Source organism: Amphiura filiformis, chromosome 18 (genome assembly GCF_039555335.1).
Source record: "Amphiura filiformis chromosome 18, Afil_fr2py, whole genome shotgun sequence".
NCBI classification, from domain to species: Eukaryota; Metazoa; Echinodermata; class Ophiuroidea; order Amphilepidida; family Amphiuridae; genus Amphiura; species Amphiura filiformis.
In genome coordinates, this window is record NC_092645.1 from 44,512,829 (window position 1) to 44,580,145 (window position 67,317).

A 67,317-nucleotide genomic window follows, 5' to 3' on the forward strand; every position below is an offset into this window, starting at 1 on the left:
TAACTGTTTCTGAGCACTTGAACCCCGGACTTGAACACTTCTTCCACTACAGCAGTTTTTGATTGTTAATTATGGTCATTTGAGAAGCTGCATGCAAGTTCAACGATCAATTGATCCATCTCAAAATTAATTTTTCCAGTTTCATCTATTTGTTAGAGTTGCAGAAATTCAATTATAACAGGGATGCGATGAAAGGCACAGATCAAGAAAAACTATTTTTTTAAAGCTGAAAAACAGTACAGAAGATAGTACAAACAAAAAATTCCTATCATTTATACTCTGCCTAGCTTGATGCCCGCTAGCTGAGTAAATGGGAGTGTTAAGGGGTGGGGTATGAACGTTTGGACAGTATTTATTGTGGGACAGTAGAGCACATCAGACATATCGAATTGCATTCTGAATACTGAAGAATGTCCTTCTGATATCAAATAATTTTGATTTTTTTGAAATTCGCAATGTAATGCACATTTTATGGCAAATGATTAAAAATTGACATTTTTGATATTTAACAGTACTCAAAGTAAACTTTATAAATGTGATGATTTACACTTAGTGTATGTAGGTGGGATGAAAAGCCGATGATCAATTGAAAAGATTTTTTTTCTAAAACACAAAAAAAATTAAGTCTTTTTAGGAAAAAAATCCATATCTTCAATATGAAAGGTCAAACTTTTCAATTGATCGTCTGCTTTTCCTCCCAGCTACATACACTTTAAGAATATATCATTAGATATTTATAAAATTTACTTCGAGGAATGTTATATATCAAAAATGTGACAAATATCAAATTTTAATAATTTGTCATAAAATTTGTATTATATCGTGAATTTCAAAAAATGAAAATTATTTGATATCAGAAAGACGTTCTTCAGATTCAGAATGCAATTCGGTATGTCTGATGTGCTCTCATGTCCCACAATAAATACTGTCGAAACGCTCAAAACGCTCATTCCAGATCCCTTAACTGTGCTTACATTTCCTTTTTAGCTTCTGCCTTTCTTTATTCTTCATATTTTGTTCCTATTTTCCTATTTTTTTAAAATCTTTTCAATCCCATTTTCCTATTTGCTGTTTAGCTTCCAATTTCTTGTTTCTATGTTATTTATTTATCTAATCCCCTTCCCATTCATTTTAAATCTGTCATTTATTACATTTACTTTCTTCTTCTTTCTGATTTTTTGTTCCTATTTTTTATATTCATGCTGCATAGCTTGTGAATGCCCGTTTCCATGTTATTTATTTATCTAATCCTGTTCCCATAAGTTTTAGCTTTTTCGAACGATCGGTACCTAATGAATATGCAAGAATTCACAGCATAAAATCCAGGGGGGGGCACTCACATGTTAAGGTGGTACGGGTATGTGCGGCGGTCAAGTATCCCTTTTTCAGGCTCTCCGGCAGTTCCTTAAGCCCAACATTTGGATCTGCTCCAGTTCTTTGAGCCTCAAACTCTGACAATTGTAGCTCTTTAAGCTCAAATTTGGAAATAATTTAGAAATTTTTAGCTCAACAGCCTATAATTTGGCCCTATTTTGCCCGAAAATCAGTTCTTTCCCAAAGTTTGGCGCTCCGCTCCGCACCCCCCTACCAAAATTTAAGTTGAGTGCCCTCCCGGGGCAAAATCATCTTCAGAGCGGCAAAGCACCAAGCGGCAGGAAAGTATGAAATCACCATTAAATCAAGAACCTCAGAGCCAAATTCAGAAGTTATCATATATTGATATATAAATATTTTATTTGACATTCAAAATTTATAGAAACTATCATAAGAACTGAATGCGAAATAAGAACATGAAACGTAGAGAACCGGTATAATTGATTACCAATCAGTCAGACATCTCTAGCTCATACGTAAAATTGACACTTGTTTCCCCCAAAAGGTCATTCATTCAAAGCGATCATTCAAAAGGATTTTTGTGAGAAGCTACATGACCTTCAAACACCACTGACAGCTTGAAAAATCTGGAAAAAAATCTGAAAATATTTTGCAAAACATATTTTCTATCCACTTGAAATGGCTGTTATGATTTCATACAGCTATGATGATGAACGGAAAAACAGATCCTCAACAGTCCGGTCCGACTGCCTGATCAGGAAGTACTGCCGAATCAGGCAGTATGTTGCCGAGTCAGGCAGCATGGTATCCCACAATGCAATGCTCTACTTCAAATAGAGCATCTTTTAATATACAGTTATTTCTTGATTTAGAGTAAAGAAGTAGGTAAAATATATATAATTGTCAATGGATGTACAATTAGTAGTATTTTTTCATCAATTTTAGTTAAAATAAAGTTAATTTGCATATTTAAATCAATTTTTTTTAAACCGTTAGAAATTGTTTTGATATTTAAATTATTTTCCTCCCGGTGAATTTTTTTTTCTCCCGATGAAAAATTGTCAACTTACATGTAGCTCATGTGTGTCAAAGTATAATTTCCACCGATCTTTTATAAAATCACCATGAAAAATTTAGTCCTTAGTCTGTCAAATTCGGAAGGGTTACCAAAGCCTGTGTTGCCTGACTCGGCAACATACTGCCCGATTCGGCAGTACTTCCTGATCAGGCAGTCGGACCGGACTGCTCAACATGCAAACTCTGGGTCGGTCGGGCGGGCCTGTAGAAGACAGTATCGAGAGTTGAGAACCAGAAAGCTTTTAACTCACAAACAGTCAAGATTAATAGGTAAATTTTCACGGGAAAATTTTCTGGACACATGACCATGCAATGCGTATCACTGTGAGTGTAACCTCGAGCCTGATCCTTGACCCCCGGCGGTGACCTAGCTATTCAAGTCTTACTTATTTTGAATTGGAATAGTATTTTTGGCCGCAATTTCGATAGATATTCGTGCATTGCAAAATTATTGAAAATTATGCAATCTCAGTTTTTTTACAATATCATCAAAACGTAATTTCAAAAATATTTACCTACGGAAAAAAATGTTTATCTACGGAAACTCTTGTTATAACATTATTAACTTCCGACAAGTAACTTATTTTGCATCCAAGGAGAAATTCTTCCTATTTAAATACATTGGAAGACCACCCGCTGTGCTCGGGGTCACATTCCAATACGTCTGCGCCCATGGGTGTCACGTGTCCAGAACATTTTCCCGTGAAAATTTTCCTATTAATCTTGACTGACAAAGGAATCCTTTGTGAGTTACGGCTTTCTGACTCACAATCCTCCGATTTTTTGCTCTTGTTTAATGCCTTTAATTAATCCCCACTTCCTAGCTGTGAACTAGACTACTCAAAAATGTACAAACATGCAATGATACTACAACTGCTCTAGGAAATTAATTACAATGGGCCATTCCATTTAAAATCCACACTACCCCTGTGGAAGATTTTGGAAATATCTTCCACAGGGGAGTAGGACTTTCAAATGGAATGAACACATTAGGCAGCTCCATTTGAAACTCGCCCTCCCTCTGTGGGCGATTCAGGTTGAATTTTTCTCAGAGGGTGTATGAAATTCAAACGGAGCTGCCTAATGTGTTACTCCATTTGAAATTCATACTCCCCGTGGAAGTTTTTGGAAATATCTTCCACAGGGGGTGTAAGATTTTCAAATGGAATGAACACATTAGGCAGCTCCATTTGAAACTCACCCTCCATCTGTGGAAGATTTAGATTGAATCTTTTTCAGAGGGTGTTTGAAATTCAAATGAAGCTGCCCAATGTGTTCATTCCATTTGAAACTCATACTCCCCCTGTACGTGGAAGATATTTCTGAAATCTTCCACAGAGGTAGTGTGGATTTTAAATGGAATAGCCCAATTCATGAAATAAGAACATGAAGAGTAGAGAAACCGGTTTAATAGATATTCAGTCACCGTGACACCTCAAGCTACTTTGTAAAAGTAACATTTGTTTTTCCAATAAGAACATACATTCGCAGCAATCAATTTCAAAATGAAAGCTTGTCATTTATTTCAATAAGGAATCTATACTTTGCATTTAATTTTAAATTGAAATGTGTCGTTTAAAAGCAAAAAGCCATCGATTTTGACATTTTACCCTGTAGCAGGCAATTTTGAATCAAAAACATGCATCACAATCAGAAATGATAACATCATGTTCAATTTGAGATACATAAACACTTGCAAAATTACTCTTTTTTAAGCCTTACTTTGTTTAACTCTTTGTTTTGTTTTGTATTTTATATTTTAGCTACTTTTAAATTATTTGTTGTTTTCATTGATCTTCTTGAAAATTTAACAGATTTTCAGTGATTTTTTTTGTCTCCCTGCACCACCAAATCAACAATTATTAGGCCAATTTGATCACATCACATAAACATTAGTTAATGGTGATTTTGATTTAAACTTTTGATCCAAACACAAAAAATTAATTCCTACCTCGGAATTTTCAAATGGTATTCCATCTTTCATCAGGGAGTGAGTAAATTCCGAGGTAGGAATTAATTCCTGTGTTTGGATCAAAATTTTAAATCAAAATCATGATTTATACCAACACAGATCAACTTTCATGAACATTAGTTAATGGTTTGCATATTACGAAAAACAAACTGTAATTTTTTCTTAATTTTTGTCAATTTTTTTTCTCAAATTAACTGTGAATGATCCTAGCATTTCAGAATAGGTCCAGTGGTTCTCCAAAGTCCCCAAAAACTTGGTTGAGCCCTACTAAAAATATGACACCTGCATATTGCAGATAAGGCCTTCCTTCACGCCCAGTGCTGTACGGTGCGACCATTTTAGGCGCATTGGCGACTAGATATTTTCTGATGCGACTAAATATTAAATCCCTGGCGCCAATGGCGCCCAACTGTTGAAGCTTTTAATCGCCAGCAAATGCAAAACATGTATGTAACGTAGCATTCAAGAGTACGAATGTATGCTATGAATATCCATTTATCATGATGTCTCGATGGGGACTTCCTGGAAAACATATAGGCGTACACTGTACATACTGCGTATGAAGTATGTAGCATTCAATGGAAATATGTAGATTGATTACAGCAGCTATGAACATTCAACACACGTGGCTGTTCAGTTGGTGCCTCAGATTTTTTACCTGGGAGCAAAATTTGGGCGCCTAAATTTATCAAGTTAGGAGCCATTGGCGCCTCAATCAGTTTTTGCACCGTACAGCACTGTTCACGCCCTAGCCATTCAAATGGAAGTCTGGCACTGCCTAGGCGAAATGTCAACCGTGCTAGCATGGTCAACCATGGTCAACCATGGTCAAAACATGGTTGACCATGGTTAACTATGGTTAGCGATGATCAGCCATGGTGGCTTGACCATGGTCAACCATGGTTGCCATGGTCACCATGGTATACCATGGTCGACCATGCTTTAGCATGGCCGAGCATGGTCATCAGCCATGGTCTTCACCTCACTTGACCATGGTTGACCATGGTCACTTTTAAGTATACCATGGTCAACCATGCTTTATCATGGGTGAGCATGGTCAGCCATGTTCATCACCTCACTTGACCATGGTTGACCATGGTCACTTCAAGTATACCATGGTCAATCATGCTTTAGCATGGGTGAGCATGGTCAGCCATGGTCATCACCTCACCTGACCATGGTCACTTCAAGTATACCATGGTCAACCATGCTTTAGCATGTGTGAGCATGGTCAGCCATGGTCATCACCTCACCTGACCATGGTTGACCATGGTTACTTCAAGTATACCATGGTCAACCATGCTTTAGCATGGCTGAGCATGGTCAGCCATGGTCATCACCTCACCTGACCATGGTTGACCATGGTCAAAACCCATGGTTGAACCATGGTTGACCATGGTTAACCATAGTTCAACCATGCCTTTTTCGCATAGGTGATGCACTGCCTTTTGTCATTTTGGTTCATTTTTGTGTGACAGTAGATGCAAAATGTTGTACACATCTAGAAATGACACCTGGCAGCTATTGCAGATTGGGCCTTCTTGCCACTCAAATGGAAGTCTGAAATGTATTCCCTTTTGTCATTTTGGTTCAGTTTTGTGTGACAGTAATATGCAAAATGTTGTACACATCTAGAAATATGACACCTGGCAGCTATAGCAGATAAGGTTTTCTATCATGAACCCCGCAATATGCAGTACAAAGCGCATTTCCTCATACATAATATTTTACCATTGATACAATGTTGCCTAACTTTATTCACTTATATGGATAAAATGAATCTACAAGTTTATATGACATGATGCTAATGGGAAAACCAGTTTTCAAATGTTATACATCAAAATTATCTCATTTCCAATGTCAAAGTTAAATAACCCCTATGTAACAACCATAGCTCAAACTTGACCTCCAGTTGTGGGAGTATGAGTTTTGTACCCACCACATTCAAAGGAAATTATGTGTATTAAAGCCATATTATAACATTTTCATACAAAATAGATGAGCATGTTTGAGAGGTTCATTAGATTTATAGAAATCATAAATTTAATTTTGGTTATGACAAGACGAAATGTAGGCCTGTATTATATGATTGAGATCTGCTATGTATAAAAGCCCATTATCAAATTATTGCAAGATCCTGAGGGCATTTTGTATCAAAAATGTGGAGTTTATTAGATAAAAATGAAGAGTTCATCACAGTACGGAATCACGTTTTGTCTGTTTACAATGGAGACCAAATGCAACATCCTGTTACTATGATCCCTCAAATCCGATTTCCGATGAGGCCCGTAATCCCTAAAATTAGTTGTTATGCATGATTTCTTGTTTTTGCCCCATTCAAATACACTACAGGGTGTCCCATAAAAAGTGGGCTCAAACAAATGCGGTGATATTTTTAAATGTGTTTTTAACCATTATCACACTTTAGCTATAATTTGCAGAAAAACTCATTTAATAAAACTGTTTTCAAGATATGATCTTTTGTTTTCAAGATATGATCTTTTGTTTTCAAGATATGATCTTGGATGTAGAAATGGTTGCAGGATAAATTTTGCAATTTTTGGTGGACTTCAAGTTGGATTTTGGATTGATGCCATTATTAGAAGATTACATGCATGCACCTTACAATGTACACACGTTTAGTACGCTACATGGACGCAACATGTACGTTCGAGCTTAGGCAAGAATCTAAGAATCCATGCTTGGGCAAGGGATCTAATGTACCTATAGCAGACTATAGCATGGTTGCATGCATGATTCAGCATGCTTTCAACAATGCATCATGGGAAGGCTTTATTTTTTGCTGAGTTCACAAACCACCTTATAAAAAAAACCATTCATTTCCTGCTCAAATAAATAGTGATTACATAGCGATATTTAGTTGGTACAAATACAAATGGCCTCATTCCAATTGCATAGTTCAATAACCTCAATTGAACAATCATAGTGAAAAATTTGACCTCAAGTTGCAGGGTATGAGTTTTTGTACCCAAATTTTCAGAGGTCATTCAATGAATATACAAATGTATTGGGGTTAAACAACTGTGCCCTGATTGATGAGTTGGTTGTGGATCGTAGAGATTTAATGACAAAATAATGGATTCAATCCAAGAGCTTACTACTTTCATCAAAAAAGGCAAATAAAATCTGATGTCGCTTTATGATACGAGGTCTGATATAATACACTGGAGAATCAAAGGTAAATGTATCTTTGTTACTGGGAGTAAACAATTGTATTCATCCAGAAATTATCAGAATGGAAAGTTGGCCATCGAAAAGTGCAAAAAAAGAAAAATGCCTTCCTATTAAAACTAAAAGTTCAAATTTCAAGAAATGGGATGACTATCATTTGCATCTAAAGGCATGCTGGCCCATTCCATGTCAACTCAGGGATGTGCACCGCAGCACCTCTTCAATTTTTTCTTTTTCTGTGTGGTGGTAGATATTGATGAAAAGTAAAATCCGAAAATTTGAGCTTCATACTCCATTTGCGTTTTCCAGTGGCATCAATTTGAAATTTAGAAATGGTCAGCGTAAAAATGTGTACCTTACTGAGCGTTGATGTTTGGAGGCCATGAATGTATAAAGGACCATTTACAACTTTGAAAAGTATGTATCCTGGGGTAAAATGTCTTATTTGTGGGGTAAATTCAAATCTGGCATCAGAAAACTTGGGTAACTTCTTTACTTTAAAAGTATATAGGGCCCTCAATATTGCATACCGTCCATCAAAGGACCAACTTTGACTGGCAAAACTCCAAAATAAAAATAATTTTATTGTCCATTTTTTTGCTAGTCAGAGCCCTTTGGTTGGTCCTGGATGGACTCTTAACAATATTGAGGGCCTATTAGAATATTTTTCAGCTAAAGGACCCATACAAAACCCCTGATTGCCATTTTTGAATTTACCCCCCTGAAAACCAATGTCAGGCATTTTGCTCCATCATCAACTTCAGGTATGTTGAAAATATGTTCTTGGACAAGATTTCTGAGAGATATTGGCTTTGGGACTCGATAGGCTACAACACATCAGTACGTTTGCACCCCTCCATAAATTGTACAAATTGATGCATGCGGAAAACAAAAATGTAAATGGAGTATGAAGCTCAAATTTTATCTAATAGGCTCAATATTGATGTAAGTAATGAGAAAAGGGGCTCTGACGAATTTTACTTTCTCATCAATATCTACCACCACACAGAAAAAGAAAAAATTGAAGAGGTGCTGATGCGTGTGCACATCCCTGAGTTGACATGGAATGGGTCTGCTGCTCTTTTTCAGTACCTCATCAGTCAAGTACTATAGGTAAATGGCAGTACAGGCGTAGCATCATAGGGGCATGTGCCCCCCCCAATCGATTGCAAAATTGAGAAAATCCCATAGGAAAATTGCAAAAAAATGGCTTGTGCCCCCCAATCAGACCCAGTGCCCCCAATCATGGTCGGTGCCCCCGCCCCAATCAGATGACCCATGCTACGCCACTGGTAAATGGGGCTACGAATTCTACACAAGAACAAATAAACAGAATGGGGAATGATTGTTGGCACTACAAGAATAAATTGAATATAATTAATAAGAAAGACAGAACAGTGCCGGTCTGGATTTGTGTAAATTTGTTATCTTGTTTAATTGTAACACTTTAGGTTGGTAAACTGTTCTTTCTTACCTTATCAGTAATATTCTCCATGTTTTCTACAACAGGTGTTTATAATTCAGACCATAGTACAGAAATCATGACATATATATCACCATTAATTTGGTGTTTATTGCCATAAGAGACCATTTGCCCCGCATTGAGCGACCTGATTTATCAACAAGTGACGTCAAGCTGATCTGGTGTCAGATTGTCACCGGGGAGTATTCATTGCATCCTTCTACAGACCGCCAACACATAGACATAACTTTGATGGCCTTTGCAACAGCCTTAAGAAAATTTGCAGTGAGTGTAAGTCACCCTACATTATTATTGGAGGGGATTTTAATCTTCCTAAGATGACCTGGGAAGACAACCAAGTTGCTCACGGTGAACTTCAAGAGAGTATTCTCCAAATTGCAGCTGACTTTGGACTTGATCAACTTGTTCACTTTCCAACCAGACGAGACAGTAATGGTACCGAGAACATCCTCAGCCTATGTTTCACCAATAGACCGTTGCTGGCTGACAGTGTGTCTCCTCATTCAGGCTTAGCTGATCATGACATCGTGCTGGCAAGTTTCTCGCTGCAAGCTCCGCTACCAAGAAAACCACCTAGTGAAGTTTACAAGTGGGGAAAAGTCGACGAGACAGGCTTCAAAAGTGATGCCAAAGTCCTAGCTGATAACTTCCTTGATAGTGCACCTGAAACAAGATCCACAGAGGAAAACTGGTGCAGACTGAGGGATGGACTGCTTAATTTAACTAAGACACAATGTGCCTACAAAGACTATCAGAGGGAAGAACAATGCACCTTGGTTCACTCAGAAGCACAAGAAAGTGTGCAGGAAGAAAGAGCGTTATTACATCAAAGCAAAAAAGACAGGTAGTGATCACCACTGGGACATGTACCTGAAGGTGAAGCGCGAGGTGGAGAGAAAGTTAAGAACAGCCGAGAGAAACTATGTTGCTGATATTGCTGCCTCTGATGACCAGAAAGTCATGTGGAAATACATCAAAGCCAAAAGAAAAGACAATGTTGGTGTTCAGACACTGAAAGTGGATGGCCAAACAATCTCTGACGACCTGGGTAAAGCCAGTGCTCTCGCGAAACAGTTTAATAGTGTTTTCAACAGAGAGGCAGAAGATCCTCCGGTTTATCTACCGAGTCCATACCCAAGCATGCCTGATGTTGTTGTTGATGAAGCTGGCGTCCTGAAACTCCTGAAAAAAACCAAAGCCAATAAAGCGGTGGGACCAGACAACATCCCAAACAAGGCTCTGAAATTGGCAGCCGAGGAGTTGGCACCTGTTGTTTCACACATCTTTCAACAGTCGCTGACGAGGGCTACTTGCCTGAGGACTGGAGACGCGCAGACATTGTTCCGCTCTTTAAAAAAGGGTCAAAGGCGGAGCCATCTAACTACAGGCCAGTGTCGCTGACCTCAGTGCTGAGTAAACATCTGGAGCACATAGTTGATAGCCAGATGATGGCGCACTTCGACAGCCAAAACATACTGTCTGACTGCCAGCATGCCTTCAGAAAACAGAGATCTTGTGAAACCCAGCTCATCACAACACTTCATGACCACGTCTCCTACCACAACAAGTCAATCACCACTGATATAGCCATTCTAGACTTTAGTAAGGCCTTTGACGTTGTGCCTCATAAACATCTGCTGTTGAAGCTGAACTACTGCGGCGTCCGTTGTAACGCACTTGAATGGAAAAAAGCATTCCTGACTCATCGCCAGCAGAGGGTGGTTGTAAACGGCCAGAAGTCTGAGTGGGATACAGTCCTGAGTGGAGTACCGCAAGGTACAGTTTCCGGGCCACACGACTTCATCGCTTTTATCAACGACATCGTTGACGGTCTATCATCTATTGCAAAGATGTTTGCAGACGACCTCATTGTCTACAGGGGTATATGTGGGACACAAGACGAAGTGGAGTTTCAAGAAGATCTTGATATAGCTAGTTAGCTGGGCTGAACTGTGGGGAATGAAATTTAACGCCAGCAAGTGCAAGGTTATGCGTATCTCCAGAAAACTGGATCCTGGTCACCCAACCTACCAGAAGCCAATATTTAGGCATTCATATCCAGAACAACTTGAAGTGGGATGTCCAGACTTACTACGCAGTCGGAAAGGCTACTAGAGTTCTCAACTTCCTGATGAGGAATTTCCACAACTGTACCAAAAAGATCAAAGAGCAGCTTTACAACTCAATGGTGAAACCCCATCTTCAATACGCTTCTGCTGCTTGGAATCCAGGTACTGTAAAGAATAAGGATCTCCTGGAGAAAGTACAGAGAAGGGCAGCAAGGTTTGTGATGGGTGATTTTCATCGAACATCAAGTGTTACAGAGATGTTACAGCAGCTCAGTTGGGAAACAATTGAAGAGGGAAGAATCAAGACCAGAACAAGAACCCTTCAGAAGATCATCATGAACCGGTTAGCTATAGATGGGTCAAAATACTTCAAGCCAAAACCAAGCAGGAGCAGAAGGGGGCATGAAAACCAGCTTGTTTTACATGAGACTCCTTACACTGACATCATGAAGTAGTCATTTTTTGCAGAGGCAATTGCAATTTGGAACAGGTTCCTGTGGTGCCTGTACCCGACGCACTGACGCAGCGACAGTAAAAGTTTGACCAGCCAGAAGCCCCAACTTAATTTTTGACTAGACAGACCCAGCCAGCACTCAAGTCAACCTCCAGTGATACTCCCGTGTGGATGTGCTATGGAGGAAGTTTCAACGAGGTAATATTCTTCTCCAGAACCATACTTCAGCAGCAAGCACCTGGTTCTTATCTGATATGCTTACTATGTTTATTTTTAAACAAGAAGAGTCTTTCAAAAAGACACAGTTCACGGATCAGGTGTATAGTAATTTGTTCTAACTTTCCATTTTCATATCTAACCTATACTGATCTTACAATAAATTAGTGATTTGAGGCATAATGATACCTACATCCTGACCCTTGCTCTCCAGCAGATACTAACTTTCTAATCAATATCACTATAGGCCTATTGAAATTCAATTATACCATGCAGATAATAACCTTGGCCCAATAATTATTAGAGTTCCAATTAAGATAAGCAAACATTACTGGGTAGATAACAGGAACTAAATTTCATCAGTTGGAAGTAACTGAGTAAATCGCCTGTACCAAAATATGCAGTGTATTTTTCATATATGCAGTAATATTCTCAGCCTAATCACAAAATAAACAATAGTATTGACCTTACCCATCAATCAGTAAAGCCTATTATAATCATGTGATGGCTCAATCCAATAGTAAACATGCTTTGAAAAAAGGCAAAAAAATGGTCCTGGCTGCCATTGTCTCAATACAAGATAAGATGTGCTAAAAAGTCCTTGTCATGTGAGGCAGGATTAGATAAGGGATACAAACCTGGGTATGAGACATTGGGAATTATTTCCTAGCCTCTTTATCACAGGGTTGATGGGCTACAATAGCTATTCAAGACACAGTGTATGTAAGATATGGGTTAAAGTCGGGGAAATGTTCACTCCGTGAACAAAAAGCCAGCTTTTTTCTGGATTTCTTTCTGAGTAAAATTTCTCTAAGTCGATTTTACGACCAGATCAAGGTGCATTCTTCAATCTGACACTCGATAAACTTGAGCAAGTCATGACATATCACCACTTTAACAAGTCATCATTTTCTAATTTTTTGCAAACTGGAAGACTACCATGTGTATTGGGCTATTCCATTTAAAATCCACTGTTAGGGTTAGATAAGATGTATTTTTCCAGATTAACACTAACACCAAAAAAACCCACAAAATACCACGATGAAAACCTCTGTGCATGTGTGAATACCAGTGTCTGCGATGACGCAATTACCCTAAGTGTTAAATGCTCGCGGAATTGCTGCCCAGGGCAGTGTTACCCGTGTAGTTACCGGTCCGTGATCATGTGCTTGGCATGCAGGGGGGTCTAAGGTTCGAATCCCGGGGGTGCCAAGTGACTTCTTTGTTCATCTTCTCTCCTTTGTTGTATCATCTCTAACTTCCGATATCAAAAAGCAGGGTTGGGTGTTAGGGTTAAACGACCTTTGGAAATTTGGGTACAAATTGCAACATGGGGTCGCATTTTGCACTATGATTGTTTAATTGAGGTTATTGAACAATGCCATTGGGATGAGGCTATAACGGTCCATAGTGAGTGTATCTTAAAGCCAGCATCTCCCTCAATTTCCTTCTTATGCAGTAACGTTTCTCTCTGTCTATTCCCAAACAAATTCCCCTTCTCAGTATCAATTCTCTGTCCCTTCTTCGTCTTACACCTGACCTTCAGTAAACTCAGTAAATCATGAAATATCGCTACTTTAGTGTATACTGCCAATCTACAGGGAAATTATAGGATGGCCAGCTAGAGGTATCACTCACATAATACTTTTATCTCTCTTTGTATACGCTTTCCTATATCTGTTATACTCATGGCCAAAAAAATCTCACAATGGGCTATTAAGCCACTTGCAGTTCACCATTATGCACTATATGCGGGAGAGCCTCGAACTGGCAGCATACATGAAAGGAAGAATTACGTAACCTTACACAGAATGTTATATGACTGGTTCAATTCCCATTCATGTATGCTGCCAGTTCGAGGCTCTCCCCACATAGTGCATAATGGCGGAACTGCAAGTGGCGAATTCCAGTTGAAATCCACACTACCCCTGTGGCAAATTTTGGAATATCTTCCACAAGAAGCGTATGTTTTTCCAATGTAATTGATCAGGGTTAATCATTTTGAAACCCATACTCCCCCTGTATTATGGCTTTACCTATATCTTCTTCAACTGGAGTGAGTATTTCAAATGGAAGTTACCAAATAATGTTTATTTTATTCAAAACTCATACTCCCTCTGTGGAAGACTTTAGCTAAATCTTCCACAGGGGTAGTGTGGATTTTAAATGGAATGGTCCAATCACTGCACTGACTGCACAGTGACTTGAGGATAAAAGTTGGCAATAACGCTAAGAATGTCTTCTTTTCTTGGTGTAAAAAGTAGATACACGTAAGGTAGAAATTTCAATTGAATGAACACACCTGCCAACAGCTGTACGCGATCCGACCATCCGTATCTGTGCAGCTGTGCTCATTGGGCTGTTCCCGTTGAAATCCACACTACCCCTGTGGAAGAATTAGCTAAAGTCTTCCATAGAGGGAGTATGAGTTTCGAATAGAATAGACAGTTGGGTAACTTTTATTTGAAATACTCACTTCAGTTGTAGAAGATATAGGTAAAGTCATAATACATCTAGGGAGTATAGGTTTCAAAATGATTAAGCATGATCAATTATATTTGAAAAACATAACCCCCTGTGGAAGATATTTCCAAATATCTTCCACAGGGGGAGTGTGGATTTTAAATGGATTAGCCCATTCAAATGAAATTTTCTCTGTAGATGCTGCAGGCCTTGCCATATAGATTTTAAAGGCGAGCTGCATGTCTGGGCGAGTGGTCGAATCACTCAGAGCTGAATCACTCTTAATATGTAGTGGTCGTATCAGTCTCTATAACCATGTTCACATTAGAAAATTTCTTCATTCAACAAAAATAAGTTAATCTTGATTAACTAATTAAGCATGTGTACACATTACGCTGAACGAAGACCGAACGAAGACATTGCACTGTACACATTTCATGAAAATTAACGAAGCCCGAACGAAGCTATTAACGCCCGGCTATTATCAAAGCCGGCGAAGGTCACTTGTCACATGATCACTTTCCTTCGTTGAACGAAGCAAGCGTACACCTTACAAAATTAGCTTCGTTGAACGAAGTATCCCTTCGTCGAAACAACCTTTTTAGTTTCGTCGAAAGAAGAAAATTTTCTAATGTGACAGGGTCTATGTCTAAAAGATAATTCATACCCATTAACACGTACGCACTGTTAGTTACTGTTGACACTCTCTCATTTGTTTTATTACAATATTTAGTGTCTATGGGGAGTGGAAAATCACTCACTAGAAATTGATTTTGAGGCGAGCGGTGGCGAGTGAGAGCGGTCGCTCGCCTCAAACAGCAAGGCCTGTGCTGAATTATAAAGTGACACTGTGCAGCTCCAATTCCTCCTGAAATAAGGGGGGGGGTATTTTTGTTGACAAGGAGTATATTTTGTATCTTCTATTCCTGATACAGAACTACGTACCAGTGAGAGAAGCTATCCATACATATACCTTACAAAATGGAAGTTTGCAGACAAATCATTTAAAAAGAATTCTTTTCTAACCTTTTGGGAATATTTTCGAAAAACATTTTTGTTAAAAAAAAAAGTAGTTTTAAAACTTTCAACAGAAACTAATGAAGGAAAATTGTCAACAAATTTTCAATTTTCTGCTGCAACATTTTTGTTTTTGTTGACAGGCTAAAGACTGAAAACAATACCTGTCTGAGGTGGAAGTTATTTGTCCAATCTTTTTTTCTCAGAATTTAACTCTCTCTACGTGGGTGTCGACTGCAGATGACAGTTTCAAAATTTTCTTTTAAATTAAAAATGTCAGAATTGTAAATTTTCATGACCATATGTGACGTGTCATGTCAAAAGGAAACACTTTTGGGCAGGTTATCAATTTTGAGGCTTTTACATATCTTAAATATAGAGATATTTTGCTCCACAACGCCGTTTTCCCCAATGAAATCGGATATTCCTAAGCGAAGATATTGAGTTCGTAAGTTATGGTATTATAAAATTGGAAATTGAGATATCGGCCTTTAAAAATATTATTGACAATGTTGAGAGTAGGAATTACCTTGAAAAATGTCTCAAAAAATACAAGATGCCCGGTATATTCTGGTCTGAAACTATCAGACAATATTTTAAACATTTATAACATCACAAATTCACAACAAACCCAAATTGTGAAAAAATCGGCCCCAGGCAGATTTTTGGCTATTTCTCCATTTACGATCCTGCCCAAAAGTGTCTCCTTTTGACATGACACGTCACATATTTGGAATCAGCATGAAAAATGCATTAGAATGAGTACAAACAAGCCTACTGATGTATCTTGGTGTAGATTATTCATCCAGTAGTTCAAAACATTATTTTGTAAATTAAATCTTATACTGGAACTAAAATTTGCAACTCACTTTGCTATGTTGGGTCCGAAAACTTCGGACTTCGTCCGGCATCTAATTGATGATGTTGTGATGACGTCAGGTGTTGTGACGTCAGACAGCAAGGAATGTCTCGTAACGCCGATAGAGAGGAGAGGTGGTTCGAAAGAGGAGTCAGAGAATCAATTTGGGAAAGAGTGGAGGAACCCGCCATCAACAAGAAAGGGGGACTCCATTTTCAGTTGTCACACGCATGGGACCCGTCGTTACGAGACATTCCTAGGATCCACAACATGCTCATCTATCGGGGGCACAGTTCTTTAAGGGGGTACTACACCCATGCATTTTTTTTTGCATTTTTTGCATTTTGTGAAGAAATGAGAAAAAGAAATTGGACAAAGTGGTATGCAAAATGAAGGGGCAAATCTTCTCGTTCAATTGGTGGCATCAGTATCAATGAAGCGTACATGCTTCTAATGATATAAGCCAAAAGGTGGTACATCACTGATGTTTTAAATTCACTTCATTTTGGAAAGCTTACTATCAACGGATTTCGTTAAAATTTTGGATATGTGTTGCTAACACATTAGGGAAATAATGTTGATATGTAAAATGGGAATAAGCGGTCCCTGATCTCTTTTATGACTTCATGAACTTGGTGCTCCACAACTATCAAAAAACGAACCGGTTAAAATGCTTCTATTTTCAATGTTGCGCTATATTTTGTATTTTGAACTTGCGACACTATTTCACTGAAACTTAATTAAGCCATAGGTAACAGGTTACCACAACCACACTACAGCAATGTTGAAAAAGATTGTATTTTTGTCACCCATACCACCATATTAGGTAGTTTTCCGTAAGCTTCATTTTTGTGATTTTGGTAACTATTTTATATTTATTTGCCCAATTCATCTCAACTAGGCAATCTAAATTGTACTCACCATTTACATCCCAAGGTATTTTAGTATATCCACCTCACATATTTCCATTATATATCCAGTAACAGACAAAATATCAAAATTGATGCCTCATTATGACATGTATGATATCACAGACTACCACATGTTGATGCCTGAATTTGACCTGAACCAATTGACCTATAACCTGACCTTTGATGACCTTATAGCCTTTTTTAATCTCTTTTCCTAACACCACATTATAGAAGATAAATACATGGTGTACTATTAAATTGTCTATGTGGAAGAGATTAGGCCTATTTAATTTATTCAGTGTTATAATCAGTGAGTACATTTCTATAGATGGTATAACAAAGGATTTAATGTATTATATTCATGCCCCCTACTTGAACATGTTGAAAAGAATAAATTATGGACAATTTATGGTTTGTTATGAAACACGCATCTGAGTTACCAGGATACATGTAAACAAAAAATATATAGGGCTAAAATGACTTACTATACAATGGTTTATTATTATTATTTTATTTTTTTTTATTTCACATTATCCGTGCATATATTGCCTAGCTATAAATGAAAAAATATTTTTTTAGACCAATCAAACCAATACATGGGTGTAGTACGCCCTTAACCCCAATACATTTGTACATTCATTGAATGACATATGACAATTTGGGTACAAAATCTCATAGTCTGCAACTTGAGGTCAATTTTTTGACTCTGATTGTTTAATTGAGGTTATTGAACTTTGCCATTGAAATGAGGCCATTGTGGTCCATAGTGAGGCATAGTCATTTCTTATACTGATACTTTCGAGATTTGAGTGATAATGGTGTATAAGGCCAAAAAAAAAAAGGTTTGTCTCAAAGCTCACGAGAAATTTAAAAACAAATACGAAATGCAATATATATATTTTTTTTTTTATTCCCGACTTTTTTCATGGTTATGAAAAAAGTCTGAATTTCGCCGATTTTTCTGGAAAAAACTAAAATTTTGAAATAAAAAAAAAATTTCCGCATTTCTTTTTTGTCAAATTGTGCGATTTTACAAACGCGCACGCAAGCTTTGAGACAAACCTTTTTTTTGGCCTAATCAGAGAGAAAGAACAGTTTACCAACCCAAAGTGTTATAATTTAATTGTAACACTTTGGGTTGGTAAAGTGTTCTTTCTTTCTTATTAATTATATTCAGTTTCCTCTTGTAGCGAGCAATCATTCCCCATTGTGTTTATTTGTTCTTGTGCAGGATGCGTATCCCCATTACCTACTTTACTTCAGTGTATAATCAAGCAACTTATTTTTTTTCAAAAAGTTGACAGAATCGTAATGAGTTTATGGATGTAAAACTGTGTTTACTCTAATTAATTTGATGAGTCCCAAATTGACAGACCTCATAATAATTAGACCGATATCAATAGTCCTAATATTGAGTCTTATATACAGTTTTTGCACCTGTTAATTGAATCTTCCATAGAGTTCTTGCACCTGTTTAATGGAGATATATGAATGTGTGCCACATATGTCAGTTTCGTCATACTTCACTCAAACCCTAAATAGAGCAGAAATTGCACACAAAAAGTGGGCGTACGTTTAAAAATTAAATAGCAATAAGCCTCATAATATACAACTTATATGTCAAGCTCTGATAAAATTTAACTCGATAACTGCTATAGAGTTTCCAATATTCCTGTTTGTACCGGTCTGCGATCTAATACCTTTGAATAAACATTATATATACCTGTCTTGCCATGCAATGACTATTAAAATCAATAATATCATCAACTATCTGTCTGTTTTTGGCCTGGCTCTGTTGAGGCATGTTTTTACCAAATCTCTAATGAGTAGCGAGCAGACGACTAATAAACACTTCAAACCACAATGCAGAATTGGGTTTCGTCGGCTGATAGGTCACGCCATCAAAGTTTACTCCCTATTCCAGAAAAATACAGCACTAATTTTTTGGATTAAAACAATATTATACTGTTTTGCCAAATGTAAACATAGCTAAATCCCAATCCTTTAATTAGTTCTAACTGACAATGAAATTCAAATTTTAATATTAATTTTGGTCAAGTTTTGGAAATAAGGGCCAAACACATGTGTTTTTAGGGTGTTTTTCATATGCTGTGACAATCAACCCTAAAGACTTGTATCAAGACTAATTTCAAGTTATGCTTTCTAATATTTGGTAAACATATTTTCTAATCTTTTTCATAACGAATTATCAAAAATAACGTAAACTATTAAAATTATGAGCCAACTTCTTACGACTTGGGACTACAATTGTAAGAAAACATGCAAATTAGAAAACATGCAAAATTGCATGTTTTTGACCTTTTTTCCTTCAAATTGGATAAATATCAAAATTTGACTTTCATTACGAGTTAGAACTAACTAAAGGACGAGGATTTAGCTATGTCACATTTGGCAAAACAGAATTTTTTTTTTAATCCTCCAAAAATAGTTCTGTATTTTTCTTGAATAGTGAGTACTTTATGAGCTGTCATAGATACCTCAATATAAATACCCATCTCATATTAGTAATTTCTGTTGTTGCCATCATCACTATTGTTGTAATGTTTGTTATTGTTGTTAATAAACACTTCAAACCACATTGCAGAATTGGGTTTCCTCATCTACTAGGTCACTCCATCAAAGTGTAGTGTTATCGATGCCTCAATATAAATATTTGTCTCAGATGGTTTAATATATAAATTTAAAAGTACAGTGCATCTCATCGCAATTAGATGACAATAACAAAAAAGTCACAAAAGGCAGCCTTTTGAGATACGACAGTTTGTGAAACAGACGAAAAATTTTCCATATGACCAAAAGGCAGCCAAAAAATCACAAAAGGCAGCCTTTTTAGATATTACAGTATGTGAAGCAGACTGATTGATAGCTGTGTATATAGAGTGAAGTTGTTGCTTAATGTATTACTAGCCGTTCAGTTACTATACTTGGGCTATTCCAGTTGAAATCCATACACCCCCTATGGACAACATAACATATTTTCCACACAAGGAGTGTGAATTTCAAATGGGGAGAAACCATTTGAAATCTATATATGCTCCCTGTGTGGGAGATCAAGATCCTGTTTTCCACAGGGGTGTATGGATTTCAACTGGAATAGCCCTTAGTCGGCATCGTCATTGTAGTCACAAATATTTGGTGTTGATTAATCAACTTCTAAAAAGCTGTGTGGGAGATCATCGTGTCTTCCATAGGGGGTGATGGATTTCAACTGGAATAGCCCAATAGCACTAGCCCCATCTTGAAGGGGATATAATTATGTACTCAGCTATGTTTGTTCGGAAATTAATGTGCCTCCAGATACTTGCTATACAATTTTTCACACTTTGTGTCCTTTTTGAAATTTGTTTGATTTCTTCCTCTTCATATGTACACTGCAAAATTCCTGGCGACAGAGTGACTACATCGCACTGGAACTCTGAAGTCACTACCGCCGTCACTCCAGAATAACCTACCCTATGGTGGCCGACAGAGTCACTACAGGAGAGTGACAACATCGGAAACAAGGCAGTAGGCTACTATGCAGCAGTGTCATCACACAGTGACTACAACTGCTAGCCTCCGATGTGTTATCTGCTCGATGCCGCATCGGCGACTCATGATGTACACCACCGACTAGATTCCGACAGTGGTCCACATCTTGTAGTCACATCAAAGTGACTTCCGTATCGTGTCCCCATGCGTCGCCTGCTCGGTGCCCAGTCGGCGAACTTCAAGGTGACTACACTGCCAAAAGGTCGTTGACCGAACCCTGTTATGAGTTCGAACACTCTGGGGACGCGCGCGTATATCTACCAAATACACGCTGATGATGACAAATACGCGTATCATGCTTGTTTACTGCTTGTATACGCTCATGAATGGAATGAGTTGGTTTTATAATTAATTGATTGATGCATGCTGTACAGCGGGTCTGCGGCTGTAGGCCGTCTTTGTTTTTGTTTTGTTTTTTATCGTGCTTTTGCATTCTTTGTCATTTATATTTCTACTGTGAGACTTCCGATTCATTTTGTTTCTTTTATTTGTTGTTCTCTTTTATATATTTTAATTGTTTTAGTGCTGCCTGTTTAATAATCTCATCAACTGTGTGTGTTTTACTTTTGCAGTTCTTGTTCTTGGTTTATTTGTTTGTTTCATTTCAAACGTTTTTATTTTGTTTGTTTGCTTGTTTTCCCACAAAACTTAAATCATTGCTTTGTTTACTTCAGTGGTTAGATGACATGTTTTGCTATCAAATTATGCTTATTTTTTCATATTTTGCATAATAACGTTATATAGGCCTATTGAAACTTTTTTTATTTAAAACGAATTGTGTTTTAAAAGAGATATTAATTTTTAGCGAAGTTCGCAAAGTATGCCTATTATAGGCCTAGCATTTTCAATTTATACATTTTGATTTGCCAAAACTTTACTTATTTTGAAGCAAGAATTTTTCTGTTATATTTAAAATTGATTTATAGGCCTAGCATGCATTTTGTTTTACTTCTTGTCACTTTCCTTTTACTGCCGTAAGTTTATGCAAAACTTTGGCTTGTGTTATTTTCTTTTCTCGTTTTTCAAAATGGTGTTTTCATAGGCCTATTAGTTTAATTCGTTTTTCATGTTGATTTTTTAGGTTATCAAATTATGCCTATAAATCGGTGTCACATCAATATAGGCCTATTGCAGTGTTTGTTTGAAATTGTGTCCTATTTTTTATCACGCAAATATTAATGCTTGTTATGAATTATTATTGTTATAATTATTTATTTATTTTACACATTTAATATTTTTAATTCATCAATAGGCCTACATGCTTTCTTATAATATTCCTACTTTTTAACTTCTTTATTTGCAATTTTTCTCAAGTTGTTTTACTGATCATGTTTATTTCTTTTACTAACAAATCATTTTATTCATCTAATATTTCCTTATTTTTAAAGTCCAGTTTGCAATTTCCCCTCCCTAATCCCATAAAAAAAGCAAGAAATAAAGAATATTATTTGAATAAATCAAGAGAATATAAAAAATATGGCAATAAAAGCAAAACCGGCAACCCAAAACGCCGTACTGAGCACCCAGGCCTAGTCGCGTAGTCACACCAGTGTGACTCTCCTGCGAAGTCTCCGCGCCGCGAAGTCACTCTGTAGAAACCTATGAGGCTGGCTACCCGGCTATTTCGGACCGGCGATATGGAAAACCGAGGTGTAGTTTCCGATGGAGTGACATTCTGGTGACATCGGCGTCACGCAGATGAGAATCTTGCAGTGTACAAGTGTATAGGATGCTATTTTGGTCCCACATACTGTAAAAACTCGATAATTAGCATATGTGCTTACTATCGAGCGCTTTTAAAACATGCAAACATGAAGTGCTCCATGCACAAAAGTGTAAAGGGTTTTGAGCAAATCATTGATACACATAGCTATAAACCTGCAAATTTGTGTCTCAACCCAATTAGCTCAGTTAGTAGAGCGCCGGACTATAGTACAATTTCATGTTTTCAAAAGCCCTCGATAGTAAGCACATATGCTAACTATCGAGTTTTTACGGTATATGTGTGGGGGCAAATAACCATGTTTTTAGTCTTTTTGTTTGCTTCTTATACTAAATAAGAGGATGTTCAACATAAAGTTGTCAAAATTACCAAAATAAGTTGGTCATATAAAATCACAAATTGCCACTTTAAATATCAGTAGTGTAGTGATTATTTGTTATCTATAACATGACGCATCATCGGATCCACGGATAGAGTGTCTTAAATTTGTTTGCGCAAACATATGATAGCGAAGTGAAGAGCATTTTAAGCCTTGAAATAACACAGGGGAAATCATTTCAATATTTCATTTCATGTTGTGTCCACATTATCAAATAAATCGGGGGAAAAGATGAATTACAAATAGTGTAAATTATACAGTGTCTAGACCACTGCCTCACGGGGGCCAAATGGGCTATTCCAGTTGAAATCCACACTACCCCTGTGGAAGATTTTGGAAATATCTTCCATAGGGGGAGTATGTTTTTCAAATGTAATTGGTCAGGATCACTCATTTTGAAACCCATTCTCCCCCTGTATTATGATTTTACCTACATCTTCCACAACTGGAGTAAGTATTTCAAATGGAAGTTACCCAATTGTTTATTCTATTCAAAACTCATACTCCCTCTGTGGAAGACTTTAGTTGAATCTTCCACAGGGGTAGTGTGGCTTTTAAATGGAATAGCCCATTATACAGTGTCTAGACCATTGCCTCAAGGGGGCGAAAATTTGCAAGACTTCAATGCATAAATTAGGTCATGTGATGTATAAATTGAGCACAACAAGTTGTTTCTTGCGCATATCCGTTGTTACCTTTTCGTTTTTAGTGACATTTATGCCAAAATACTGTCGTGACTTTTTTTGTAGAAAAAAATCTGTAAGCGTCCACTGACACTCAATCACAAATCTGGACAAATGCCTAAACCACTAGACCATGTCCACCTATTTGTATTCGCCCGCAACTGTGGACTCTTGGATTTTACACAGGCAACCGAGGACTAACATTTTACACTGAAACCGTGGACTTTAATACACAAATCTGACAACTGACGGACCTGACATACCCGTAAATGGGGTGGGCTAATTAAGGACCCTTGATGTCAGGATTTTAAAAAATCAATATATCAGCCACTCAATATTGATAAAAATTGATAAATCAATTTTTCTCCTAATTTTACTCATACCATCTACATTCATCCATACATGATATCCATCTGCTATAGAGAGTTCCCGTGTTTTCAAGCGGAACGGACTACAATAGTGTTTATAACGTGATTCGCACCGCCGTATTCCTCATTCCTTTGATTTGGTCAATGACCCTATTGGTGCTACATTCTACAAAATAACATTTGCTAATTATTGCGCGAGTGTTGGTATTCTGAAAATTGTAAACGGAGTTTAGGTTTCCCTCCAAGATGGCGGGTAACCCAAAACACGGGAACTCTCTATTAGTTCATCCCTCAGTTTTTTCATTTGTTGTTGGCATGTTAAGCCTTTCTCCTTGGAACCCCAGTATTATCAATGAGCTCTTAATCCATTTCTTTGCCCTAATAACATGATAGAGGGCAGCATTACCCTATTCCTAGCAGCAACATGGGAGCACCATCTGAAAATCAAAGATTTGTTTTCATTACACCACTTACCTCATCTGGGTTTTCACTAGTAATCCTGGTCGCGATCACGTGTCCTTTGGGTGTGGGTGGGATCCGGGGCCTGAAAAACATAAATGTACAATGTGTTACATTAGTTTTGTGCTTAGTTGTCTTTACTGTTCGGTGGTTTATTTTCATCTTATATCAAGTTCAGTTCCCGTAACTTCCCAACAACCAAATATAAAGTTTGTTCGGTTTATAAAAGGCAGAAAATATGAGACACTGTGTATTGATATGGAATGGCAAGCACTGAGTTGGGCGCAATGTTTACGCTAGTTGTGCATTGCGTTATGCGTGACCGGCGCACGCTTATGTGAATTAGCGCGATCATGAGTTTGGACTTTATTGACGCACGCAGTAACAAAAGCCGAATAATTTCCGCCTAATAAAAACCGAACAAACTTAAATGCAATATGTTATGACACTCTGTGTCTTAACCAGACACAGTATATGTATTGTGTAAGCTACTGGAGAAGATAGTTACGCATCTAAGGCTAGAGTCCGAAGCTATCATTTTTGGGCAGATCAGTGTTGTCATTTTTAGCAATGCATGTAAAAAATTATGTTGATGTTCAAATTTGGATGAAAGTTACTTTGGTGAGTCAAATATATCTTTTAGAACAAAGGTTGCCTATTTTGAACATTCTAAAATTAAGTTGAAGTGCAATTTTAACAACGTTTTTTGTACAATTGTTACAAGCTATCGGTGAGCAAATTTGTGGTAAGACTTCTCAAGTAGTGTGCAAGGGGCAAGGAAGCAACCGCTTCTTCACACAACTTGCATAAATGTTAGCATAAACATAGCCAATTTTGTTTTGGGTAAATATTTGGATGAAGCAAAACTTGGGCGTAATGTTGACATGATTTTAAGGGGGTACTATACCTCTGTGGTAAATTTGAGACTATTTTTGCATTTTTTCTCAAAAAAATAATAACACACTGGTAACAAAAGTTATGTATATTATTGGGGCAAGGAATCCAATTACTACACTGAAATTTCAGTGACTCAAGACAAACGGTTCAGTATTTTGATCGGAAATGAGGTACATCCTAGCAGTACCGTATTTCTTATCATAAATAACGAACCGTTTGTCTCGAGTCACTGAAATTCCAGTGTAGTAATTGATTCCTTGCCCCTATAATATACATAACTTTTGTTACCAGTGTGTTATTATTTTTGAGAAAAAATTCAAAATAGTCACAAATTTATCAAGGTGTAGTACCCCTTAATAGTAAAAAGAATTTATGTATGAATAATACAAAACAAAAGAACTGTCTTATAGTCTTCTAATGATAGAAATATACTGTGTTCTCTCTAAGAAATGGCCCTGGGGCATTGCATTTTCCAAAAGGGGAAGTAAGTTTTTACAATGATAATTCCCTTTCAAAGCGCGTGCAGTGATTTTATAGTGCGCTACGCACAGGCACAACGCCTAGACGTTGATCCACAAGCCTCAGCACACTTTACAGGTTGTCGCTGACCAGTGTCCGAAATAAGGAAAATATTGAGGTTATCCCGAGGATAACTAAAGCGTGAATTTGGCTTGTCCTCAATACATTTTGGTTGTCCCCAAAATGTGTCATACTTTTGGAGGTAAAATATAGTGGTTGTCCAGGGGATAAGTAGGCCTAGGCCTACATAGCTCAATATGGTTGTCCCCAGTGATTTTTGGACAAGAGGACAAGAGGATAAGTGCTTATTTCGAACACTGTCGCTGACCACTACGGCCCCACGTCATTCCATAAACCATTTAACAACAAATCAGGAACTTTGCTGCTACAAGAGCGCACACCCTAGCATTCCATCCACAAATAACTATCGCAACCAGGATCAGCTCCCCGAGTTTCGTACGGGTTACAACGAGACAATTAGCAGTAAGTTCTTTGTCCAGGGGAATTTCAAGCTAACTCAATTTTCCACGAGAGCGTACTAGGCACCGCCAGGGTTCGAACCCGCAACCTATCGCTTCTACCATCTGGCAATGCAACGGTGCTCCACAAACAATGCAGAATTTCTACAAATACTGCAAACAATGGCCACAACCACACCAATATCATGAAATCAGCGATTGATGTTTGAAAATACTGGTATTATATGGTATTTTGACTTTTATGGAAACTCTTCATTAAACATTTTGGGGATGTTTATTAGGAGGGCTTTAACCCCCTCAGCACTACCTCTGATTGGTCAATTACATGATATTTTCACTTTAATCACCAATCAGAATGGAGGTTTGCAAATAATTCACCCCAATTTTTTGTGTGATGAAATTATTCTAACAATGTTGTTGATTGGGCCAATTGATAATGAAAACTTCATTTTGGCCAATCGACAGGTAGTTCTCATGGGGTTTAATGGAAAGAATACGGTATTCAAAATGTTGCGTATTTCTAGTGTGACTTGTGATACATACCGGTCAAAGTCAATAAGTGTATCTGACCAAGGGTCCTCTCCATAAAGCATTCGGATGTCCTTAATCCTATGTAAGGGGATTCCCATAGCAACCTGCATGGTAAAACAAAATCAACAAATACTATTAGGCAACAAACAGAACCAAAAACTCTGCTTCACAAACTTTTCAAGTAGGGTCAGTCCGTCAGGATTTTTTTTCACCGAAAGCTTGTAAAATCTGACAAAAATTTGATAATTTTTTGCGAACATAATTCTTTTGAAAATGCTCTGAATTTTTTTTCACAAATTTTGAGACAAAATCAATCATTTTGCCCCAAAGCTGATGATTTTAGCAAAATTTAATTTTAAAAAATCTCAAAATGCAAAATCTGTGTCTGTCAGACCCATAAAACAGGGTTTTTTCCAGCGCCTTATGGTATTTATTTTCCATAAGAATTTGTACACCACTATAATAGTCTCACCTCTTATAAGCTACTCTTGTGTAAAGATATTGTCAAAAACTGTAAAAAACATTTATTCAGAGAATTTTTGTTTTTACTATTGTCTATTGTGCCATATACCCGTACCCTAACCCAACCCAATATTGAAATGTTTTCTGTAAAATTGCTGGGATTCTTTTAATTTGAGAAAATGTTTGGAACTGTAAACAATCAAACAAACAAACAACACACACAAATCAAACCACTAGTGCCATCGTCGACATGCCGATGTCGACATAATGTCGACATCGGCACGTATCCCGACATGAAAAATGCCAATTTTTTTTTTACATAGTTGGATAAATTTGTACATTTTGATTACCTTTGCTTCTATTGAACAGTCAGGGACACATTGAATTAGTATGCATTGCTAGCTGTTCAATAGAAACAAAAGTAATTAAAATGTACAACTTTGTAAAAAAAAATTGGCATTTTTTGTTTGAGTAGCAGTATTTCTCTGGTTTCCAACCTCGAATAACAAGTCATTTTGGGCCTATAACTTGTTTTTCTGGCCAAAAATATTTTTTGAAAAAAAAAAAAAAAAAAAACAATTTTTAGAATTTTTTTATGTTGACACACTGTCGATGTCGGTATACGAATTATATCGACATGTCGACATTAAAAAACGGTGCCGACGACAGCACTACAAACCACTCACCAGCAACTGAAGGGCTGGTAAATTGACGTCAGCGACCATCTCCGTACAGGGATGTTCCACTTGCAGACGAGGGTTAAGCTCCAAGAAATGGAATGTTCCATCCTCCGCATTGTATAAGTATTCCACTGTCCCCGCGCTTACGTAGCCAACCATTTTGGCTAGCTTGACTGCAGCCTATCAGGACGAAAAGTAATTATGTAAAATAGTATGTTGTTATGTTTCACTTGGCATACATTTTGTACAATTGACTACTATAAATGTAGGTTGACTTTTTACCCACTGGCAGCACACATGTACCAAATTTGGGCTCAAACATGTTAGCCTATGCTTATACACACATTAATTGTACAATTAGGGTTTATAACCTAACTATCAAAATAAGATGTTTTATGAGCTTACCGAGTAAATTCTAACATGCGAGGAGCACATATAAGAAGCAAAATTGTAGTCATTTCAAGAGGATCTAATGTTGAATGTGGAAGACGCAGGCATTTCATTAAACAGAGCTGATTGGTACCAATCACTTTGATACAGTCTGTATACCTTCCACAATGTTTAATATTAATGACAAATTAACCACAAAATTATTTTTATAATATTTCAGGAGCAGGAACAAAAACTCACTTTTTCCATCTCGGTGAAGACGTCTGGTCTCGCGATAGTTGCAGGTGCTTCTTCTATGATCTTCTGATGTCTCCTCTGAATGGAACAATCACGACCAAATAAGGATATGGCATTACCATATTTGTCACCTAGTAGCTGGACCTCAAGATGTCGAGCACTGTAAAACAAAACAAGCGAATACTATCTTTTTAGCAATGAAAATTAATATAATTGTGTGATGCCTGGAACATGTGTATATGATCCTGTGCAATATACTGGGGTACCCAAAAAGGTGGCTTTGTTACATTTTGATGTGCAGTTTGAATTTCAAAACACTGTCTCTTGGGTATTCCTTCACTTAGAAGATTCAATTAGGTCTTAAATTGAGGCTAATTTATTCTATATGACTCATGTTTTTATCCTGTTTTAAAATATTTTTCAATTATTTTCTTATGACGTTTGACATAAAATGTGCCAAGGGTGGCTGAGGATTAGGGGAGGAGGATTAGGGGAGGGATTCATATTGTAAATTTGATTTAAAACCCCTTTAAAATTTGAATCTAGTAAAAAAATGTCTAAATGAACTCCCAGATATCTAAACCAAGTAAATAAATACAGAAGTTCATTTAAAAGACCAATACTTGCTCAGAATGATTGTAAATGTGGAAAAAAGAGGTGGGGTTACATCCTCCCTACTTTGTGATTGTTTTTGCCCGCACTCTCTCATTTTTTAACCGATTTCCATAAAAAGGTGTCAAAATGCTCAGAAGGATGAACCACTTCAAATGAGATGTGTAGGTAAAATGTTTGAACCATTTCAGTTTTTTACTATGTAACACAAAGGTACCCCAGGTTGTGACACAGGACCATATGTGTATTCATGTGTACATGATAAATTCATTATTTTGGAAGCAGCAGCTAGACATTTTATTCTGTAGTTTTATTGCTGAAATCAACAGATAAATCATCAATCTTCTTGTACTGTGGAATGGCAAAGACTAACGGTATTCCTCATGAAATAATCATGTGAATTATGATTTTTAGCTTGTTTCATTGTTGAAATGGATCATGTTTCACCATTGTTCATAATTTTTAAACCAAAATGACTGGAATATTCTGTTTATCAAAGTTACTGTGATGTTACTCCTTTTGTGTAGGTTTGCATTGAACAAGACCATGGATAGCATGAGAAATTTTGGAACTTCCGATTCAATATCCTCTGTAAAACATCATAATTTGGATTGGAATAGAATTTAAAACCAGAAACACTAATTATTCTAATTGCTTGGAACCTGAAAGCCTGGTCTACTGTATCATATATAAACATAATTTATATGAAAAAAAAATGTCATAATATTTCAAAAGTTTCAAAATATTGAAAATTATAATCCCAAAAGATCTACTTTAACTAGTTTTTTTAATGAACGTTATCTGACTTTTGGCCCCTCTCTTAACAAGAGGACTTTCATTTATAGGCAGTGGCGAAGCGACGGGAGGGGGAGAAGGGGAGGGGGAGAAGGGGGCGTGCCCTGGGTGCCACCCTTATGGGGGCGCCAAAACAAAATTAATTTTTGTCCACACACAATTTTTTCAAGAAGGGGGGGGGCACAATTATGTATCCTTAGCCCTGGGCGCCACAACCCCTAGCTACGCCACTGTTTATTGGACATCATCAAACTTTTGGTTTGTTCCCTTACCGTTCTGCAAGTTTCATGACAAAAATTGGTGATCCTGGCACCTCACTCTGGACTTGTCTGAAGCATCGATGGAAGTCTTCCGGGTTCTCTACTTTTCTGATTCCTTTTCCACCACCTCCTTCAGAAGCCTTGATCATAACTGGGAATCCTATACGTTGCGATTGCTGATGAGAAGGAACAGGGATATAATAAATCAAATGAAAGGAGGTTTTTGTTTTTGGTGAACTAATGAACATCTTTTCAACTCTCTACTTGATTCCTTTTCCACCCGGGGAGGGGGGAGGGGGGACCATACAGGGACGTGCTGCAAATATGGGTAGCATTTTCGGGCTTTTGGTATATCAGTGACCTCTTTTTCTAAGCCAATTTTGGTATAAAAGCATGGGTCATTTTTCAAAATTTTCTCAATTTTTTTGGGAAAATAGACAAATTTTGCCAGGACATAGCCAAAATTTGTGAAATTCCCACAAAATTTGGGGGAAATTTGTAAAAAGACAATTTGGGTACAATTCAGCTGAAAATGTTGGTATATTGATGGGTCCACTTTCAAATTCTCAGCAGCACACCCCTACCAAAACCAAGCTTGAGTACCCCCCAGTTCATTAGGAATCAACTGTAGATTTTGTTCATTTTGAACAATTCCAACTAAAAACGGAGGTGTTTTACATACATTTTAGTGATGTTTTACCATTACACTAGTGCTTCATGACAATCTAAACAAGGTGGACCTATGCACTCAACAACATCTTTGACTAACTCATCACACCCTCTATGGTGGGTCCTGTTGCCCATAAAAGGAAACAGTCTGATGTGATGAGTTGTCAGTCAGGTGGTGTATGACGTGCATTCCCTAAATTCAGTAAATTTTCATCGTCAACCGTGTAATTGAAGGGGATTATTTTGAAATTTTAAAACGCTTGAAATATCACAAACAAATAGGCCTATGTTGATAAATAATATAAATACAAGCTAAAACCGTTGGGGTTCGATAATGAACCCCACAAAACTAACCGAGTATATGGAAAATGCCATACGGCGGGCGGTTTCACGAGTTGCCGGCTCGATCATGTCATCCGCCGCCTGTTGTCAGTCTGATGAAACCACTAGCGTAGTGGTGAAACATCACTAGACCCTGAGCAAAACACCTTTGTTTTTAATTGCAATTGTTCAAAATGAACAAAATCCGCAGTGGGAATCATATACATTGAGATTGCTGAGAATGACCATAAAAAACCCAATGTCAGGTTGGTATGAAAGAAATATTTTTGAGCTCCCTGATTTCTTTTCCTCCACCTCCTTCAGACACCTCAATCGCAACTGGGGAGTCCAATACGGTGTGATTGCTGTGAAGGAACAAACTGCCGGTTGGATCGATCAGATCACATTAAAATCCAACCCCCTGTGTGGAAGAGTTTTGAAATATCATCCACAGGGAGAGTATGAGTTTTGAATAGAATAGACAATTGGGTAACTTCTACTGTATAAGTGGTAATTTTCGCGAGGGTTTTATTTTTGCGAATTTCGCGATTAGAGCTCCAACAGCTTCCAACCGCGAAAATAACACCTCGCGAATGTATGCAATAATGTATTACAAGTATAGGGAAGGACTGGGCAATCGCGAAAATAACATTCGCCAAAATGTGTCTCTCACTCCAAATCGCGAAAATAACTGTACGCGAAAATTACCACTTATACAGTATTTTAAATACTTACTCCAGTTGTAAAAGATATAGGTAAAATCAAAATAGAGGAGCAGTATGGGTTTCAAAATGATTAACCCTGATCAATTGCAGTTAAAAAACTTCTCCTGTGGAAGATATTTCCAAAATCTTCCACAGGGGATGTGGATTTTAAATAGAATAGCCCAAATACCTTGAGACCCTCATCAGGACTAGACACGCATCCTTTCTTGTAGATAATATCTGGTATCTCTAACATCTTGCCTGCCTTAACATCATCCTCAGATAACTTAACCATCAAATCATCACCACTCCATGGTAGTGTAGGGACACCTGCACTCTGGGCCACGATGGAGGAGGCTATCTTGTCGCCTAGCGACCACATGGCATTCTCTGGTGGACCTGCAATAAAGAGGGTGACAATATTTATGATGCAGAAGATGAGACCATCAATGCTCTGCCTGCTGGCCAAAGGCTTCAACATGAAAAGCCCAAGTTTTGAGATATTTTCTCAAAATATCAAGAGCTATCTTAAGAACCACTGAACCAATACTAGGCTTGTTTGTACTCATTCTGATGCATTTTTCATGCTGATTCTAAAATTGGTCATAAAAATGTAGAATTCTGAAATTTTTAAAGAAAATGTGAAATTTGTCGTCTGCAGTCGACACCCGTGTGGAGAGGGTAAAATGAGTATCTTCATCAGTGGACATGGGTGCCATTTTCCATTGAAATTCATCTTTTATTTAGAGAATAAAGGTATTGTTTTTTAGACGCTGGATATTATTATTATTATTATTATTAACATTATTTTAAGTACAATAATGAGGCGAAGCCGAGTTGTTTTACGCCAAAAATAATGATGTCGCCCATGTTATATGAGCCGATAGATGCACGACAGCGACTAAAAACAATACCTTTATTCTCATTCTTACACACTTCAATTCAAATAAAAATATCCTAAGTATTACAAATTTTAATCAAATTAAATCCTACATTTTACAAGGAATTATCTATGGCTTAAAATTGATCAGTCCCGTTGTTGCTGAGCGCCTCCGATTGGTTTAAATAGCAAGTACGCATATCGCGTAAATGCACACGCACTGACCCGTGTGATATCGTATCATATCACACGGGTAAGAACCAATAAGATTGCAGGAACGTTCTCAAGTGTTTAAGAATGCACCTTACACTGCACATATTTTGCACTGCTGTTTTTGAAGCTGCATTCCTGATCCTCTGTACATGCGTAACTTGAAGTGTGTTTGCCATCATGAAATGATGTTACACTAACCAGTTTCATTGTACATCTTTCCATTTATTATAGTGTGTCTCAAGTTGAGAGTAATGCGGTATTGGATTTCGCACGGGCAGATTTGCATCAGTGCGTTTACGTGGTTGCATCACCACCGTACGGACTAATTGCCTTTCTACACGTGAGTATAAGCGCCACAGGATTAAGTTAGCACATGCTATTTCGAATCTGCCACTGCGAAATCTAACATGGCCTTACTCTCAACTTGAGATGAGACACACTACAGATGTAAATGAATTGCCCCTCCGAATGAGTTGACCTTATCACTTATCTAACCCATAAACTTCAAGAGAATGCTTTAAATACCTTTTAAGAAGCTTAAAAAACCTCAAATTTACAGCCATCAAAATTTCAAATTAGTGGCCTATCTACAATAATTACACTGACTATTAAGCCCATTACTGCCACCAAAATGTCTCAGAGTCAAAATGTCTTAGTTTATTGATAAATACACATACCGATAAATGCAATGCCACTTTTATGAAGTAGTTCCGGTAGTTTTGGGTTTTCTGATGCATGACCCCATCCAGCCCATACTGCCTGCACCTGCATACGTCTAGCTATGTCTAAGATCAAATCAACATTAGCGTAGTTGTTGTTGTTTGTCCCGCCTGGGACGGGTACAAAATGGTCAGCCATCCTGATGTATTCTATAAAGGAAACAATTTAAGAATAACATTTTACAAACATTATATGCTGTCAAGTAGTTCGAACCCCTGCAACATTAATTTCTGCTCTCATGTGGTTTTCCAAAACTCACTGTCTGACTTTAGTCAAAATCAAACCAAGGATAATATAGCACTCATCATATGACACATAAACTATCGCATTTATCCCAAATTCACTTAGTCCCCTATCACCAAATATGTGCATCTGCTTTCCCTTTCCACACTTCACCCAGTCCTTACACCTTGGTACTGAATTACACTGGTATTGTAAAACTCACTCAAACCAAAAGGTGATTATCTAAGGCCATCTTACTACAATACATGTAGTTTGTCTCAAAGCCCTTCCCAAGTTAAAAACCTAACGCAGAATGTGGTGTTTTTTTTTACTTTAATTTATTTTCTTTAATCTTTTTTGTCTCACTGTGGTCAAGATGGAAGGTTTTATTGAGATTTATGATTTAGACTATTTTGACGTCTGGTGATGTCAGACCCGAGATTTTTGTGTGATAGATTTTTAAAAAACAGCGGAAAAAAACTGAATAGTGCGCAAAAAGCGGGTGATTTTACTAATGCGCGCGGGGGCTTTCAGACGAACTATTAAATTACGATGGCCTATGTGGATTGAGTGAATTTTAGAAAACCACTCTTCAAATGTGACTACACATTAAGGAGGGCTATTCCAGTTGAAACCCATACGCCCCTATGAAAGACATGACCTAATCTTCTGAACAGAGGTTTCAAATGGAGGTAACCATTCAGGTAACCCCATTTGAAATTCACACTCACTATGTGGAAGATTAAGGTCAAGTCTTCCGTATGTTTTTCAACTGGAATATCCCATGGTAGACTGAGCAATTTCGTTAGAGCAAAACTTCAATTTGAGTCACAAAATCACATCTATGCTCCAGACGCATCATACCTGCATTTGCCTTCAAATCATCAGGAGTCACCATGACAACAAACCATATGGCTTTTTCATCGGAAGACCTCAAATGACCAGCGTCAGATAGACCTCATACATTTCACAGCTGCAATGCCATTGTTGGCTATCAATACCTACATACACGGAAAAAAAAAAAGAAACATAAGATCAGCATAAATTATATGTTCAAGGATATTTCATTTAAATCCACATCCCCTGTTAATAAGCCCGATCACCATTGTAATTTCTGGTTTTTAAAAGCATTTTTTGGGACACTTTGACCTCTGACATATCGGAGAAATTGCTCTGATTATTATTCATTTATTTATTATTGTAATAATGTTAACATTAACTATATTCTAAATAATTAATCTATATCATATTCATATTTTTTTAACAATTTTTATTCTAGTAAAACATTTTAAATAATATTCCAAGTGAAAGTTGCTAAAATTGATAAAATCTAGTTGCATTTTACCCACAGCAGGCCTCAAATTTTAATTTTTTGGGGCACCCATTTTCAAGGCCACTGGGCAAAGACAAAGAAGGGTACTAAGGCCAAAAAGTGTTGACGAATGCCTTGAAGTTGACAAAGATCTGGGGCACCATGGCCAAAACTGAAGAAGGGCAGCCTCCCTGAAATTTGAGCCCTGACCCACAGTCCTCAAAATAACTGAAGGCTACTTCGTGTTCTGCATATTTTCAAGGCACTCAAAGCATGTACCGTACTGATGCGAGTATAGTCCCACCTTCGAGTAAAGTCCCACCCCCAAATTTTCGAAAAATTTCAACAACAAAAAAAAAAAAAAAAAAAAAAAATTTAAAATATCATTAATAGAGTATGACATGAATACAAATGTATCAATTTTCATATTAAAAACACAAAACACTGTGCAAATTTATTTTTTTAATTTTTTTTTAGGTCAACCATGAATGATCCTAGCATTTAGGTCTAGGTCCAGGGACACTACAAAATTGAAAAAATAAAAAACGGTAATTGCCTAGGTGCCCTTTTCAAATGGCCTTAGATTGGCTGCTTTTTTAAATTGGTCATTTAAAAACACTAAGGTAAAATCAAGGTTGTCAGATTGTGATTTTGTTTTGGTTTTTGAGGAGTGAATTACTCAAAGCATGACAAATTAGCTCACCTGAGAGCTTTCGGAATGTATCACTTTTCCATGTTCACTTGGTTGATGGAGTAGGGAATGATGCTTGTTCTCAGATGAGCAAATTTTTATACTTATAGTAATAAAGTTTGTAATAATAATTGGCGAAAATTATTCAGTTTTTGTTACTGCACAAGTCAATAAAATCCTGACTTATGCTTGCATAAATTCACATATGTGCCAGCCACGCATTATACGTAACACACAACTAGTGTAAGTACTGCCCAACTGCAAGCATGCCATTTCATTTCAAAACATTATGTTATGAGTCTCGCTTTTTCCAATTATAAGCCAAACAAACTTAAGTTAATCTCAATGTTTCCATTAAAGCAGTATAGATACCCGGGTATAGATGAGTTGATTTCTGACGTCATTGCCTGGCAGTATGTGCACGCATCATCACAATTTCCATTGTATTTTGCCTGGCAGTATGCGTGCGCATCATATTTTGTTCAGGGCTCATGTTTTTAAAACTCCCGCCACATCACAATAAGGCTCTTGAACAGTGTAGTGGTTGCATGGGGTTCACTCAAGCATATCGATATACCAGTCCCTTGCCTTTGTTGATAAACATTGAGGTCAACTCATCTATACATCAACAATACCAACCTTGTTTATGACAAAATCCCCACCACTTTTCTTGACAAATTCTGCTGGTGTTGCCGCCACAAAATCTTTGCTATCTTTGCGCCTATGACCCTTCTTCCACTGTGAATGTGCCTGGTTTGATGATGTCCCTGAGTCTGGTAAATCAGCCAGTTCTATACCTGACATGGTGTGACGCAAGCTAAAGTAACAGAAAATCAAAATAAAATAATAAAACTAATGTATGTATTAAAGCTAGCTTTCTTTTTGACCACTTTTCTCTTAATCATATATGCCCATAAACCAAAAATAAATCATTAACTTATTATCAGAAAGAAATAAAAATATAAAATGATTATTACAGTAAATGAACAATTTTATATTCTCATGTGTTAGTAATAATATGGCTACTTGGATCGGACCAAAACGGTCTGTGATCGACACATTGCCTGGCATGGCAATCAATTTGACCTTTTAGATGACATTGAAATGACCTTTGCCATGTTTCACAAAAGGTGACAATTACTTACCATATTTCACATAATTCTGACATTTTACCCTGTTTTGACTCATCTGATCATAGAGACTATATCTTGGAAAACACCCATGAAACTATTATTATTTCAATGACCTTCTTCCTTTGTTTGAATAAAATTAAGATTGATCCAAAGATATGCATGTAACCCCCCTCCAAAAAAAAAAAAAAAAAAAAAAAAAACACTACCAGTATGTCTCAAAGGTAACTGCACATGTTTATTTTAAAGAAAATGGCCAATTTAGAACCCCCCTCCAAATTTCTCAATAAAATATTGGTAAAAATATGTTAAAAGCATTTTCTTGGAAGAATTGGATGAGTAACACTTAAAATAAGTGAAAATATTTCATAATATGTATAATAATGTAAGTTTATTGATAATTATTTTCATCTGTGTGGACACACAGGAAAGGGCATTTTACATTTAGCTTCCAGAGAAGTATGGAGGTCTTTTGCTCTGATTGATGCAAGGATCCTGTTAATGAGTAACATACGCATTTTGTGCTCCCTTCAAGAGAGCCGCTCTGCGCCGACCAACACTTAAGCATAATCGGCCAATCAGATTATTGCAACATCGGTTAGTTGATTTTTAGACGACTGAATCAGCCAATCAGAACCCACTTCTGTGTTTGTGCTTTATTTTTGTACTTATTGACCAAATAAAGCAAATGTTGGACAAATTGATTAACTATTCGCCTATTGCACGGTTCCGCCATATGCGAGGAGAGCCTCGAACTGGCAATAGACATGAAAGGAAGTATTACGTAACTTTACGCAATGCTATATGACTGGTTCAATTCCCATTCATGCATGCTGCCAGATCAAGGCTCTCCTCGCATATATGGCAGAACCGTGCAATGGGTGAATAGTGTGTTAACAAAATTTGAGGCAAAAATTAGTTTTTTGTTATTTTCTCCAAACTTTGTGCTTTTGTACCAAATCTATGCTTATATTTAGATTCCTTGACTAATTTCCATTCTTAAAATGTATACTTTTATATATATATCTTGTATGAATAATTAAAAAGTTGTAAGTGACGCTTGCAGTAAAATAAATTACTGCATGACACTAGTGTTTTAAAGAGCTTCATTCATGCATGCTCTGCCAGCCTGAATCAAGTGTTTAAAACATGCATGGATCAGATCATGTCGTGTAATAATAATGTCCTCATCCCAATGGCATAGTTCAATAACCTCAATTAAACAATCATAAGTACAAAATTTGACCTCAAGTTGCAGAGTATGAGTTTTTGTACCTAAATTTTCAAAGGTCATTTAATAAATGTACAAATGTATTGGGGTTAAAGAACTGTACGTTGATAGATGAGCATGTTGTGGCCCCTAGTGTATGGCATGATCAAGATTACATACACCATGTCATTTATTTTCAAACAATGTCTAATGATATCTTTGTGTAATCGGTAAACATTGTCTCAATGTCATTCATAGTCCACTGATATATGATTTGCTGCATGTCAAAATCATCAAGTTTTAGGTTTTAGATTTCACATCACCAAATAATGTCTCTTATGGGATTTTGTCCTGATCTGCGGTGTTTTTACATTTCGGTAAAAGTTACCCACCTATAAATCAATATTAAAAACCAAAAAAAATGTGCAGATTTTGGGAAAAATTTGTGCCAGGTAATAAATGTAGGCTTGAATCTAAGCATCTGCCAAGATTGGAAAAGATTCTGGGCTTTTATTCAGATTTTTCATGTATTTCTCAAACCAGCTGCTTCTAGGTAAAATCACAAGTGCTTCTATTTTGATTTGCCAAGATTGGAAAAGATTCTGGGCTTTTATTCAGATTTTTCATGTATTTCTCAAACCGGCTGCCTCTAGGTAAAATCACAAGTGCTTCTATTTTGAAAATTGGGTGAAAAAAGTGTATTGCATTTGTGGTCCGGTAGCTCGAAAAGTCAATGGTCACCAATATATTTAATTTAGTTTGTTTACTTGCTTGTTTGTTTGTCAGTCAGGAAAACATCACTTTGAAAAATTGAGTCGCTTCGTAAGGTAGGTAGAGCCATTTGAATAGAGGCCATTTTGTACACAAAGTATAGGGAAATTTATTACTATTGTGCACCCTTTAGTGATTTTTTTAAAGCTATACAGTATACACTCTGTATTATTTTTACGATTTCAATTTTTTTAAAGCTCATTCAAAATGACTTCACCTTTGCATTTTTCTAGCATCGAAACAGAAAATGTTGAGCTGCCACCTTTTAGGTTATGTACTTCCATTTCAGCACTGTTTTTATTTTCATTTTAAAGTTTAAAGTTTGATATCTTTTATAGGAGTTATATGGGAGGATGAGCATGGTTTGTTCATGGAAGAAACATATTATCTCTTTCTTCCAATCAGTTCTCATCTCTTCAAGCTGATTTTAAGCCCAATTTGGTGTAAAACTAAATTAAGTAACTGAAATGACAATTGTGCTAAATCATCTAATTTGGGTGTTAAATCTAGCAAACTATAATACTATATTTACATATTTTGAAGGTGTGGCTTCCCATCTATATTATCATACTTATGAAATAGCGGTAACATTAACTCAAAATCTTAAAAATAACCATGATGTTTTACATTTAGTAAGTAGCTTCACTAGCTTGTACTTAAGCTTATGTCATGCATTTAAAGATAAGGCATAGAGTACACATTTCTGATTGGTTGATAAATTGCCAATTATGAGTATATGGGAAATTGTGTTTTTTCAAAACTTTCATACACAATCTTGCAAATTAGGTTTTTCTGAATCAAAATTTCATGAGGATTCCAAAAATCATGGGTGTCATTTTTTTAAAGCTGTTCTTGGGTGTTTTTTTTGGGCGGATTTTGGGCGAATTCTGATTTTCAGTATTTGGCATATATTATGGCATACAAATCAACTTATTTAAGTCATATATTGCATTTAAAGGCTTTTATATTATCATTCCAAACTTTAAATACACTTTACTATGAACTACCTCAAATATTGAAGAAATGTGTTCAAATGTTTAAATTTTTGGGTGTTTTTTGGGCGGATTTTATTTTTTTTGCATTTTTGATGGGTGTTTGGGGGCGGAAAGTTGCCTTAGCAAACTAAATCCTGTGGCCTTTTTTTGATGACAATGTGCCACCTATCCTAATATGTTGTTTAGGTCCTAAGTAACATATTTATAGGGGCCTATGTCTACAAAATTCAGATGCAGCAGTTGTTGGTGGCCATCTTATTTTTCAAAAGCAGCGCCCATTTTGGCAATACATTCCCAATATTGTTCAAACTGACCCTTCCTATTGTGAATTTATTGGTACAGTAGCATTTGTTTTAAGCTTAGGATATTATTTATGACGTAGGCCTATGCACTAACATCGACGACTTTGATATTCAAAATGGCCTCCAAAAATTCAAAATGGCCGCCAAATTCAACTTATTTCCTCCAAACATTATAATGAGCATTGTAAAATATAAGTTTAAGCAAGTAACATGTTAATTAATATACCAACACATACACAAACTCCATAATACACTGCAAATACACACCACACCACCCCACATTCAAATGCTCACCTATAATTATGAATTCACTTTCTACGATGACATTTTGTTATAAAATAGTTCCCAATTTAAGATCTGTAACCTTATTCCACCTTAAATGTCTTCATCCGTCTCCTCAGGATATGATAATGATAATTATGTTCCCGCCAAGTTTGATGTATTCTGGGCCAGCGCATACCCATACCCTAACCCATAATCCTAATCTGTACCCAATACCCTTAACTCGGTACCTCATAACCATGTACCCTGCTAAATGTACATCGTGCTCTGATACCTGTTCATGTAGGCCTACCCCATAACATGCTCCTACCCATATCCTCTTCGGTTCTCATAATCGTGTATTTTTGGTACATCTATCGATTCTATCCCAGTATCCCCATCCCTGACCAGTACCCCTACCCATCCCTGGGACTCCTAGACCCATCCATGGACCCAGTGGCCCATAACCTGATATGTACTCGAGGCCGGCCAGCTAGCCCATAACCCCATCCTTGGCACCCCCCCTGCCGCTATGACCCTCGCCACTGCTAACCACATCCTTAGTACTCTCGTCTCTTACTCCAGTACCCTTGCACAGTCGTCATTACTCCTAATGTCATCCCTGGGACTCCTAACGCCAAACCTGGAACCCCAAACTCCATCCCCAGTACCCCTAACCCTATCCTAACCTTAAACCTACTACGGGACCTTTAACTCCATTCCTAAAACCTAAAAGGTCTGTCCCGAGACTAGACAGACCCCTAATCCCATCTTGCACCTGTAACCCCACATACGGTTCCCCTTACCCAGTGCCGGTACCCCTTACCCCGTTCCTGCATGGTACCCAGTACCCCAACCCTGGGAACCCTAACCCAATCCCCTGTACCTCATCCTATCCCTGGGACCTCAAACATGACCATGTGACCTCTAACCCCATTCCTGGAACCCATGACTGGTCATCCCTGAAACCCTAACCCCTTCACCGGGACCCATAACCCGTTGTACCCTTTACCCTGCACAGTCTTCAGTACCACTAGTCCCATCCTCTGTCCCTGGTACCCAGTATCCAAACCCTGAGGCACTTAACTCTATCCCCAGTCCCCTTACCATATCCCTAGATCCCCTAACACTGACCATGGGGCTCTCCCCATTCCTGGAACCCCTAACCCTCGTCTCCGGAATCCCTAACCCTGTTCCTTGATACCCCAAGCCCCATTGTTGATACCCCTAATCACATCCCTGGAACCCCTAATCTCTTCACCTGGACACATAAACTGTTGTCCCTGGGACCTTTGGGGAACCCTGTCATTGGTCACCCCTAAACATGTCCTTGGTATTTCTAACCCCATCCTTGATATACCTAATGTTGTCTCCGGTACTCTTTATCCCATCCCTGGTATCCCTAACTCCATCCCTAGAAACCCTATATAAGTCCATCCCCCAGGAACAATAACCCATTTGTGGGATCACTCGGTACCCTTTAACCTGCAGTTCTCAATACCCCTAATTTTTTTTCCTGTTTGAAGGTGTACAGGAAGTTGCCATGGTTTGGGGGTATATTTTTTTAGCAATATTGATATATCGATGGGTGGGTTTTCAGTGGAGACCAATGCAACCAAATGGGCACATCAGGACAAAAAGTGCCCTTAAATATATGCACCCAATTCAATTTGGGTGCTTTTTGTGAAAAATTGGTATACTGATGGGTTGCAGAAACAGCAAAAGAAGACTACAGAAAAGTCAGCATCCGAAAATCTGTGTGGCACATCTCCGTTCAAAATATTTGAAGAACCCCCTCCCCTGCTGCCATGGGCTTATGGATGTATTGGTACAGCCTGCAGCCCAAACTAGCACCACCAACTGCTCTTGTTCTTGTTTAAAGGATACACGTATGGGCCAAGAAACATTTTCTATGGCATTTTAAAATGTTATAATATGCAAAATGAAGTCATCATTTAAATGTGATAAACAGATATAGGTCAACTTGCACAAGAGGGGGGGGGGTGCATTTAGTATCGGATTTGTGTGTGTTATTATTTTAATATTCATGGCACATGTCCAATCTTCTATTTTACCAGCTTGATATATGCTCATTGTATGATTGAAGGAAATACATTGATTTCGGTGGCCATTTTGAATTCTTGGCGGCCATTTTGAATTTGAAAATCATCAATATTGGTGCTACTGCATGCCAACATGATCAAACTAATACAACAAGCCTAAAACAAATGCTACTGTGCCAATAAAACCATTGCTACTGTGCCAATAAACCACATTGGGAAGGGGCAGTTTGAAAAATATTGGAAATATTTTGCAAAATGGGTGCCAGTTTGAAAAACAAGATGGCAGCTTTCTGCTGCATCTGGATTTTTGTAAACATGTATAAATATGTTACTTGTGACCCAAACAACATGCTAGGATAGGTGGCACATTGTCATTATCAAAAGGCCACAGGACTTATAAACTGGGTAGTAGGGCCTACGGTCGCGTTTTTGAATCAAACAGTACATGCATTCGCTATAAGTGACGTAAGGCTACCATAGCAACAGATGAATACAATTGTTGACTATATCGCCCCGGGATATCGCCCTGCACTGTACAAAGTTTACGTGGTACCTATGCATTGAACCATAGATGTCAAAGAACAGGGAAAGACCTGGACCGTAACTCTATAGAATATTCATATTATGCTGATCACTCGCACCTGTAAGATTAGTATTTTTGGAAAAGAGTGGTATTATATTCAATCTATGAATGCAGACATACACAGGTGATGAGTGCAACCTGCTTGTAGTGCAGGGCGATAGAGTCAAAAATTGTATATATCTATTGCTATGGTAGTTAATCCAATTATGACGTCACTTCTACGGCGAATAGTGGCAAACTTGTTATCTTTTCACATTTGAAAACACTCTATATATATACATTATAAATTGCACCGAAAAGCACCCAAAAACACCTACAATCACCCAATTTGATAAAAGTGTCTGTCCAAATTTCTTCTGGGATAACATTTGACCATTAATTTTTATTAAAAAATATTCAGCACACATTAGTTCATATTATAGAGCAAATAAAATGGAAATTGGGCTGAAAACATATGAATTATTGAAAAATATGATAGTTGCCAAAAACCGCCAAAAAAACACCCAAGAACAGTTTTTAAAAAATGACACCCATGATATTTTGATTCTACATAAAATTCTGCTTAAGAAAAACCTTGGTGGCAAGATTGTGTATGAAAAAAATGAAACCAAAAAATAAATGACATTTCCCCATATACTAGGCTTTAAACTATTTATGGTCAAACTTGCATTTGCAGATGATCTTATTAATACCCTCCTTGATTGGTTCAAAATTGGACACAATATATATTTTGGCCAAACGGCAGGTAGTTCTTATGGGGTTAAATGGGTAAAGTCCACTATTCATATGCAAATCATTTTTTCCTACAAGGTCCATTTTATGGAGGTCCTGCTTCCCCACCCAGCCCCAGGGTGATTACGTAACTGATGGGGGATGGGGGGGGGGGGGGAGATCGCTGACTGGGAGGAATTTTCCAAAAATCTTACCCCTACCTACCCAACCATGGCGCTGTCACTGTTTGCAATAAGCACCCACCATGCTTTAATAGGTCTTTCGTAAGATTAAGGTTAGCAACAACTTTAAACTGTTGCGATTTGGTAGTTTACAACATCTTGTGAATGGTATTGAGCTTTGGCAAAAATTGCATTGCTCAATTAATAGCGAGCTTGTAGAAGAACCTAAATATCATAGATATACTTTTGTAGGTCCTGTGGTTCTTGAGTTATGTTGTAAACAGGGCTGAAACAACAACACTTTTGTAAAACGTAGATAACTCATTAGCAGCAATAAATTAAGCAAGTTTTCAAAGTATATGATTTGTAAAATAAACTTTTGCAAACGATCAAAGTGTTATTTTTCAATAATATATTGATTTCGATAATGGAAATCGATTTTTCTTTTGTTTCCGACCAACAATACCTCGTCTCCCCTAAGATTGATAACAGACATATTTCTATATAAAAAATTAAAAAAATCCCAGACAAAACTTGTTCATTTGAAAGTATTCAATTGTCTGTGAAAATTTTAAGAGCTTTTTAAAAAAGTTATTTAATGCCACATAAAGCAAAGTATGGCATTATTTTAACTTAATGACAAAACAAAGTATAGATCAAAATAGGCTAATTCATTTAAAATCCATACACTCCCTGTGGAAGACACGATGTAAATCTCCCATACATGGGGTATAGATTTCAAACGGAGTAGGTAAACCCTATTTGAAAATTCACACTCCCAGTGTAGGAGATGACATTATGTCATGTCTTCCATAGGGTAGAGGTATTTTAAATGGAATAGACCAAAGCAACTCTGTGTACCAAAACAGTTTTATGGGGGTGGACTAGTTTCAATCATGACCAGCCTGTCACACCCATCCCCTATCCACCAATAGACCTACATTTTTTGGACATGTCCCAACAGATGCCCCAAAAGGTCCAAACTTTGTAGAACATATTACATACAGTCCACATCTTGAGTGAAAATGGTCTAAAGAGACCCACAAAATCCACTTAACCCCCTGGAAACTACTGGTCATCTAACAGCATTTCTGATTGGTTGATAACTTGAAATGCTCATATCAATTGCCAATTATGACTAGGGTTTAAACTATTTATGGTCAAACTTGCATTTGCCGATGATATTATTAATTAATGCCCTCCTTAATTGGTTCAAAATTTGACACAATATTCATTTTGGCCAATCGGCAGGTAGTTCTCATGGGGTTAAATAGGTAAAAGTCCACTTTTCATATGCAAATCATTTTTTCCTACAATGTCCACTTTATGGAGCTCCTGCATCCCCCAGCCCCTACCCCCAGTTCCTACCCCCCCCCCCCCCCCCAATAAAAAGAAACAATCCTGGCTACGAGCATGGAAGCATGAATGAAAGTCAGTGATAGAGAGATCCCAGTTCAAAACAAAGTATAGATCAAAATAGGCTATTTAATTTAAAATCCATACACCTATAAATCTCCAATACATGGGGTATAGATTTTAAATGGAGTCACCCATTCAGGTAAACCCAATTTGAAAATTCACACCCCCTGTCTGGGAGATTACCATCATGTCTTCCATAGGGTGTATGGATTTCAAGTGGAATAGTCCAATACATCCCCCATGCAAGCATGCATAGTAAAAAACCTCAAGAGGATAAAAGTCTCACAGCGCCGAGGTGTTCAAAGACGGTAGGCCTACATCGGTGGAATGACGTCTTCCCGTGAACAATGCCGAGAACCGAGGCGGACTTATCAAAGGATGAAACGAGGGATCTGGTGGGGTTCTCTCAAGGATGGGGATCAGCCGTGATGGTGTGCTGCTACAAACGGAAACAAACAATATAGGATATACAGTACTATGTCAAGACTGGATATGCAGCTTTATGGGTTCGGATAGAAATGCTCATTTACATGCACCAAGATTGCCGTTTATCAATGATTTGCATCTAGTCATTATTTCATTTATTCATTCATTGATTTATTATTTCATTCAGTCATTCATTCATTCATTCCATTCATTCATTATTTTATTCATTCATACATTCATTCATTCATGTATGTTCTTGTTGTATTGTCCTAAATGAGATCAAATTCATTCATGTTTTTGTTGTATTGTCCTATTAAATGCAGGCCTTTGTTTTTAAGTAGCTCAATTGCTCCAGAGCTCCTACAACTCTCCTTAACAGCATTATAGGAGTGTGATTTGTAGAGCCCTTTAATATTTGAAATCCTGTGTTTTATGACAGGTGTTAAAAATATAAGCTCCTTATTAAGCTCCTCACAAAATCAGGAGAGTAATTAACAAAGCTCCAGCATTTTTTAGAAATAAAGGTCTGTAAATGAGATCAAATTTGTTTCTGATTTAGATAGATAGATAGATGAGTAGTTTCTAATCATTACATATGCACTCATTCCTATAACTTTTCCCAGAAATCAGTAATTTCAAAATTCAAATTTTTAAAGAATCAAAAAAGTTCTGTGGGTGCTCTACGGACCAGCATCATGCCATGGCGTGTCTGCTGCCAACTCAAACATTTTAGGAACCATAGAAAGTGTCTGGCAATTGGGTAAGAGCACAACATTCACATAGATTCAATGTGGATGTTATACATTTTAATACACTGATGCGTTCCCTTAACCCTGACACTGCCAGGGGGTTTGGTCAGAGGTGACATGTGTATCCCGCCTCCACCCACTGAAGGGGAGGTTCCAAGCCTGTGGTAATTTGTGGTATTTACTGGTGTTACTGTTAGGATTAAAGCTAGTTTAGTTTCATTTTCAAAACATACAAACAGTATACTACAAGTTGAAATGCAAGTAATCCTTTCATATTGGGCTATTCCAGTTGAAATCCATACACCCCCTATGGAAGACATGATCTTAGCCCTAACCCAACTCGGGACCCAACTAAGTCTCACTTCTTTCTTCACCTTCTCTCCTTTTTTGTTTCTTCTTTCCCTTCCGATAGCAAAAACACCACGGGTAGGGTTAGGGCCCGGTCCCCGCACTCCGTGCATCCATGGGTATTCATGCTCGTCGAAAATTTCGCGAAATAGGGGTGTTTTCAGATGAAGAAAGCGATTCATGAAACACACAAAAAGGGGTTTTTTCAAACCACGTGTTCGCGAAATTGAAAAAAAAAGGGTATTTTCATGGAGCAGCCTACGCGTTTCTGTCAGAAAAGGGTATGTTAGAAATATCGTTCGCGTTTTAGCGAAAATAGGGGTATTGTCGAAGGGCAAATAATTCGCGAAATCGCTAAAAAAGGGGTGTTTTTCCCTAAAAACTTGCTAAATGAGATGCAAAAGGGGTGTTTTTAAAGTTCACCGACAAGCATGAATACCCGCGGATGCACGGAGTGCGGGGACCGGGGGTTAGGGTTAGTCTTCCACACAGGGAGTGTAAATTTCAAATGGGATTACCTGAATGGGTAACTCCATTTGAAATCTACACCCCCTGTGTGGAAGATTAAAGCCATTTTTTCCACAGCAGGTGTATGAATTTCATATGGAATAGCCCATGAATTCCCAATAGGTTAGAATTGATTTGTGTTTCATGATCTTATTAAATACATGAAATGGAAATATACGTACGAATGAACAACTGTATTTTTCTGAAATTTGAGGCATACTTAAAGAGTAAAAGTTAAATATCACCATTATTGCTAAAAAATTATTATGTGTACTGAAGCTACACACATAGCAAAAGGAACTTTGGATAGCTACATACGTATATACATACAGTCACGATTCCCTGTGTCATCATGGATTCTTTATCACCATACTTACACATTTAGAAAAAGAATCTATGAATGAGAAATTGGGAACCAACATACAAATATGAAGTAAGATAACAGAACAATTATTACCACAGCATGTAAAGCCCAATTTTGACAATTTAATGGAATGCCCTCACTAGGATCTTTTACTGATCTTCATCGATATGCAGGGAAAATGGTCCAAATGGTTCTTATCTATTCTTATCAAGATTAATATTTTTTTAAACGATGTTATAGTTTGACATTATGCATATTGTTAAATCTGGTCTAAGCTCTGCCTCAGTATCTGACACCCTCTGATTGGTCTCTGGCCCTCGCTGGCTGCAGCTTTACAACTTGCAGTTTACAGTTAGTACATGCACAAACTTGTATTTGCAGGGCATTGTAAACCATAAACTTAGCCAGTTCACTCTAAATATGCTACGAAAGTTGTTGTCGCAATATGCTTTGGTGTTAAGTGCTCTGCTACCCATACAAGAAAGGTCAAAGTTCATCACAGAGGTTAAAGTTCAAACACGCTTACCTTTCTCTTGGCATTCCATAAGTAAAAGTGTACGAGCTATACGAGCAGTCAGAATGCAGTTACAAAGAGTAGCGACGTTCCCATCACCAATGACATCACATGGGTTAAGAAGGGGTCACATGACCATGTAAAGGTTACACGTACCAAGAGTTAGTTCATGCGAGGAAACAAGATGCATTGTGGGTAAGATCGATATCAAAGTACATTATGGAAACAGAAAGTCAGAAATAACAAAAAAAGGATACGAAATATGATCGTTATTGGGTGATAACATATGACGGGGTTAGTTTTCCGGACATGGACGTGGACGTGGTGCATGAGTGTGTGATGTCACGGACGTGGTACAGAAATGTGTGGTCTATAAATGTGTGACATCATTACCAGGGACTGCCTTTTGAGGAGAGCGAGAGCAATCGCTCTCTACTACTGCTCTCCTTAAATTTGATATAGGAGAGTGATTTTTAACTCTCCTTGGTTGACTGTTCTCTCCTTTCATTCTATTGTAAATGCTCTAAACAGCTCTCCATGAAGGCTCCAGAAGAGCTATTTAATGCTCTCCTGCAAATTCCAAAAGACAGTCCCTGCATTAATACAATGTCAATTTTATTGGGGCATAGTTGGCAGTGGTGATACAAACCCACCCTTTTTATTTCAAACCCACCCTTTTTATTTTATACCCTTTATACCAAAACTCCGAAACTCTAAGCGTGGTTGCTAATCATGTAGATAAGTGGTTATGATGGTCCAGGAGGTGCATATTTGCATTCAAAGAGAATTACATATTGAAGTTTTAGATGACCATTGACCAAACACTACAGAATGGGATTTCAATGTTTTTTGTGTTTCATTTTAATAGTGTCATTCAATCGGAAATTACAGTAAGCTTTGAGATTGCAATTGTTGACCCACCCTTTTTATCAGTGACCACCCTTTATATTTGGACACGCATTTTAACCAGAAATTTTTCAAACCCACCCTTTTAAGCATTTTGTTGACCTCTCAAACCCACCCTTTATAAAGCATGGGTTACCAACAGTGTGGGGGTTTAGAGCATGAAGGTCTTATCTGCAATTCAGTATCGAAGTTACGTAATGTTACTATGTCAACGAGATCACGCACTTGAGTAGTGAACCACGATCGAAACAATCACCACGCAAAGTATATGGCACTCGAAGGCATACCAAAATAGCGTGATCTGGTAACCAAGAGAATTACGTAACCACTTCGATGGTGAATAGCTGCCAGATGTTATAGTATTTGATATCAGAAGGACATTCCTCATTTTCAAAATGCTATTTGATATGTCTGATGTGCTCTCAGGTCCCACAAAAAATAGGTGAAAATGTCGCTATCTGAGCCCTTAAATCAAAAAGTTTCAAATTGGCATTCATGATGATTCATCGGTTATTGCATCTGAACCAGTCCTGGTACTTACGTCTGACACAGGCTTTTTCAGGTCATTTGTGTGAAAAATCATAGAAGTGATTAGGTAACAGGATTAACTACCATAGCAATAGGTTAAAACAATTTTTCAATATATCGCCCTGCACTACAAGCAGGTTGCACTCATCACTCATATGTGTTTGCAATCATAGATTGAATACAATACCGATCTTTTCAAAGATACTAATCTTATAGGTGCGAGTGATCAGCAATGAATATTCTCTAGAATTACGATCCATGTTGCTATCCCTCTTCTTTGACATCTATGGTTCAATGCAGAAGTATCGTGTGAACATACTAGTGCAGTGCAGTGCAATATATTCAAAAATTGTTTAAACCTATTGCTATGGTAGTTAATCCTGTTACATCATCACTTCTACGGCGAATAACACTGAGGTTCTTGCCTGGTGGCTGGAGCACATTTTCAAGATGTCACAAGATGTCACAAGTTCAACACCGTTAAACATAATTTTTCACCAGGTTCGCTTTCGCAAATAATAAAGGAGACAAGCAGAAAAGGTGATCCCGCCCGGGAATCAAACCCAGGACCTCTGGTTTACAAGACCCGTGCCTCACATATTGTGTCCATGAACGAAAAACCAATCCTGTCCACTAACTAAGATGTACTTATAGAAATTGGGCTATTCCAGTTGAAATACATATCCCCTCTAATGAAGACATGACCTTAATCTCCCACACAGGGGGTGTAGATTTCAAATGGAGTCACCCAATACCATTCAGGTGTAACACCCATTTAAAATGCACACTCCCTGTATACATTGGTTCACCTCAAGTAATTAGTTCGGTAGTGACATCTAGGTGCGTATCCCGCTGGTCGCAGTATCAAATCGTGCGAGTAATGTTCATCGCATACAGCGTTCACGCACGTGTACAAGGGCGGTTTGTCAGCACGCTTGCAATGCAATCGTGAAAAGCATTGACGTCACTCCCGAACTTGAACAAAAGCATAGAAGATTAAGGGCATATCGTCCTTAGGGGTGTACAATGTTATGTATTTCAACTGGAACTCAATGCACACCAAATAGTACTATTCACACTACTACAAACAAAACATTATTTAAAAATATTACAAGAAAAGAAAAAACAAATCATTTAGATTTTATCTTAACACAAAATTCTGCATACTGTACATACCTGTACTATTGCTAACATTATAAGCGTAATTATAATCTTTCTGATTGAAAAATGAAAATGATGAAATCATCGGTGTTGCCATTTTTTTGTCCAAATCATGGGGCAAAATGCCCTTAAAATTGCCCAATGTGTCTCTTTCCCATTGGATTTTATGGGATAAAAGTGACCAAATCTTGTGGACAAAAATTTAAGAAAGCACTAGATTTCTTAGGAGAAGAAATTATGACAAATTAATGCATTTGTTATAGATGTCAAATTACAATCATTATAAAATGAAAAAAAAAATGTTATATAATAAAACCTAATTGGGCATATTTTCAGACCTGCAACAATTTTGGTATAATAACAACTTTGGTGATCATCCAGACATTTCCAAAAGGTCAAAGTCACCACCATAATATTGATCAATATTATCAATTAAAGTAAAGATTTGATTTTGGATCAGAATTTAAGATAAGTAATATTTGCTCAAAAGTTATATCAATAAATAACCACAAGGGTTGCACATGGAAATTCCCCAGCATGTTGTTACAAATTTGCAGAATTTTAGCTAGATAAAAATTTTCGCAGTATTAAAATTTTGTGTTTAGGAGAGAACCCATGTTTCTGCGACATTCTATTTTCGTGAATTTGTACATTTCCTACAAGGCCTAGCGGAAGAAAAAATATTCCTGTGCATGAAAATTTGATGCTTTAAGGAGGTACTACACCCCTGGCCAATTTTGTACCTATTTTTGCATTTTTCTCAAAAATTATAGCGTATTGGTGACAAGTAAAGATATATGTATATTATAGGGGCAAGGACTACAACAACTGCACTGAAAATTCAGCAACTCAAGGCAAGTAGTTATTGATTTATTGATCAAATATTGGTTTTCCTCATTTTTGACTGTAATGTAACTCCACAACTGTTGTCTGTGCTGAAATGAAATTTCCAGTGCAGTAGTTGTAGTCCTTGCCGATAATATACATATTAGAGTCACGCGGTAGCATGACCAGCAAGTTTTAAAAAAAAACGACTGAAAAAGAAGAATAAACAGATGCACCGCGGGACTATATTTACACGAAACAAAAACGCTATTGTTCTATAATATTTTTTCGCTGGGTACAAAATATATCTAAAACCATGCTAAATCTTATTTACTGTCCAAAGTGTAATATATTTTAATAACTCATTAATTCAAAAAGTTACACCAATCTTAGAGTCAATCCGATTGTTTGATAATAAACAAACATTCTTGCTTCATTTCACGCTGTATTTCATAGCCAAAATTAGTGGCAAATCATAGCTAATCATACTGATATCCAGAATCTTTCGACACTGCTACAGCCATACATGGCTGTCACTGGCGCACTACTTTTGAGATCTACTTTCAAATATACCCTAGCATTTTCCTAGATACCCTACATACAAATTCTGGATCCCATTCGCCAAAAAATCAAGTTTTTCACAATTCTTTTATTCTTTCCGGACCACAGCATACATTCATATTAATAAATTCTCCACTTCCACACATCGTTATATCGGGACGTCCCCGTGGCGAAGCGGTTAAGGCCATGGACTTCTAATCCATTTATGAATTTTTGCTGAAGTTCAAACTTCCCACCACTTTTTTTAAATGTTTTATTAACCAATTTATTGTCATAAATCAAGAATAACACCATTTCGAACATCCATTGCTATTGTGATATTATATTTTTTTCATCAAACAAACATGTTTGATTTTTTATACACATTTAGGTCTAGGCCTATAGGCCTACTTTCACCATCCAAATGCTTTCACCATGCCTGACTATCATGACATCTTCGTCATTTAAAACACATTTATCAGTGGCTCTGTTCACAGCTCAGACTGAAATTATATTTGGAATAAAGATATATTATAAATTCTCACAACTTAAAATCACAAACCGCGAAAGATCGCCAACAACTGCCGCTGAATATTTAGAGCTAGATTTCCCCACAGGGCTATAAAGAACCACAAACTGCGAAATTTGGATATCCAACTAGATTGCCCCGCAGGGCTACAAAGAATCACACACCACGAAATATGGATATCCAACAAGCTTAAACTATAAATTAGCTCCCGATAGAGGGCAGGGCTTGATATAATGAGGGGAAATTAAAATCACAAACCGCGAAAGATCGCCGACAACCGCCGCTTATTAGGGATATCCAACTAGATTGCCCCGCAGGCCTACAAAGAACCACAAACCGCGAAATTTGGATATCCAACTAGATTGCCCGCAGAGCCTATCGATTATAAAGAACCACAAACCGCGAAATATGGATATCCAACAAATTAAGACCACAAACCGCGAAAGATCGCCAACAACTGCCGCTCAATATTGATATCCAACTAGATTGCCCTGCAGGACTATAAAGAACCACAAACCGCAAAATTTGGATATGCAACTAGATTGCCCCACAGGGCTACAAAGAACCACAAACCACGAAATATGGATATCTAACAAGCTTAAACTATAAATTCTCATAAGTTAAAATCACAAACCGCGAAAGATCGCCAACAACTGCCGCTGAATATTGATATCAAACTAGATTTCCCCACAGGGCTACAAAGAATCACACACCACGAAATATGGATATCCAACAAGCTTAAAATATAAATTAGCTCCCGCTAGAGGGCAGGGCTTGATAAGGGAAATTAAAATCACAAACCGCGAAAGATCGCCGACAACCGCCGCTTAATACGGATATCCAACTAGATTGCCCCGCAGGGCTACAAAGAACCACAAACCGCGAAATTTGGATATCCAACTAGATTGCACGCAGGCCTATCGATTATAAAGAACCACAAACCGCGAAATATGGATATCCAACAAATTAAGACCACAATCCGCGAAAGATCGCCAACAACTGCCGCTCAATATTGATATCCAATACGCAGGGCTATAAAGAACCACAAACCGCGAGATATGCAACTAGATTGCCCCACAGGGCTGCAAAGAACCACAAACCACGAAATATGGATATCTAACAAGCTTAAACTATAAATTAGCTCCCGATAGAGGGCAGGGGTTGATGAAAACCACAAACCACGAAAGATCGCCGACAACCGCCGCTTAATAGGAATATCCAACTAGGTTGCCCCGAAGGGCTACAAAGAACTACAAACCGCGAAATTCGGATAGCCAAGTAGATTGCCAAGCAGGGATACAAAGAACCACAAACATTAAAACACGATTATCTTGCCTAGTCGGGGCATTTAGTATAGGCTTAAATATATGCGCATTTACCAGTTCCGACTTGAAGTAGTCCTAAAGCGGACTTACTCTCTGTGTCTCTCTAGCATTGTCAACATTGGGTGTGTGTTGTTCATATTTATATTTTCTTTACATATTTACGTAGCCTTGAATAATTAAAATATACTAGTATTAAAATGTATATTGATCATTGTATACGCCTCTTAACATTACAGTCACGCGTGACGAGCAAGTTTAAAAAATAAACGACTGATAAAGTTTTGTTTAATTAGGGCCTATTTATTGTCATGAATCAAGAATAGCAACTTCAAACATCTATTTTTCGTTTTATGGAGCAACCTGATGGCTTTCTAAGCTTGAAGCTGCTTGGCTACATTCATAAAAAAGAAAAGAAATCTACCAAACAAACGTTGACAACGTAAAGAAATCAGCAAGTTTTAAAAAACCCACCTCGGCTCACCTTTTGAAACTTGGTCCCATTTTGTACACCAACAGCAAATCGGTGTTTTTATTTTATTTCAACAGAATACAGCGTTTCCAACAAGATTACAAGCCTACTTGTTATTCGTTAAATTCAATCATTAATCATGATTATTATAAATAATAGGATATTGGCTTACCATGCAAGAACAAGATAATAACCTTTCAGGTCGTTCCAGAAAGCTTAATAAAATTAATATCGCATCTGCACATTAAAGATACATAACACTTCTGGATATATGTTTAAAATTTATATAAATATGTTTAAATCAGTACCTTTTACAAATGGGACCAAGTTTCAAAAAGTGAGCCGAGGTGGGTTTTTTAAACTTGCTGATTTCTTTACGTTGTCAACGTTTGTTTGGTAGATCTTACTTGTCACCAATGCGCTATAATTTTTGAGAAAAATGCAAAAATAGGCACAAAATTGGGCAAGGGTGTAGTACCCCCTTAAAGTATGTGCATTTAAACTTGCAACCTATCCACAAAAAACATACGGTATGGGATTTTTAAGTTGACATAGTTGTGTGAAAATAAAATGCCACATAAAATTCCTTATGGTAATTATGTGCATTATAATGAGATTTATTAGTAGAGAAATATGAAATGATAATGATTTAGCTAATTTTATGCTTTTCTATGTTAAATTGATAAATGATGATGAGCAGTGGCAGCACCACGGGGGTGGCATATGGCCCCCTGTCAGAACTCTTGCCCCCTGTAAACCCCCAAAATTACGAAAATTTTTCACTTTTTATGGTAATTTTGCCCCCTGAAATTCACTTTGCCCCTCAATGCCCCCCCGCAAAAAAAATCCTGGTGCCGCCACTAATGATGAGTTAATATGTAAATGCATAAGAATTGTTTTTTCTTAACAAAACAAAGCTGGTGAACAAAGAAGTTGTTAAAGCTACAGTTTGTCCACTCTGAAGTACAAAGTGACAACGCGCCCATATACAGCGCGTTAACAGTGCGTAGTGCTGCGTCTCTGCTGCAGGTATGTGTGCCTTCAAAGTCGGCACAATGTGTGCATCCGCGTCGGTACTTTGTACTTCAGAGTAGATTGACTGTATTGTATGACAATATCGCATTGATTGATCAGTTATTCAGGCATATCATTGGGATGCAAAGTGTTGTCACTTTCACATTTGCTCTCCAGCCAGGGCAAACCTGCAGATTTTCCAGATCTCAACAATAGGAGGCGAGGTCAGCTTTTGTTTTTCAAGAATGTTTCCCCCATTTCGGTGTTCGCTGGGTAAATGAATTTTTCTCTAATGTCCTAGTCTAAGTATACCTAAGGATATATAGGCCTTTATCCTGCAAACAACACATCACCAAGCTCTGAGCTACTGCACCAAGACCTCATCTCCTAAATGAATGTTGTTTTTGAGTGTATTTAATACATGTTTAAGGAAATAGCGGTAACGTGTATGAAAATATATTATTCACAGTGAAGCACATTTAGCGAATAATAAGAACGTCTAGTCCAGACTTTCCCAAATGTGTAATACATGTACCCTAATAAAAAAAAGATGAATTTGTTGGTTGGGATACATAAGTTGCCCCCTGGCTCAAAATACCATGACAAATTTGTCCAAAGTTTGTGATGTGCATCTTCCTTTTGTCATGTTCAAAAAGGTCCTCATTTTGGCTCATTTTATCATTTACAATTGCCCATTTTTGTGGGCTTTACACACATTTGTGCTGGTTAAATTAGTGGATCAACAGGACAATCATACTTTTTTTGCATTTCCCCCACCCTGGAAATTTTGGCTGGTACACCGCCGCTGTTCATGTACAATACGTGCATGTCTCTCCAGTCCTTCTACTCCTCTCTCCTGGCTTCAGTGTTGCATTTCTTTAAAAAAAATGTCTCCAGATTTCTCCAGAATTTTTATATCATTGCATATTAATAAGCATGATCCATGATCGAGTCAGCCCCTGGGAGTCAGCTAAACTTACATGCATGTACATTTTATTCACCACCATGGTCGTCACCAGCCCAAGTTGAGTGTTGGCTAATTTACTTACAGGAAAACACCCGTCTGACACATGTGTTTTAACAATTAAAATTAGTTAGTGCACCACCTATTAATGAAACTGCATTAACTATACAACAACAACAATGGCGCTGTGAGCGATCTATTTTACATGGAAGGGCAGATGACTGATGCATTTTTTAAAATGATGAGAGCATGTATTAATTTCATTGACTTTTGAATACAGACAAGTCATAATTTCCATCTATTATGGTCCATGATCGAGTCAGCCCCTGGGAGTCAGCTAAACTTACATGCATGTACATTTTATTCACCACCATGGTCGTCACCAGCCCAAGTTGAGTGTTGGCTAATTTACTTACAGGAAAACACCCGTCTGACACATGTGTTTTAACAATTAAAATTAGTTAGTGCACCACCTATTAATGAAACTGCATTAACTATACAACAACAACAATGGCGCGCTGTGAACGATCTATTTTACATGGAAGGGCAGATGACTGATGCATTTTTTTAAAATGATGAGAGCATGTATTAATTTCATTGACTTTTGAATACAGACAAGTCATAATTTCCATCTATTATGTGGTGGACAAAGTACACAGGCACAGTTCCATTTTTCCCAATAATTTACATTTTAATAGGATTACCCAAATTTAGCCTATGGAGTAGTGTAATACCCATAATCACACATTACTCCTAAACACAAAATTGGAATCAACTTAAAGTTTGGGAATAATATTTTTTTCGTGAATATCTGTTGAAAAATATAAAAAGAGGATGCTAGGATCATGAAATACTCCTTTAAGTCAGGTAATTTACCTCATTATTTTCAAAAACTTTCCTGACAATTAGTAAAAAACAAATATGATATCATGAATTTCTGAACTGTACTGAGACAAAGCAAGTGCATAATAATGGTACAAAAACCATACAAGGCAAGCTAATTCAACAAGATGCCAACATGCTTCATGATCGCATCAAATGAAACAATATCGGGCTATTCTAGTTGAAATCCATACACTCCCCCCTCCCGAAGTCATGACCTTAATCTTCCACACAGAGAGTGTGAATTTCAAATTGGTTACCTGAATGGGTGACTCCATTTGAAATCTACACCCCCTGTCAGTGAGATGAAGGTTATATCTTCCATAGGGGGGTCTATTTATTTCAACTGGAATGGCCCAATATTATTGAAACAGAACTTTCAGTTTGAACTGAAAACATAATCTTTTAATCCAGATTTGTAAGGGGGACGGGAGGCTAAGTGAAATTCAGACGGGCAAGGCAAAATCTCTGACAACTTGCCTACATTTTGGCGCTAAATTAAATTATGTCATTTTCAGAGACTGTGTAAGATAGTGTGGATAAATAAAAGGGGTAATGTTCTTTTCTATGCGACATTCCAGTTGAAATTCATACCCCCTATGGAAGACATGACCTTAATCTCCCACACAGGGGATGTAGATTTCAAATGGAGTCACCCATTCAGCGGGCCATTCAGGTAAACCCATTTGAAATTCACACTCTGTGTGTGCAAGATCATGTCAAGGTCATGTCTTCCATAGGGGGAATGGATTTCAATTGGCATAGCCCATTGTGCAAAAACATATCGTCGTTGAGCAGGAAAAACCTCCTATGTGTTTGTGGCCCCTGAACATGTTTACAACAAAACTGTCCACAGGTTACATACAAGGTTTTGCTTTAAACATGTTCAGGGGCCCATGACATTATGAGGTTTTTCCTGCCCAACAACAATATTAGGACCTATATTGTGATTACATGGTGTGCATGCCCCCAATAGTGTAATCACTATAAACTGACAGTCCTCAGAAATTCCTGGCTAGGTGTTATGGAAATCAGCACTGTGGAAAATGAGCATCATGCATTCATAGGTATAGGCCTTATATATGATCGCGTTTTTTGCCGGGCCTTACATGATAGGTATGACAGTATACTGTAAAAGTGGAACATTTTGTGGTACATTTATTTTTATTATTATGTTTTGATGGATCCAAGTGTGTGAAAATATTGGATCCAAAACATAATAATGATAAAATTGGATGCTTTACGCCCAATATTTATTGGTCTCGCTATGAGTTTTAAAATATTTAAAACTCATAGCTCGACCAATAAATATGGGCTCAATCGATCCAATTTTATATCACACTTAATTTTCCCCTTACAGTGAACATAACAACACACAAATATACCTCAGTTGTGTATGTATTTAGGCCAATGTAGGAAGAAACAGATTCGATAAAATTAAACAAAACACTAAAAAAAACTTGGTGAAGCATGAAAAATAAATTGTGCAAAAATGTCAAATTTTTACAGTGTACATTAACAACTTACTGTATTTTACCAAATCTTACCGTGGATGTGTTTTAATTGCTTTGTCCTTCCTACTCCCAGCATCGTTCCCATCCTTAAAGACCGCCACCTCCTCCCCTTCAGGAGATGGCTGAAGATCCGTTGGGGATCTTGGTGGTGATGAATCATCCGGATTGGATGAGGTGGAGATTCTGAAGAGGACTTTCTTCTGTGATGGTCTCTCAGACTTTGCTGCATTCCCATTAGGATGCGGAGGTGGTTTGCTTGACATTGTGGGTTGAGGTCAAGCACCAAGTTCCAAATACGATCAGTGCGTGTCTAGTTAGCTCGAAACTGCAAGGCATATTAAGAAATAAGAATAATTACTTGTGTATCTCTATGTTAACACTGTATGACAGATTACGTAGGAAATTTGCGGGTCCGCACCTACTTTCACGGATATTTGATGCAAGGACGCACCTTATTTCGAACACCTTCCTCAATCCCGCCATGTGCTGTCATAGAGTTTATGATGACGACATGCCAGAATAATTCTAGACCCTTGTCTAATATTAGTAAAAAAGCATTTTTTAATGTTACACAGTTTCTACAATTTCGTAATCAGTTAAACATTGATATTTTAATCCATGCCACATAATTAAGTGTTTCAAACATACTTTAACTACTGCTCGATGTTTTTTAACACCAGTATTAAAACAGCAAGTAAGAACTGGATTTACAAGGAGCCCCGGGGGTGGGGGTCTCACACATGACATACCCGTACATATTTCTTCATGATAAGGCGTGTCATTATTGTAAGTGAAAAAAAGCTTACCGTTTTGTTCCTTAACCCTAACACTGGACCCTGCTTTTTGGGATCGGAAGTCAAAGAAGATCCGAAAAAGTCAAGGAGAAGAAGAATTTTTGACTTGGCACCCCCGGGATTCGAACCTTTGACCCCTCGCATGCCAACCACACGATCACGGTCCGGTAGCTACACGGGTTATTGCTGCCCGCCAGCAATTCCGTCGCATATAACACTTAGGCTGATTAACGTCATCATGAGACCCTGGGATTCATGCATGCGCAGAATTTTTCATCGTAAGATTTTTTTGGGTGTTAGGGTTAAAGCATTGTAAACTCATGAACTTGACTTCACACACTATATATTAATTATGCATTCCTTTGGGAATTCACTTAAATGTAGAAATGAAAACTGTATGCTGAGAACATGTAGAATAGATGCAGAGATTTATTTATAAAATTTAATACAAAATCACTGGTACTGTCTGAGACTGAGTGACACACTCATAGACATACACAGTCAGTACTGAAACCTTGCACGAACATGTGAGTGACTAAGTCATGAAGTCTAACTCGATGCTTTTACCTAGTATTTAAGAACCGGATTTTTAATACAAGGTCAAGAACGAAAGAGCTCCGGTCAGGCCGGTGTGGGGGAGGGGTTTCACGCATCCGCGTTTCTTCGTAAGACGTAGTCGAGTCGTACTAAAGTGAATTATAATATAAGCTTACCGTTTTTGTACCTCAAAACATTGCAAACTGCACACACTAATGCATTCCTGAGAGAATTTACTTATGCAGAAATTAAAACTGTATGTTGCCTCGATGCACAGATAACAAAATTACTGATGATACTGAACCTTGCACGCGAACATTCATGCACTGCATTGAACATGCGGCGAGAATTATCGTACGATGTGTGTGTGTTTTCCTATGATAACCGTGCAAACGAGGGCTGACATTACAAGGCAGCGTAAACATAATGTTCACCTGTAGGAATGTCAGTTACGTGTATATTGATTATGATTGATTGATTGTGGGAGTATTTCTATAAATTCGTTTGGTAAACATTTCTGTGTGCATGGATAATAAAGCCAAGCCTCGCAGGTGGTGTGTAATTGTCGATAAGGCCGTATAAAATTAATGTTTTGGTTCTCGTCTCCTCCCGGGGTCTCCTCCCTCCTCAATTTCTGGGATTATTGTCAGATTTGATTTTTTTTAGATATTAAAAAAAAAGTTTGTGTTCTCTATAAACTTATTTTATATTTAATAAGTTTTCCTAAAGTAGGCCTATTCCAAAGTTTAAAATTGTTTGCAAAAAATCTGACAAATCCCAGAAATTGAGGAGGGAGGATAAGAACCAAAACAATAACTTTATACGGCCGAATTAGTAATTTACATGCAGGCCTACTAATTAATTACTAAAATTGAATAACAAATTAAATGACCAATTATCGGACAATCAGATTTTCGATCAATAATAATCGCCCCCCAGCTCCCCCAGCCCCCCACTAATATCATTTGTATTATGCTGTGAGTCGCGACAAATTGGTCTTAGGCTATCACGGGAAAGCCCTCAGCGGAACTTCCTCGAGTTTTATTGTATGAATGATGAGAAGTGTATGAAAGTAGCCTATTTTCAGAAAGGAGTCCAACTAGCATTACATTTACAGATTCCTGCTAAACTTAGGGAACAACCCAAAAGTTCGATGAAGCCCTATAAACGAAAGTCCTTTCGTTAGGGAGGGAGGGGGGTCAAAAAAGTCCGATTACGTTTGTAAAAAAGTAGTTAAAACGTCGGTCAAAGTTGATCTTTTTTTAGGATTTTTAAAATTTTACAATATTATAATGTAGGGTACCTGCAGGTAATAGCTTATTTGCATAACAACTAAAGAAGATATGCCCACAAGAGATTGTTATGATGAACAACCTGTCCTTTAAGATTAATAAAACAGGCAATGTTACCTTGTTTTTATGTTTGTTTGGACGCTATGACGTCAAAATGACGTCATCGTCAAGTGTCCCATATTACCTGCATGTGCAGGTAATATGGGACACTATGTTATCTCTATGGTGAAAATCAAAAAGTTCAGAAAATCACTCTTTTGTTCTAAAAACATTTTTGTTACATGATTTGAATGTTAAATGCAAATTTCTACAAGAAAATTCAATTTTCTAAATAGTTTTGCTTTTCGCATTGACAATGCACACAATTTCCTATGTGTCCCATATTACCTGCACCCATTCAGTTGAAAATCAGAGAAAATAATCATTTATAAAGGAAAGTGCCACTTGTCAGTGGAATTTTACCTGCTGATAAGCTTAACCCATCACCTAAAGATCATAAAAAATGACAAATGCCCCCTCAGTAGGCCTACCAGATTTTTTGGATACACAATCATAAAATGTGACGTCATTGATTTTATATCAGGCCAAAAAACGACATAATTTTTGGGCAATTTCACTCTTTTGGCATTGATTTCCAAGAGTTTGATACACAGACTCCAAAACTGCATTTCTAGAAGCACAATTGATGTCTCTAAACACTTAACAAATCAACTTAAAGTGTTTACCTTCTCTAAGCTACTTTTTGTTAAAATGAAAACAGGTGTCCCATATTACCTGCTGTCCCATATTACCTGCACCTACCCTATATTAAAATATATAATTGTACACTTTTAGTATTTTCTGAAGTACGATATTGACATTTTACAGTGGTTGCTGTAAATAAAATAGAATTATTGTTTCTTAAACGTGATTAATATCCAAGACGCTATGACACCCCGATTAGTAATTTTCGACACTCTTCGTTAGACCTGGGTCAATATTCATATTGTGGGTCCTTTTCATATCTTGAAATTCCAAGAAGATTTGACCCCCAGTGGGGTCAAATGAAAAAGATAAAAAGTACAGAATATAATAAAAAAAATAATTTCCCCACCGTGGGTGCTACTCCTCATAAGACTCTGGTAAATATTCCTATTTTGGGTCTCTATCTCGAAATGCCAAGAAGGTGTGAGTGACCCCCTGGTAACAGTGGTATACCACATGAGGTATCCGTGTTCTATAAGCTGCATATCCTATCAACGACTGCTATACCTTGTTAAGGACTTTCAAAAGAAGTACCTGCATGTGCAACCATGACTGTTTCAAACTAACCCACTTAGGGTCAAAGGTCATTAAGGGGGTAAAATCTTACAATTGCCTTATCTCGACATCTGTAAGGGGTGTGGGGTTCAAACTCAGTGACAACATATCTCATGACCAGGGAACATTTTACAGGGGTCAGGTCAAAGGTCATGCAGAGGTCAAATGCATTTTCTGAACATCTGAAGGGGTAGGCCTACAGGGCTCAAACTCTGTGACAATAAACTTACTGACCAGGGGAACATTTTGGAACGCTATTCAGGGGTCAGGTCAAAGGTTAAAGGTTAAAGGTTATCTGGGTCAAATCATATAATTTAATTTTCTGGGCATCTATAAGGAGTATGGTACTCAAACTCGGTGTGGTGGCAACAAACTTCATGACCAGGGGAACATTTTTGGAACATTTTGCAGGGGTCAGATACCTCCAAAACACCAACATGCCCCAGCTAGGTTTGTGGTCTATGACCACCATTTGCCACTAGTGAAAATTTGATCGAAAAAGCATAAAAACCTGTGTTTTTTACCCATAACACGCGCAAAGTGGATTTTTTTTTTTAATGGAGGGCCTGGATGCGCTACCCTGTGTACGATCATGGAAATAGACTAGGCCTATCTGTTATTTCCATGGTACGATGTGCCTTAATAAATAATCGGCGAAATTATATTAGTTTGAAAGCGAAAATATTTCACTAATAGACACAATTCTAATTTTAACACCAGAATTATGTTTAAAAGATGTGGTTTTATCTGACATTACTGAAAAATGGAGTATCGAACGACTGCAGCTGCAGGTCATTAGCGTTTTGAGTGTGTCCATGGTAATCAGGAGGGTGAAAGTGCATAATAGGAACAATGCCAAAAACTACGTCACGCCGGTCACGCTATTGTTCGAGTTAAACTACATCATTCGCCATTTTGTAAATATTAACGCATGATCGTTGCTTTGAAGTTTCCACCGGATAGTCTGTGGATAGCGCAAGAGCATGCTTTGACCATGCGCAAAAAAATGAATATCATGAAGATGTTTAAGATTGATTCTTAGATGTTTCAAAATTACCGTCATATTGCATAGATTCATCAAAGAATGGTTTGAAGTACTAACCTTATTTAGTAATTTTAAAAATCGGGAGAATTTTACAAAATCAATGTTTTTACCTCTCGGTATTACAACTCGTGAAACACATTAGTGATGTGCCTGGGTGACCTAATCTACTAACCTTTAACGTTTCCTCTATGAACTCTAACCCTCCTGCAATATGGCGCCTATTGTCTAGAGTTAAACTACATCATTCGGTGTGTTACGTAATAGCTACGATGCCTATCCCTTTATATCCCTGTGGTAATGCAAACTGGCCTTCAGATATTCTTTATTACCAACTTCTATTATTATGCGGCATTAAATGGCGGCTCAGCGATAACAAAATTATAATGACAATTGCAATATATAATTAATAATAATGCTAAATCTGTGTCAGAATGCTACATGAAAGACGACGTTTAACATAATTAAGAAAGCGATCAGATTGATGATTTTATATCTGTCATTGTTAGGTGAGATAATCCCACAGATTCAAGGAATTCCTACATTCAATCAGAGAAGATGAAAAGAGAGGAGATTTAGATTAAGCTGATTATCCCAATTATTGACTCCCACGTCAGCATTTGAAGTAAACATTACCCAGTCTAAACGCAGGACAACCGATTCTTTTGTTCTGCTTAGTCGCGCTAAAAGTCGATCGATACATGTTAAAATCAGCACAATTCCGAGATACACCTTTTTGCTATGAAATTTATTTTCTCGGTCAAATATAAAGCAAAATTTTTTTTTTCTTCAGTAATGTCAAATAAAAACATAGTGCTTGGATGAACTTTTTTTTTTTAAATCCTGGTGTTAAAATTAAGCATCAAATTGTGTCTTTTAGTGTGATATTTTTGATTTTTATAGGCCTTTAGTTCGCCCGTGAGCTTTTTGCAGAATTCATTTTTAGCGTCTCAAACTAATATAGTTTGCTAAAGAAAGATATTTCCCACCTCTGTAAAGCACATCGTGTGGGTCTATATATTATAGTTTTGTCAGAATTTCCGTTTTGATTCCATAATTTTTGAATACCAGCTGAAAAAATTTCAAATCCACGCGTGAAATACTAGCATTGTGGATCGATATCTCTGGGTGCCCGGCCTGGATACAGTTTTGCCAGAACTTCAATATAGCAAAGAAATTACCTAGTGTTTCGGTATGGTGCCTTTTGTTTGTGTTTGTTTGAAATTGCTTAAACCCACCGAAAGTCATAATGAAGCAGCCAAAACAATACAAGGTTAAACACGGAAGTTTATAACAACCTATTATAATGACCTAAAGGAAAAATCATTTATGGTAACAATGAGCCTTGCATTGTAAGTCATGGTTCAAATGTGTTGAGTACCCACCCCACCCCCATAGGCCTACATAATATTACATACCGGTACCTTATAATATTTATATAGCACGGCTATAGCTATACATTTACAAAGTAGGTCCTATAGCGCTAAATTATGACAAATAGGCCTACACAAACCCGAACGCAAGTCTGAAGGGTGTAATGAAAATGCCAACCCGCGATGGGGGGGTCATTCAAAATTCACCTGGAGATAGGAGGGACAGAAAATTAAAATCCCCTCTAATAACACGCGAATTTTTCTAGGTTTGGACAGTGGATTTTCCCATGGACCTCATCCTAGGTAAATAAATAAACAAACAAACAAACAGACAAAATGGTTTTCATAATCATGGAATCCATAGCCCCTATAAATTGAAATTGCAGGCTATCACGGGAGCAAATTTCCAAAATCCACCTCATTTACCAGAATTGGGGATTTGGGCTACCAAATCGCTGGTCAGGCAATCCTGGTTTTCAATGGAAAAGGGACCTGGGTTGACAACAATTGAAATATCGATTATTTGTGCTGGTTGCTCTCGAGGTAAAGTACTAAGTTTGACATTTTCGGAGCATGGAGGGAAAAGGGTAAAATAAAAACGGAAATTCTGACAAAACTATGATATATAGACCCACACGATGTGCTTTACAGAGGTGGGAAATATCTTTCTTTAGCAAACTATATTAGTTTGAGACGCTAAAAATGAATTCTGCAAAAAGCTCACGGGCGAACTAAAGGCCTATAAAAATCAAAAATATCACACTAAAAGACACAATTTGATGCTTAATTTTAACACCAGGATTTAAAAAAAATGTTCATCCAAGCACTATGTTTTTATTTGACATTACTGAAGAAAAAAAAAAATTTGCTTTATATTTGACCGAGAAAATAAATTTCATAGCAAAAGGTGTATCTCGGAATTGTGCTGATTTTAACATGTATCGATCGACTTTTAGCGCGACTAAGCAGAACAAAAGAATCGGTTGTCCTGCGTTTAGACTGTACCGGGAAACATAAACCTTCATGGCTGAAAAAACAACCCAAAAGTTCGATGAAGCCCTATAATAAACGAAAGTCCTTTCGTTAGGGAGGCATAGGAGGGAAGGGGTCAAAAAGTCCGATTACGTTTGTAAAAAAAGTAGTTATAACATCGGTCAAAGTTGATCTTTTTTAAGGATTAAATATATAAATTTTAGTATTCTGAAGTACGATATTGACATTTTACAGTGGTTGCTTCGAAATAATTTCAAATCAATATACTAGAGTGCAGTACTCGCAACCTGCAATTTGTAAGTTCATTTTTAATCAGCTGTACCGCACCTTGATTCTTTTTTATTTGAAAATCTAGCAAGTCATAATTTTTGTCGTGCCCAGAAAGGTATGAAGAAAATATTTTAAAATAAAATAGAATATTGGTTTCTTCCATAAACGTGATCAATATCATTGCATTGTTGCACTCCTCCACATCCCCACACACCGACATCGCCCGGTTAATATTTACACTATACATGCTATACAGCAAGAGACACTGAAATGAATACACGGGATCGATACACGTAGATGTGCTATGCACGATTGATATTCAGACGATAAATCTTTGGATACCGGGTTTGAAAATGATGAATATCTCCCGTAAATGATTTCGTATAAAGAAACCAGGTGTGGTTCCTTGCACTTGAATATATATTTTTAACAGATATGATAGTCGTTAGTTTGCGCTTTGAGATACTAGCTTGGGTCTTGAGTCAAAAACTGACAATAATTTTGATTTATATGTGCCGAATTATATAGCGCAGTTTATAGGCCAATCGTGAAGGTAGTCTAAAACCATATGACCTATGGTGTACCATGCTCGACTAACACACAGCGAGGACAGTAACCGGGCTAATCGGGGCTATTGTCAGTAGCCTTAGTCAGATATCCTTCGGCCCATGATGCGACACAAAACTATTAAGGGATCTAAAATGAGCGTTTATTGCGTT

At 37.4% G+C, this 67,317-nt stretch overlaps 1 protein-coding gene across 1 annotated transcript; it reads right to left on the reverse strand.

Moving 5' to 3' along the window:
- Positions 1 to 18,488: 18,488 nt before the first annotated feature.
- LOC140139613 (acetyl-CoA carboxylase-like) lies at positions 18,489 to 60,693 on the reverse strand. Its single transcript, XM_072161316.1, is given in 14 exon segments — positions 18,489 to 18,518; positions 24,228 to 24,297; positions 26,651 to 26,742; positions 27,787 to 27,960; positions 28,411 to 28,567; positions 30,087 to 30,250; positions 31,959 to 32,167; positions 33,539 to 33,730; positions 34,668 to 34,726; positions 34,728 to 34,804; positions 36,446 to 36,623; positions 48,354 to 48,389; positions 59,032 to 59,323; positions 60,506 to 60,693. Coding segments are annotated over 13 exon segments (1,668 nt in total). The 5' UTR covers positions 59,262 to 59,323; positions 60,506 to 60,693.
- Between the last annotated feature and the right edge of the window lie 6,624 nt (positions 60,694 to 67,317).